The 72,089-nt window shown below is 38.3% G+C and overlaps 1 protein-coding gene and 1 pseudogene across 2 annotated transcripts; both read left to right on the forward strand.

The window, feature by feature from the left end:
* Positions 1-5,327: 5,327 nt before the first annotated feature.
* On the forward strand, positions 5,328-53,313 carry ZNF25 (zinc finger protein 25). Of its 2 annotated transcripts, XM_054576848.1 has the most exons (6): positions 5,328-5,926; positions 7,507-7,620; positions 45,026-45,152; positions 45,434-45,529; positions 47,741-47,801; positions 49,163-53,313. In XM_054576848.1, the coding sequence occupies exons 2-6, from the start codon at positions 7,606-7,608 to the stop codon at positions 50,217-50,219; spliced, it is 1,356 nt and encodes a 451-aa protein (XP_054432823.1). In that variant the 5' UTR covers positions 5,328-5,926; positions 7,507-7,605; the 3' UTR covers positions 50,220-53,313. The 2 variants fall into 2 exon arrangements, 1 of the variants encoding a protein (XP_054432823.1); XR_008529418.1 differs by lacking the exon at positions 49,163-53,313 and having other exon boundaries at positions 45,026-45,217; positions 47,741-47,863.
* Positions 53,314-71,232: 17,919 nt separating this feature from the next.
* LOC129073157 (jupiter microtubule associated homolog 1-like) lies at positions 71,233-71,919 on the forward strand (annotated as a pseudogene).
* The last annotated feature ends 170 nt before the right edge of the window (positions 71,920-72,089 follow it).

Below are 72,089 nucleotides of genomic sequence, written 5' to 3' on the forward strand. Positions count from 1 at the left end.
TATGGAAACATGGAGCAGACTGTAAGTGACCAGAGGTGATGGGGAAAGAGGACAATGGTGGAAAGAAGGGGAAGGAACTAGACAAAGAACATGTACAAATGACCCATGGACATGGACAATAGAGTGGGAACTGACTGTAGGAGCTGGGGAGTGGGTGTGGGATGGGTGTAGGGGGGCAAAGGGGTAAAAATTGAGACAACCATAATAGAATAAACATGATTTAAATATTTTTTTTTAAAAAGTGTGTGACAACTGCTTCTTCCAACTGCTTTCCAGCAGGATTGCTACAAACATTTACTTTGATATAATTGATGAGGTTAGATAAGCAGTTCATAGGCTGGATAGTTGAAATTTGTGTCTGTTGGAAGTTCAAACATGTCTATCAGGGAGTTTGTACACTGTAACTTTTGTTCTCAATGATCATTAGTGTTCCTCAGATAGCCAAGCATGTAGTGGTTGTTTTCTGAAGCAAATCTCATAATAAGAGATTTCCCTTATGGAACTCTGAGTTGTTTGCTGGCACAATGACATTGTTTACACAGAAGGAGGCTTCAGTTCACCCTACTCAGCAATGTATGCTTTCACTCAGAGAAGCATATTATCATGAAGTTGTGCCTGTGGAGTCTTTTCCAATGCTCAAAATTAAAAGTTTCAAACACCCACAGGGAAAATCATTGAGTTAAATGACTTACATGATTTTCCTACAGTTAACCAGTAGACCCAAAATAGCACTTCATTCCTGGAATAATATTGAAAATTATGTGACATTCTTTCCTTTAACTGGGACCTAGCAAGATTTCTGAATACAGTTAGAGTTGTCTGAGGAGTTTGGCTCTGCCGCTTAGTGGTAGAGAGGCTTGAAATTAGTGTTTGTGTGGAAGTAAAGAACAGTTTATGAGGGTGTTTCTAAAGTATGTTTTTTCATTCTCTAGGAATCTTGTGTGGACCAATAGGAGCTGGTGAAATTGAAACAGTAATCAAAAAACTACCAACACTCAAAAGCCCTGGAGCAGACAGTTTCACAGAAGAATTTTACAAAACATTTAAGGAATGGTTAACCCCTGTCCTTTTCTGTCTATTCCAAAAAAATCTAAGAAGTGGGAGGACTCCAAAACTCTTGCTATGAGGCCAGCATCATCCTAATCCCAAAACCAGATAAAGATACAGCCAAGAAAGAAAACTATAAGCCAACATCGCTGATGTACATAGACACTAAAATCCTAATCAAAATATTGGCAAACCGCATCCAGCAATACATTAAAAGAATCATCCACCATGCTCAAATGGGATTCATCCCAAGGATGCAAGGATGGTTCAATATTCACAAATCAATAAAGGTGATACATCACATAAATGAAAGGAAAGACAAAAACTACATTATCATCTCAATAGATGCAGAAAAAGCATTTGATAAGGTACAGCACCCATGTATGATAAAAAACACTCAGGAAAATGGGAATAAAGGGGGCATATCTCAACATAATAAAGGCCATATATGAAAAACCTACAGCCAACATCATACTCAATGAGCAAAAACTAAAATCTATCCCACTAAGATTGGGAAGAAGATAAGGATGTCCACTTTCACCACTTCTATTCAACATAGTATTGGAAGTTCTAGCCCCAGCGGTCAGACAAGAAAAAGACATAAAAGGCATTCAAACTGGAAAGGGGGAAGTAAAACTATCATTGTTTGCAGATGACATGATAGTGTACATAGAAAACCCTATAGACTCCACCAAAAAACTATTCTACCTAATACATGAATTTGGCAAAACAGTAGGATACAAAGTCAATATTCAGAAATCAAAGGCATTTTTGTATGCCAGCAATGAAATATCAGAAGCAGAAATCAGGAAAAAAATCCTATTTGCTATAGCAACAAGAAAAATAAAGTACCTAGGAATAAATTTAACCAAGGAAGTAAAAGACCTGTACACAGAAGATTATACAACACTGAAGAAAGAAATTAAGGAAGGCACAAATAAATGGAGGCATACACTGTGCTCATGGATTGGAAGAATTAACATCATCAAAATGTCCATACTACCCAAAGCAATTTATAGATTCAACACAATCCTTATTAAAATACCAATGATGTATTACATACAGACATAAAACAAACATTTAAGAAATTTATGTCGAACCATAAATGACCCCAAATAGCCAAAGAAATTTTAAGAAAGAAAAACAAAGCAGAAGGAATCACAATACTGAACATAAAACTATATTACAAAGCCAGAGTAATCAAAACGGTCTGGTACTGGCACAAGAACAGACACATAGATCAGTGGAACAGAGTAGGAAGCCCAGCAATAAACCCATGTCTCTGTCATCAATTACTATTTGATAAAGGATGCAGAAGCATAAATTGGAGTAAGAATAGTCTCTTCCACAAATGGTGTTTGGAGAGCAGGAGAGCTACATGCAAAAAATTGAAATTTGATCACCAGCTTACACCATACATAAAAATAAACTCGAGATAGATAGAAGACTTAAATATAAGTTGCGACACCATAAAAGTCCTAGGGGAGAACATAGGCAGGAAACTCTCAGATATCCCATGCAGCAACATTTTCACCAATTATGTCCCCTAAAGCAAGGGACATAAAGGAAAGAATAAACAAGTGGGACCTCATCAAAATAAGAAGCTTCTGCATGGCTAAAGAAAACATCAGCAAAATGAAAAAGGAGCAAACCATATGGGAAAATATATTTGCCAATGATACATCAGCTAGGGGTTTGATCTCCAAAATACATAAAGAACTCACACAACCCCACTCCAGGAATACATATAATCCAACTAAAAATGCGCAAAGAACCTGGGCAGACACTTCTCCAAGGAGGACATACACAGGGCCCAGAGACATATGAAAGGATGCTCAGCATCACTAGCCATCAGAAAAATGCAAATTAGAACCACAATGAGATACCACTTCACGCTGGTCAGAATGGCCATCATAAACAGATGAACAAACAACAGGTGTTGGCGAGGCTGTGCTGGCAAGACTGTTGGTGGGAATGCAGACTGATGTAGCCACTGTGGAAAACAGTGTGGAATTTCCTCAAAAAGCTAAAAATAGAACTACCCTTTGACCTAGCCATTCCACTGTTGGGATTATACCCGAAGAATCCCAAAACACCGATTCAAAAGGACCTATGCACCCAATGTTCATAGAAGCACAATTTACAATACCCAAGTGCTGGAAGCTACTTAAGTGCCCAACAGTAAATGAGTTGATCAAAAAACGATGGTACATTTACACACTGGAATACTACACAGCAGAAAGACAGAAAGACCTACTAACCTTTGTGACAACATGGATGAAACTGGAGAGAATTATGCTAAGTGAAATAAGCCAGGGGGCAAAAGACAACTACCATATGATCTCAACTATAAGTGGAGCCTAACCAACAAAACAAACAAGCAAGGAAAATATAACCAGCAATATTGAAAAAAAAAAGAAAGAAACCAACAGAATGAAGAGGGAAGGAAGGAGAGGGGTGGGGAAAGGGAAGGGAAGGGTCAAGTCAAGGAACATGTATAAAGGACCCATGGACAAATCCAAAATGGGAAAGGATTGAAGGAGGGAGGTGGGGAAGAGGGGCAGGAGAAAGTAGTGGTGGGAAGGTGGAGACATATGTATTTGAACAATTAAAAAATAAAAATTTAAAAATAATGACAATAAAATAGTTTCTTTTTCCCCATCTGTGGAGTGGATTTTCTGGGTTGACAAGAGACATTTTTATTTCCCCAACACCTTTCATCCAGAAAACTAGTGAGTGTGTGTGCACATATATACAGGGTGGGGCAAAAGTAGATTTATAATTGTAGTACCCAAAACACAGAGTTCATTCTTATTATTTATCAATTATTGAATTATCTTCTATATGAAAAAATAAAATCTACTTTTCCCCCACCCTGAACATATATACACTCAAACTCAAATATATGTACATTTTTTCCCAGGTATGAAGTTTATGTTTTAAAATTAATTTTATTAAGAAGTACAAATAGGTAGTTACAGTACAGCTATAGGGATGTAAAGTATATTATAGAAAATGGAGCATCCAAAAAACTTATATGCATGAACCATAGACATAAACAATGGTGGGAGGATTACCTGAGGGCGTGTGGGGTGTGGGTGGAGGGGGCAAAGGGAGAGAAATCAGGACAACATAATCAATTGCATAATCAATAAAATATAATTTAAAATAAAATTAATTTTATTATGAAAAATATTTTCATAATTATTTTGAATGGAAACACATGTCTACTGCTTGCACAAGAATCAATTGATGTCAAAATGTTACTGACCAGGAAATCAGCATGTGTTTAGTATCTGTTCTTTAGTGAAATGAAGTAGAATATTTTATACCATTAGAATAAAAGTAGAAAAAAAAAATTTCAGAAGAATGTGCATCTAACATTAAGCATTTTGCCCCCTCTTGGTAAGTGATATTGATAGGGGACTCAAGAGTATGAAAATTTTAGTTTAATGTAATAGTTAATAAGCTTAGTAGTTAATTCATGTAAAAAGCTGTTGTTTCAGGAACTACAGGTATGCCCTGTCCTGACTCCAGGAGACCACAAGCAATTGACCTTTGTGCTTCAGAAGAGGCCATAAGAAATCAAAGTGTTATTGGAGCCATTTTATTCCAGGGAGAGACAGTCTGCCTCCCAGGACACAGATAAAGAAAATGACCCATCAGTGGATGAAAGGATGTTAAGGAAATGGCTGGACTGCAGCTTTTATCTGATTAGCCTCTTTCCTGAATTCCAAATCTCTTACCTACAGTTTTGCCCCCAGGTCAAAAAAGGCTGGCTTGAAAGGAAATGTAAGACAGTCTGTTAGGGTACAAAACCACCGACTTCTCATATTGCCGGCCATTTGAATAAAACGTCCATAAAGACTGAATCCCTGTCTGTGTGTTGTATCTGGTAGGAGTCAGGCAGCATGAGCACCGGCTTTTCTGGTTTCAGTATGTGTAGCACTCGTGTTGTTTTGGCGTATACAAAATTTTCTTTATTACATGTTTTCCATATTATTTGAATAAACTTCAAAAGCTAGCATTCCTAAGATGAAGTCGGCTCCTGCAGGGTATTATTCTTTGAATGGTCTAATGTTCTTAGTTTCAAGTACTTTCTTTAACTTATTTATTAATATTCTTTGCACCACAGCTGGGTAGTTGAAAGAGTGTTGCCAGTTCTAATCAACTACCAGTATGAGTAAGGAGAGGAAGGACCAAGACTCCTACAAATGCTAGCAGCAGACACTCAGACCGCTAGAGAAAGCCAACCTCATGACGTCATGTGAAATGAGTTGGCAGCTGGGGCTTCAGGGGTAAGCATAACGCAGAACTAGGCGTGAGAGACTTCTGCGCATCAGCAATTCCACCTCCTTTCAGGGGTCGCCATTTTCTATGTGGCGCCCCAGCGGGGAAGGGACTCGGGGCCCCCTGTTCCGCAGGAGTCATACAGGACCGGGCCTAGACTCTGCGAAGTCGGCGGTGGAGGCCAGGCCCTGGCAGGTGTGCCAAAAGCCTGTCTGGGGCATACAGCCCGAGAAGGGGGATCTTTGTGTCCGCAGCTGCGCGCCAAATCGGAGGACGTGGAGTCGCCACCCCCTCTGAGTTTCGGACTGGCCTCTGAGGGGCACTGAGGAGGGAGCTGGGCAGTGGCCGGCGCAAGGCCGGTTGCCCGCTCGCCCGTTCTTCCCCGGAAGCCGCGTTTCTAGACCCGCGCGAGAGGAGCAGCCCCAGAGATCTGGCCGTGGGGAATCGCAGAGACTGTGCCCAGGAGCGGCTGCCTGTGATACGTCCCGGAGCCCAGCTGTGAAGCTTCAGGGACCTGGGCTCACATCCGGCGCCTGCCAGTAACCAAGAAATTAATCTCGGTACAATTCAGAGACTCGTCTGTAAATCGGTAATACTAATCTTTCGGGTCGTTTTATGTGTTAAATAGAGTGGAATACTTAACGTTTGATGACTCAATAAAGGCAAGCTGCTTTTGTTATTACAAGGTATGATGTTCTTTTTTTATAATTGGCTCATTTAATCCTTGTAATTATCATAGGCGTCCTTTGGATCGGTATTAATCACCTCCATTTTAATAAATTCGAATACTAAAGGTTCAGAGAGAGAAATCGTACCCAGCATTAGCAGATAGGTTTTAAATTCTCACTTGTTTTACTCTGTAGTTCACGCTGTTTTGCACACTAAAATCCAGTCTTGGATTGTATTTAGTACAGTAATTGTCCCAGAACCTAATTGTGGAGTGTAGTGAATTAGGACAACCAGATCTTACCATGTCTGTTCTATTTCAAAAATTTTTTGCGGCTTCCGTGGTAAAATGTTATACCTGCATTCTGCAACCTCTATTCTCACAAAATTGTTAAACGTGTAAATTAAAACCATAGCTTAAGCCCTTTCTTTTAAGTTTTACTGGGGAAACTGGGAATCCATCCTATCCAGGCAAGATGGGAAATGAGACAAACGTTTAAAAAAAATGAAAACTGCAATTTCATCCATGCCTCATATTATGAAAGTGATATAATGCCTCTTTTTGGATTGGCTGGGCTTACTAAGCATTTTGTAAGCACCAAGCCAACTTAACTAGAAGTGTTTCCGCTGCCTGTAGGAAGGATCTCAGCATTATGGACATCCAGGCATCTAGTTAACTTTTGCCACCTACACAAAGTGCCTGTTTGGGGATTATGGTACCAAATTGTTATTTTAGAAGTTAAATTTGTGTCATTGTCAGCAGATTAGGTGGCCATGTCAAAATTCATTAAGGCCTAATTAAATTTTATCCTAGGTTTAGCCCTAGTTTGGAGGGGACAGTGAATTCCATAGTACTGTCTGGATTTGTGGCACTGGGTCAAGAGTTAAAGAATCAGAATAATACATGAAGGCTTGTTCAAAATTATCTAATTCTTCCTCATTTTAAAGATAACATTGACAATAAAACAACATTACATGTGTTAATAGCAGAACCTAACATGGAACAGGTCCACTATATTATATTTAAGTCTTCGGAGGTTATTGGAGAAGTGATTTTTGAGAAACTGCAATTTAGAGAGAAGAAATAACTTATTTTTGAGAGCTTTTGGAGACTTTCTAAAACTTGTGGGGTTTGCGATAGTAATAGGTAAAATTGTTGACTTGTAATTTAAACATTTCTTTTCACCATCATTTGTAGTACCAACATAGAGTTCCATACTTTGGATATAATGTGCCTTGCTTAGCTCATCTATTATTGGATGTTTAAATTTTCAATTCTTTTGTTTTATTTAGTAAACAAACACATAATTTTTTAAATAGCCAATAGGAAAGATGTTTAGATTCACTCAAAAATATCCCAAAGTCATCAAGATTTTTTCAGAGTCACCATGGACAGGTGGTTACTCCTTTATCATGGTCCTTCCTATTCCTTCTCATGTCTCAAAAGACTGTTTTTAAAGAGGTTTACCTTTTACTAAACTATTGTCTGGAAATTTCTCACAGGTGATTTGCTGAGGCTGCAAGATAAGGTCTCATGACTTCTGCTTTTCAACCTTCCCTGTCCTGGCTTCAGAGTTTATCCTTTCCCAAGAGCAGCAGAAAATGAACAAATTCCAGGTGAGTCATTTATTTAGTCCTTTCTTTCACTGTGTTTGTGTGTGTTATTTTCAATGGGTTTTTTGAAAAAAAATTTTATATTTTAAATTTTATTTTATTAAATTATTAAATTAGTAATTTATATTAAATATTAAATTTTAAAAATAAACAGTTAAAAATCACCTTCAAGGAAAATACTGTTTGACTAGCACAACTGTTCTAAAAGTGTAGTCCTCAGACTCCTGGGAGCCCTAAGACCTTTTCAATGGATCTGTGTCAGAACGTAATATTAAGATGCACATTGCAGTTTACAGTGTTGACATTCACACTGATGGTGATAAAAATGGTGAATAGATTTTTGCCTGTTTGGCATAAATTAAGACAGTAACACCAATAATGTTGCATTGCTCTGCAATGTGCATCTTTAAGGATATCCTTGATGAAACAGTAAAAATTGATTTTATTAAATCTTCACCCTTGGGTACATCTCTTTTTAATATTCATTGTGACAAAATGAGAAGTTCATGCAAAGTACTTTTGCTGCACCCTGAAGTATGATAGTTGTGTTGAGGAAAAAAAGGCACTTGTATGATTGTTTGATTTGTGAGTTCATCTAACCACTTTTTTCATGGAATACTACATTTACTTGAAAGAGCAACTGGCAGACAAACTGGTAATTCAGACTTGGGTCAGAACAAACATTTTTTCAAAAGTGAGTGCAGTGAGCCTGTCACTGAAAATAACTGTCACTATTTGTTGCCAAAGTTAAAATGTAAGCTTTAAGTGAAAATTAGAATTTGGGAAAACTTGTATCCTTCACTATCAACTTGACAAATTCTGACTTACAGACTTTTCTGATGAATTGGTGAGGGTATTACAAATGTGATATCTTTTTTTTATGTTATATAATGTGTCAACATTTGAGTAATATTTCTGATATGTGTGCACAGAGGCAAACTCCAGCCATTTATGATAACAGAGGGATACAGTGAAGTAAGAAACAAGGAATAAGTTGGTTAGGGAATGCCCACTCTAAAAAGTACTATTTGAGGAGAATTCTGAATTAAATGAGACAGGGATCCAAGTAGAAATAAGGCAGAAGGGCATTCTAGATAGGCGAAACAGCAAGTACAAACACCCTGAGGAATGTTCCAGAAACAGTATTTAGGGCATGGAAGCTAGAGAAAAATGACTTAGGGAAAGAAAGGAAAGAGGTAAAATCAAAGAGGTAAAAGGAGCTAGAATATGTAAGACCTTGTATGTTGTAGAAAACATTGAACTTTAAGTTTATTTTTTGGTTCATTAGAAAAGGAATGTACATAATGTTTACGTGTAATTTAGGGAACATTGATTAAGTAAACAGCAGCGTATCCCCTCTCTGGCTTCAATAAATTTGCTAATACCTTTGAAGCCCCTGTATGACCCTCTTTAATCTCTAACATTATTATTCAGAGAAAACTAATCTGAATTCAGTGGTAATCATTTGTTTTTATTTTTTTAAATATTTTATTTATTTATTTTTAGAGAGAGGGAAAGAGAGGGAGAAAGAGAGAGAGAAACATCAATGTGTGGTTGCCTCTCACGCGCGCCCAACTGGGGACTTGGCCCACAACCCAGGCATGTGCCCTGACTGGAAATCGAACCAGCAACCTTTTGCTTCTCGGTCCAGTGCTTTATCCACTGAGCCACACCAGCCAGAGCTACTTTTTAAGTTTAATTTTTAAAAACGTAATAGCTTACTTGGCAATCAATTAAATGCCTAGCCCTTTGCAAGCACTTGAGTAGTCTGTTTTACATAATCATCAAAGCCACCTTTTGAAGCATTATTATTACTGTATCATAAATTTTCATTGTGGACATTATCTGTCATTAATTAAAAACCGTAGCCTTTGGACCTGTTGATAGAGACAAACGCACTTTAGAAGGAGGGAGAAATGAAGTAGGACAAAGCTCAAAAAAATTAGCTTATTCTACAGTTGTACATCAACTTTGAACATATTTATATCTGTTATATGAAATTCTCCTAATCCGGAATTCATTCAGGGATGACACATGTTGTTTTTCCCTGCCTTATCTGTGTAACTAACTGCTGAATGGTCTGCGTGGGACAGCGAAGATGCCTAGTGAGGCTGTTTGTTTTTTGAAGTAACTTTATGTGCAATCATCATTGCCAACTCTTGTAAAAGTTTATTTTATACAGATACTAGAATTTTTTTGTTTGTTCACGGTCATTCTGACCAGATTAGATCTCTTTCTTATTTCTTTTTTCATTTCTCAAGTCCTACTGACAAACATTTCTTCTGTTTGGAAATAGCCTTTATAGTTTTTGTTTTTATTCTGTGTGCTTGTTTGTTTTAGTGAGGGTCTGCTGGTGGAAAATTCTCCATTTTGTTTATCTGAAATATTCATGAACTTTTTCACTGTGTATAGAGTTCTTGGTTGACAGTTCTTTAAAACATCGAAAAGCTGTCTTCTACTGTCTTCTACTACTGATGCTACTGAAAATTCACCTGTTGATTTTTCAGACCATTGAAGTAAATTTGTCTGTTTTGCACTAGCAATTTTTAAAATAGCTTTTACTCTCATGTGTTTATGTATGGATTTCTCTTTATCCTAATGAGGTTTATTGTATTTCTTTTAGTCTTAGTATTTGAATCTTTTGAGTGTTATATTGTATCTTCTTTATTGACTTTTAACTCTACTTTTTTGTGTTACTTTGTTTATTGCTTAGTCTAAAGATTACCATATACACCATTAATTTATCATGGTATCTTCAAATATTATACTTATTCATAAATGAGGTCATAAACTTTTATCAGCATGATCCTGTTTTCACCCTTCCCATCCTTGTGGTCACCCATTGTCTTATGTCTTACTTCTATATATATTTTTAATCATAAATACTTGTTATTTTTGTTTTAAACATGTATTAGCCTTTAAAACATTTAAGTATGTGTATATGTGTGTGTGTAAATAAAGTGGTTTTTTGTGTTACCTTTGCTTTGGTGCTCCTTGCCGGAGTCCCACTCCAGCAACCTTCAGGGTCCCACTGGAATGGACGGAGTCAGCACAGTGAAATGATGAGAGGTCAGGTATGGAGTTGCAGGCAGTCTGTCTGGAGCAAGCAGGCAGTCCTTTATTTATATTCAGACATTACATAAGTTGTGGTTAAGTACTAACATAAATCAGACATCGGTTCTTTCAGTTTCCCTCACCACATAGTCATGGGGTTTTAATGTCCCACTTGTTTTTACCTCTATGCTGAACTTTATTTCCATTACTCTTAGTCTGTATTTCTAACTAAGCATGTAAGTCCTAAAGCTTATACTGCTAAAGCATACTCAGCAAAGGTTATTTGCAGAAGCCTTGCAGAAGTCCTGCGGTGACCCCCGTCTGGCACATTTTCACTCATAATTTCTGATACAATACCAGCACCCTATTTCTTTATAATACTTATTTAATTGTTTCCTAATAGCATTCTGAGACCCCTTTGTTCTATAACACAAGGAGGGGGGTCCTGATCATGCCAAAGCCTCTAGGAAGCTCAATTCCTGCCACCTCACACGTTTTCCATTTTTCACTACCATTCTTTCTCCATCCACATATGCCCCTATGTAAGGCTGTTCAACAGTGGTTTCAGGCACCCACATTTACATTCCCCGTTGTACCCGGGCTTTATTTATCCCGGAGCTTCCTGTGTTTCCTCCCCGCCTGGGGGCTGCCCAATAGCCCTCAGGCTTGGGTGATTTTGTGGCTTGTATGAGGGCCTGCAATTCCTACCCTCTAATTTTCTTATAGACTTCTTTAAATGGGGTTCAGGGCTTAGTGGTCAATTCTTTTTTCCCCTGCCCTATTTGTCTCATTCCCTGGAATTCCCGCAACACCATACAAAGGGGCTGTTCTATAAGCAATCAGGCATACCCCCAAGAGGGGGATTATAACCTTAAGTAAACAGGAAAGTCCCAAGAGTCGAGCTTCTGGACGTCTGCCTTGCAATTGTCCATGTCCCTCTGCGACCTTGTCAAACAGCAGGGCTAGGTCGGCTCCTGGCAGCTCCTTATTCCTTTTTACACACCTGGGATTTTCTCTGTATTTTCCCTTTAGACTGAGCAACTTATTTTGTAATTTCATGTAGCTCAGAGTTGATGGTAACAAATTCACTTGGCTTATCTTTCTGAAAATGTCTTTATTTCACCATGATTTTTGCAGGATATTTTGCTGGATGGAAAATGCAATATCAAGTTTTCTTTGTTTTGCATTTTTTAGGATGTCTTTGTCTTCTGACTTTTGCTGTTTCTGATGAGAAGTCAGAATCTTTATCTTACTGTTATTCACCTGAACATAATGTGTCTTTCCCTCAGGTTGTGATTAAGATTTTCAATTAATCTTTAGTTTCCACAGTTAGACTGTAATATACATACATATGATTTGTTTTGCATCATCTTGAAGGATGATAAAAATTTGTGGATTGTTGTCTTTTATCATCTTAGAAAATACTTGGGCATTCTTCACATATTTTCTTTGCCCCATCCCCTTTTGTGTTCATAAAATTCCAATTACACAAACGTTGGACTATATACATATTGTCCCATATGTCTCAGGTGCTCTATTTAGTTTGGCAGGGTATTTATTTATTGCCCTTTAGTTGACATGTTTCTGTTGGACTTTTTTTTTTTTTTTTTTTTTACTTCACGGCTTCCTTCTGCTCTCTCGATTATCTAACTCATAAGTTCATAAAATTCACTTTTGATATTGTAAGTTTTAATTTTAAAAATTCCTGTTTTTTTCTTTTTTGTTTTATTTGCTGAAATTCCCCCATCCTTTTCACTACATCATTTTACATCATTATCGTAGTTATTTTAGTTCTTACCTGCTAATTCTAATTTCTAGCATATCTGTGGATCTGCTTTAATAGGCTTTTTTCTTTGAGTCAAAACTTTCTGCTTCTTTGCATGTCTCTTAATTCTTTATTATGTGCTGGATATGGTGTGTAAAAATACAGTAGAGATTGAAATAAATATTCCTCCAGAAAAAGGCACATCCCTTCTTCTGTCTGGTTGCCAACTCAATCTAATATGTACATAGTTCAGCTGGCCCTGTGCTTTAGTTAGATTCAGTTCACCACCGACTTCAAATATTATACTTTGATTGCAGGATCCAGACTTCCCTTTCAGCAAGGGTTGGGATCTCAGTACCACCAAGGTTCTGTCCATGTGATTTATAGCCTAGTCATTAACTTTTCTTTTGGATGACTAAGGAGTTCTGGCCCTGCAGAGCTTCCACCACCTGAGACCTGGTACTCTTCCTGACCTGGTACTCTGCTCCCAGCCTTTGGAGATTTGTTTTCATGCACTCAGGAAAGGCCTATTGGGGGTGGGGGGGAAACTGGTGGGTGTTTGTATTTCAGAGTATTTATATCTGTAAATGGAGCTTCCTATTTGGCTTCAAGAAACTACTTCTCCAACTTATAATAAACTGACCATTTTGAGACATTTGATGGGAAATAAAAGACATCCTGCAGATGCTAGGCTTCTTTTTGGAGACCTCGTTAATATGAGTCCCACTTAGTGACCATGTAGTATCAAAGGCAGTTTGGTGTTGACTTTTTATGTGATTAGGGCTCTTGGGGATTTTAATACATCACATTGGCCCACAAGAAAACATTAAAAACTTGTTAAAAGTTGAACTGCTTCCCCTTTCCCTCATTTGCCCCCAGGGGTGAAAGTAATGTGTGGTTTTCTTTTCTCTTCTGAGGTATTCATCTCTTCTGAATTTTTTTCTTTATTAATCTTTGGATTTTAAGATCTCTGACAGATTTTAGAAAATATACAATTTTCTAGGTTAGCACCTTGTTGTCATTGTTAGGGTGAAATCAACTTCTCTTTTACCTCTCCACTTTCTATATAGAACTAGTTTTTTAATCTTATTTTAGAGATATGAGGTCTAAGCTGATTTGTGCTCTGCATTTTTGCCCTGAAATTCTAAACAGAGATGTTGGACTCAATTCTGTAGTTTCCTTTTTTTTTTTAAGACCTTGATTCTTCAAATTATGGTGCCTGTGTTACTGGTTGATATTTTTATACAGCTATTTTTAGTGTGTTTTGGGGGTTCTGTTTTTTGCTTTTATTTATTTTTAATTGTGGTAAAATACACATAACAAAGTTTTAAGTGTATAGTGCTATGGCATTAAGTACATTCACGTTGTTATGCAGCCATCATCACCATCCACCTTCAGAACTATTTTCATCATCCCAAACTGAAACTCTGTACCCAAAACATTCATTCCCCATTCCCCTCTTCCTCTATCCTTTGGGAACCACGATTCCACTTTCTGTCTCTATGAATTTGACTACTCTAGGTGCTTTATACAAATGGAATTGTACTTTATATAATTGGAATCATGAAGTATTTGTCTTATTTTAAACTGGCATGTTTCACTCTGTGTAGTCTTCAAGGTTTATCCATGTTGTATCAGGTGACAGGATTTCCTTCCTTTAAAGCCAGAATAATATTCCTTTGTTTTAATTTACCACATTTTGTTTTTCTTTTCATCTGTCACTGGACACTTGGGTTGCTTGCCCCTCATAGCTATTGTGAATAATGCTGCTGTGAACATTGGTGGACAGATACCTGTTTGAGTTTTTGCTTTAAATGTTTTAGGATATATTAACTAGGAGTGAAATTGCTGAATCATATGGTTATTTTGTTTAATCTTTTGAAGAACTGCAGTACTGTCTTCCACAGTGGCTGCACCATTTTACATTCTCACCAGCAGTGCACAAGGGTTCCAGTTTCTCTATGTCCTTGCCAATACTCGGTATTTTTTGTTTTGTTTTGAGAAGAGCCATTCTAATAAGTTTGAAGTAGTATTTGATTGATGCCATGTATTTTTATTTATTTTTTAAACTTACAGTGAAATTTACTCTGGCTATACATTTCAATGAGTTTTGACATGTGCATAAAGGCATGTAATCAGCACCAAGATTTACAACAGTTTCATCACCTCAAAATTCCCTTTTTTAAAAAATTAATTTATTTATTTTTCCAAATACATTTGTCTCGGCCTTCCCCCCACCACTTTCCCCTACCCCCCTCCCCTCACTCCCTCCCTCAATCTTTCCTCACTTTGACTTTCTCCATGAGTCCTTGCTATATGTTCCTTGACTTGCCCCTTCCCTTCCTTTTCCCCCCGCTCACCCCTCCCTCCTTTTCTCTTATCTCTGTTTCTTTTCCTTTCAGTGTTGCTGGTCTTATTTTCCTTGCATCTTTGTTTTATTGGTTAGGTTCCACTTATAGGTGAGATCATATGGTATTTGTCTTTCATCTCCTGACTTATTTCGCTTACCATAATGCTCTCTAGTTCCATCCATGCTGTCACGAAGTGTACTAGTTCTTTTTTTCTTTCTGCTGCGTAGTATTCCATTGTGTAAATGTACCATAATTTTTTGATTCAATCATAAAGTTCCATATAACTTTTTTAAATGTTTGTTCTACGTCTGTGAAATATATCATTGGTATTTTAATAGGGATTGTGTTGAATCTATAAATTGCTTTGGGTAGTATGGACATTTCGATGATGTTAATTTGTTCAATCCATGAGCACAGTGTATACCTCCATTTATTTGTGCCTTCCTTAATTTCTTTCTTCAGTGTTATATAGTTTTCTGCATACACGTCTTTCATCTCCTTGGTTAAGTTTATCCCTAGGTACTTTATTTTTCTTGTTGCTATAGCAAATGGGATTTTTTTTCCTGATTTCTGCTTCTGATATTTCATTGCTGACGTACAAAAATGCCTTTGATTTCTGAATATTGACTTTGTATCCTACTGTTTTGCCAAATTCATGTATTAGGTAGAATAGTTTTTTGGTGGAGTCTATAGGGTTTTCTATGTACACTATCATGTCATCTGCAAACAATGATAGTTTTACTTCCTCCTTTCCAATTTGGATGCCTTTCATTTATTTTTCTTGTCTAGTCACTGTGGCTAGGTTATGTTGAATAGAAGTGGTGAAAGTGGACATCCTTGTCTTCTTCCCGATCTCAGTGGGAAAGCTTTCAGTTTTTGCCCATTGAGAATGAGGTTGGCTGTAGGATTTTAATATATGGCCTCTATTATGTTGAGGTATGCCCCCTTTATTACCACTATAATAAGTGTTTTTTATCATGAATGGGTGCTGTTTTCTGCATGAAATGCTTTTTCTGCATCTATTGATATGATCATGTGGTCTTTAGTTTTGTTTATGTGATGTATTACGTTTATTGACTTGAGAATATTGAACGATCCTTGCATCCCTCGGATGAATCCCAGTTGATCATGGTGGATGATCTTTTTAATGTATTGCTGGATTTGATTTGCCAATATTTTGTTGAGGATTTTACCATCTATGTTCATCTGCAAAATTTGCCTGTAGTTTTCTTTCTTGAATGTGTCTTTATCCTTTTGGGATTAGGATGATGATGGCCTCATAAAGAGACTTTCGGGGTCTTCCCACTTCTTGGATTTTTTTTTGAATAGTCTGAGAAGGACGGGAGTTAGTTCTTCCTTAAATGTTTTGTAAAATTCTGTGAAACCACCTGGTCCAAGGGCTTTTGAGTGCCGGGAGTTCTTTGATTACTGCTTCAATTTCACCAGCTGTTATCAGTCTGTTTAGGCTTTCTGCTTATTCTTCATTCAGTGTTGGAAGGTTATATTTTTCTAGAAATTTGTCCATTTCATTGAAGTTTTCAAATTTCTTCACATATAATTGTTCATAGTAATTTCTTACAATCCTTTGTATTTCTGTCGTATCAGCCATAATTTCTCCTCTTTCATTTTTGATAGTATTTATTTGGGTCCTCTCCTTCTTTTTCTTGATGAGTCTGCTTAAAGCCTTTCTGATTTTGTTTATCTTTTCAAAGAACCAGCTCCTGGATTGGTTGATCCTTTGAATTGTTCTTTTAGTCTCTATATCATTCAGTTCTGCTCTGATCTTGATTATATCTTTTTTTCTGCTCACTCTGGGCTTTGTTTGTTGTTGTTTCTCCAATTCTTCAAGTTGTAGGGTTAAGTTGTTTAATTGAAATGTTTCTATATTTTTTGGGTAGGCCTGTATTACTATGAACTTCCCTCTCAGGACTGCCTTAGCTGTGTCCCACAGGTTTTGGACTGTTGTGTGTTCATTTTCATTTGTTTCCAGAAACTTTTTGATTTCTTCTTTGATTTCATTATTGACTCATTCATTGTTTAATTGGCTATTGGGTTTAATAGCATGCTATTCAGTCTTCTTGAGTTTGAATGTCTTTGAGTTTTTCCCTTGAGGTTGGTTTCTAGTTTTAAGCCGTTGTGGTCCAAGAAAATGCTTGTTATGATTTCGATTTTACTGAATTTGTTGAGGTTTGTTTTGTGTCCTATCATGTGGTCTGTCTTTGAAAATATTCTGTGTGCATTTGAAAAGAATGTGTATTTTGCTTCTTTGGGATGAAATTTTCTATATATGTCAGTTAAGCCCATTTGATCTAATGCTTCATGCAATTCCACGATATCCTTGTTGATGTTTTGTTTCGAAGATCTGTCCATTTTTGACAGTGGGGTGTTAAAATCCCCTACTACCAGTGTGTTGCTGTCTATATCTTTTTTGAAGTCCTCCAAAATTTTCCTTATATATTTGGGTGCTCCCATGTTGGGTGCATATATGGTTACAATGTTTATGTCTTCTTGATGGATTCTTCCTTTAAGTATTATAAAGTGTCCTTCTGGGTCTCTTTTTTGAACTTTGTTTTGTAATTTATTTTGTCTGATATAAGTGTTGCTACCCCTGCTTATTTCCCCTGTCCCCTGCTTGGAACATTTTTTTCCATCCCTTTACTTTCAGTCTCTGTAGGTCCTTTGTTCTGAGGTGGGTCTCTGGTAGGCAGCATATGTGGGGGTCTTGTTTTCTTACCCATTCAGCTATCCTTTGTATTTTTATTGGAGCATTTAATCTATTTACATTTAAAGTTGTTATTGATAGGTACTTACTCATTTTTTCCCTTTGTACATGTGTGATCCTCTCTCACTCTTTTTCTTCATCATCTTAAAGGAGTCCCTTTAGCAAGATAGGCTAAAGAGACTTGATGGTTTGGTGGAGGTGTAGTCTTTTAGCCTTTTTTTATCTGGGAAACTCCTTATTTCGCCTTCCCTTTTAATTGAGAGTCTTGCTGCGTAGAGCAGCCTTGATTGCAGGCCTTGCTTTTCAATACTTGGAATATTTCTTGCCATTCCCTTTTGGCTTGTAGTGTTTCTGTTAAGAAGTCAGCTGCTAGCCTTGTTGGGGCTCCCTTATACGTTACTACCTGTTTCTCCCTAGCTTCCTTTAGGATTTTCTCTTTGTCTTTGATATTTGCCATTTTAATGATGATGTGTCTTGGAGTGGGCCTCATTGGGTTCCTCTTGAATGGGACCCTCTGTGCTTCCTGGACTTGTGTGATTTTTTTCTCTCCTCCAATTAGGGAAGTTTTCCATCATGACTTTTTCAAACAGGTTCTCTATCCCTTCCTCATCCTCTTCTCCTTCTGGTATTCCTATTATATGGATGTTATTACGTTTCAGGTTGTCCTGCATTTCCCTCAATGCCTCTTCATTCTTTTTGTCTTTTTTCATTTTCTTGCTCTTTCTGGGAGCTTTTTTCTACCTTATCTTCCAGCTCGCTGATTCGGTCCTCAGCTTTATGTAGCCTGCTTTTGATTCCTTCTGCTGTGTTCTTCAATTCAGAAATTGTAGTCTTCATTTTCTGTTGTCTCTTATGGATAGTTTCTATGTCCTTTTTCATGCTGGTATAGTTTGCAGTAAGTTCCTAATAGTTTCCCTGTAGTTTTTGGTAATTTTCTCTGAGCTCAGTGAGCTCATTGAGCTTCCTTAGAACCATTGTTTGGAACTCAATATCTGATAGTTTACTTGCCTCTGTTTCTTTTAGTTCTCTTTCTGGGGATTCCTCCTTTCCCTTTGAGTGGGGCATATTTCTTTGTCTTCCCATTATTTGTGAGACTCTTCTCTTCTGCTCTTAAGTTGATCTGTCTTGATTTCCTGACTTTATGGTGTGAACTTCTATGGTTGGAGACCGCTGTTTTTACTTTCTGGATCTGCCTCTGATGATGTCAGATGTTGACCCTGTCTGACCTTAGACAGTCTGTTTGAGACTTCCGGTAATCTACTGTCTGTGGCTATCTCCTTTAGCTGTTAATCTATTCACTCTGCACTCAGCAGGCCTCCTTAGACAACTCAGGGCTGGGCGGAGTCCCTCCTGGAGATGGAGTATTTGGGTCCTTTCACGCTGTTGCTGTATCGGGGAGGAGTCCACACTGGGATCCCGCCAGCTAATCTCTCCATTCTCTCCCCAAAGCCTCTGTCCCCAGTCTCTCCTCAAGTGCTGCCAAACCTCTCTGCGCCCCCTTTAGCCAGGGATCTACTGTCTGTGGCTGCCACTCTGCACTCAGCAGGCAGCTTAGAATGCACAGGGCGCAGTGGAATCCCACCTGTGGGTGGGGCTATTGGGTCTTTTGACATTGGTGCCGCTCAGGGGCATGGTCTCTGCCTGACCAAGATGGCTGCTGCTGCATGGGGGATGAGTCAGCAGTGAGATCCCGCTGGCTACTCTCCCAGTTCTCTCCCCAAAGCCTCCTCCCCCAGTCTCTCCTCAGGCTTCTCTAGCCCACTCTGCCCCCGCCTTTGCCAGAGATCAGGATAAGTGGCTGCAGATAAAAATTTATGCATCAGCCCTTTAAACAGTTCTTTGGATCTCCAGACGCCTGTCTCTGGCAAGAGAGCAACCCTGCCGCTTTTCACAGCTGGCTGTTATCTGTGTACTTTTTGGGCTCTGGTGTTATAGGCTAGAGATCCCCACTTTTGGTTTAGACCCCGCTCTTCTCAGGGGGATCCAGCTGGCCGTTTCAATATCCTTCTGGTACTGCCACTCATGGGCGCCCCACCCACTTTCTCAGGTCTCTACCACAGTCCTTACCAGTTAGATTGCGGTAAAGCTGATTCTTCTGTCTCCAAGGTTACAAGGCTCCTCTCTCACTCTTGTTCAGTTGTTTGTTCCAGGGGATTTCTCCACAATTTAGTTGTAATTCCAGGTTGGTCCTGGGAGGAGGTCAGTGTGACTTCTACTCATTCCTCCGCCATCTTGATTCCTCCTGATTAGAGCTTTGTAGTAAGATTTGAAATTGGGAAGTGCGAGGCCTCCAACTTTGTTCTTTTTTTCCAATGTTGTTTTGGCTATTAGGGACTCCCTACAATCCCATATTAATGAGGATTGGCTTTTATATTTGTGTGCAAAAGCCATTGGTATTTTGATAAGATTGCATCGAATCTGTAGATTCCTTTTGGTAGTATTGTCACCTGAACTGTATTAAGTCTTACATGCTATGAATACAGAATGTTATTTCTTTTACTTAGGTGTCTTTACTACTTTTGGCCTTCTTTTTTCTTTTTTTGCAGTTTTCAATTGCATATCTTAAACCTCCTGGAGTGAATTTATCTCTAGGTATCTTTTTCTTTTTGATACTACCTTAAATGGAATTCTATTCTTTCTTTTTTTTAATGTTCCTTGCTAGTGTATAGAAACACAAGTAATCCTTGTACTTTTGACATTATATTCTGCAACTTACTGACTTTATTAGCTCTGTGAGCTTCTTGCAGTGGGTCTTTTGGGATATTCTTTATGTATCTTTATGTATAGTCATGTCATCTGCAAACAGAAAATCTTATTTTTTTTCTTTCCAATTTTGATGCTTTTTTATCTATTTCTTCCCTAATTGTTCCAGCTAGAACTTTCAGTGTAATGTTGAAAAGAAGTGGCAAAATCAGGCATCCCTGTCTTGTTCTTGATTACAGGGAGAAAATTTTCAGTCTTTCACTATTGAGTATGCTATTAGTTTGGGGAGCAGTGGATTAAAAATGCTACTTATCATGGTAAGGAAGTTCTCTTCTATTCCTAGTTCACTGAGTACTTTTATCATGAAACAATGTTTAAGTTTATTAAATGTTTTTCTTCTGCATCAAAATGGTTATCTAATCCCCCTTTGTTCTATTAATAATATTGATTTCCCTTTTTTCATTAATTTTTTTTCTAATACAAACGTACAAGTTTTTTTATTTTTAAAAAATAATTTTAGACAAGGGAAGGGAGGGAGAGAAACATCAATATGAGAAACAACAACCAGTTACCTTCTTCACGTGCCCCAACTGGGGATGGAGCCCATGACCTGGGCATGTGTCCTAACTGGGAATTGAATCAGCAACCTTTCAGTTTGCAGGACAATACCCAACCAACTGAGCCAAATTTATAAGGTTTTATTGCCAGGTTCAAAACCCTCAGAAACACACACATAAATACATGAGTAATATCTTCTCACTGTGAAAAACATAACAAAAGCACATGATAACAATTTATGGAAACAAAGAGGATAGTCAGATATTAGCTCATCACCATAAATTCCCACTGTTTGTATTGACATATATTTGTTTCCCTCTTAGGTTCTGTGAATATGCATGTTTTAGATGGCTAAGATCATGCAGTAAATAGGGTTTATGTCCTGATTTTTTTAACTTCATTTTGATTTGGAATGTAGGCATATGAGTCTTCACAAAGATAAAAAATATCGAATCACCTTTCCCCACACATTAAACAAATTGTAGTTTTCAAAATGATAAAACTAGCTATAATCAGACCTGTCCCTGAAAATCCAGAGCATTTGAGCTCCATAGGTCTACTGAACTCTGATGGCAGATGAAAAGAGCCTAAAGTCTCTCAGTCATTGGCAAATTGTGGAGTGGGGCTAACAGGGGGAGAAGAAAAGATGGTCTAGGGTTGCCACCTAACACTGTAGCCTCTTGCTCATTTTACCATCCAACTCATACAGAATGAGTCAACACCTGCTCCTCTGCACTCAAAAAAGTTAAAAATGGAGTTGCAATAGAATAAATCCTAATGAGGAATCAAGGAACCAATTGAGAATTGAAGAGAATCTATCCTGATTTCCAAAACTTGTTCTACCTCTAAATAAGGGTCTGCATGGGAAAGAGAAGTGAGGCCACATACATGCAAAGATGCTATTCAAAATAATTCACAAATGGTATGGCCTTTTATATCAATATAGACATCAGCATTTAAGTGAAAAATTCAAATATATTCCTTTTTTGTTATTTTATTTTAATTTATAATATACTTATATTTCCTTTTTTTTAATTTAATGGTGTGACATTAGTGAATAAAATTACATAGGTTTCAGGTGTACGATTCTATAATACATCACCTGTAGATTGTATTGTATGTTCACCACCCTAAGTCAAGTCTCCTTCCATCACCTTTTATCCCCCTTACACATTCTCCTGCCTTTCCTCACCCCTTTTCCCTTTGGTAATCACGATACTGTTGTCTGTGTATATGAGGGTTTTGGGGGGTTTTTTTTGCTTAATCTCTTCACCTTTTTCACCCAGCCCCACAACTCCCCTCCTCCCTGACAACTGTCAGTCTGTTATCTATGGGTCTGTTTCTATTTTGTTAGTTTATTTTATTAGATTCCACATATATGTGAAGTCATATGATACCTGTCTTCTCTGACAGACTTATTTCACTTAGAATAATACTCTCCAGGTCCATCTGATTGATTTACTTTTTATATGTTGAACTACCCTGGGATTCCTGGCATAAAGCATATAAGTTAATGATATATAATCTATTTTTTGTTTTGCTGGATTTGATTTGTTAGCAATTTGTTAAGGATTTTCACCTCTATGTTCATAAAAGATATTATTCTCAGTTGTTTTCTTCTTTGATGTTTTTATCAGGATTTTATATCAGGGTAATGCTGGCCTAATAAAATGACTTAGAAAATGTTCCACCTGTTTTTCTTGTTGGGAGATGTTTGATTAAAAGCTCAATCTATTTACTTATTATGAATCTATTCAGATTCTCCATTGGTTCCTTAGTCAGTTTTGGCACTTTACGTTTTTCTAGGAACTTGAAAAACATTTCATCTAGGTTATCTAATTTATTGGTATACAATTATAATACTTTTTTTTTAATTTCTGAAAGGTTGGTAGCAAGGTCCCCTCTTTGCTTCTCATTTTAATTATATGTGTATTTTTTCTTATCATTATAGCTAAAGGTTTATTAATTTCCTAGATCTTTCAAAGAAATAACTTCTGGTTTTGTTGCTCTTTATTGTTTTTCTATTCTCTATTTCATTGACCTTTTTTGTAAATTTTTATCATTTTCTCCCACTCATAGCTTTGGGTTTGTGCTTATTTTTCTTCTTACTTAAGATATAAAGTTAGGTTATCAATTTGAAATGTGTCTTCTTTTTTATTTCTTTAAATTTTTTTTATTTTTAAATCACATTTATTCTATTACAGTTGTCTCCATTTTTCCCACTTTGCCCTCCTCCACCCATCCTGCCCTGCTCCCTCTTCCCACAGTCAATTCCCACTCTGTTGTCCATGTCAACATACATGTTCTTTGTCTAGCTCCTTCTTCTTCTTTCCACCATTGTCCTCCTTCCCCTTCCCCTCTGGTCACTTTCAGTCTGCTCCATGTTTCCATGCCTGTGGTTTATTTTATTCATTAGTTTATTTTGTTGAATAGATTCCACTTATAGGTGAGATCATATTGTATTTGCCTTTCACCAACTGGCTTATTTCACTTAGCATATTTTCCAGTTTCATTCATGTTGTCACAAAATCTAGAAGTTCCTTCCTTCTCTCTTTTTTTTAATGCAGATTTTTTAAATGCATATTTATTTATTTTTTAAATGTCAAAATCCATTATAAAATATTAAAAAATTTAAATCCATTATAAAGTCTTAGCAATTAAAACAACATGACACCAGCACAGAAATAATCGAGTAGATAAATGAAATACAATGAGCATTCTAGAAACAAACATATATATCTGTCGAACAATGTAATATATGATTCATCTGATATTTCAAATCAATGGGGAAAATAAGGCTTATACAACAAAAAAGATGATGGACCACTATTACTTGAAATAAAACAAATATAGAGCCCTATTTTATACATTATACAAAAAATATTCAGGTGAGTTAAAAATCAATATGTAAAATCTAAAGAGTTTTAGGAGAAAATACAAAATAATAATTTTCTTACCCTGAAGTAAAATATTCAAACCCAGAAGCTATAAAGTAAAATATTGACAATATGACTATATTAAACATTTAAAACTATATAATAAAATACAGATTTAAAAAAGTTAAAGGAGAAGTAATAGAATAGGAAAGTATTTGCACCACATCTAAAAAAGGGTTAATTGTTTTTTTAGGGGAAAAAATTCTACAAAATTTAGTCAAAAATAGATAAAGAATATAAAAAAGTCATTTAAAGCTTTTTAAAAAATAACAGAAATAGGCAAGAAATATACAAAAACAGGTTTAGTTTCAAGAAATAAAGGAACAATTAAAATAACATTGTCACAACCAGATTAATACATATTAAAAATATTGGTAATATCAAGTATTAATGACTGTGAAAGGAACTATGTATTCAGACTCTTTTTCTTCACCTTCTTAAAGCAGTCCCTTTAGCATATTTTGCAATGCTGGTTTGGTGGAGGTGTAGTCTTTTAGCCTTTGTCTGGGAAACTCCTTATTTTGCCTTCCATTTTAATTGAGAGCCTTGCTGGATAGAGCAGCCTTGGTTGCAGGCCTTTGCTTTTCATGACTTGGAATATTTCTTGCCATTCCCTTCTGGCTTGCAATGTTTCTGTTGAGAAGTCAGGCGCTAGCTGTATTGGGGCTCCCTTATATATTACTACCTCTTTCTCCCTTGCTTACTTTAGTATTCTCTGTTTGTCTTTGATATTTGCCATTTTAATGATGATGTGTCTTGGAGTGGGCCTCATTGGGTTCCTCTTGAATGGGACCTTCTGTGCTTCAGGGACTTGTATGACTTTCTCTCCTCCAATTAGGGAAGTTTTCCATCATGACTTTTTCAAACAGGTTCTCTATCCATTCTTCCTCTTATTCTCCTTCTCCTTCAGGTATCCCTATTATATGGATATTATTACGTTTCAGGTTGTCCTGCATATCCCTAAATGGCTCTTCATTCTTTTTGAGTGTTTTTTTCATTCTCTTGCTCTTTCTGGGAGGTTTTTTCTACCGTATCCTCCAGCACATTGATTTGGTCCTCAGCTTCATCGAGCCTGCTTTTGATTCTTTCTACTGTGTTTTTCAATTCAGAAATTGTATTCCTCATTTCCTCTTGTCTCTTATTGATAGTTCCTAAGTCCTTTTTCATGTGGGTATAGTTTGCAGTAAGCCTCATAGTTTCTCTGTCGTTTTCTGTAATTCTCTCTGGGCTCATTGAGCTCATTGAGCTTCCTTAGAACTGTTGTTTTAAACTCAATATCTGATAGTTTACTTGCCTCTATTTCATTTAGTTCTCTTTCTGGGGATTCCTCCTTTTCCTTCAACTGAGGGGTGTTTCTTTTTTTTCCCCTTATGTGTGAGACTTCTTTTTTGCTTCTGCTTCTTAAATTGCTCTGTCTTGATTTCCTGACTTTGTGGTGTGAACTTCTATGGTAGAAGACTGTTTTTTCTTTTCCTTTGTGGATCTGCCTCTGATGATGTCAGATGTTGACCCTGTCTGACCTTAGGCAGGATGTTCAAGACTTCCAGGAATCTGCTGTCTGTGGCTGTCTCCTTCAGCTGTTAATCTAGTGACTCTGCACTCAGCAGGCCAGCTTAGACATCACAGAGGGAGCAGAGTCCCTCCTGGGGGCGGTATTATTGGGTCTTCTCAGTCTGCTGCTGCTCAGAGGAGTGGTCTGTCTGAGCCAGATGGCTGCTGCCATATGCAGAAGGAGTCAGCACCAGGATCCTACCAGCCACTCTCTACATTCTCTTCCCAAAACTTTTATCTCCATTCTCTCCTCAAGTGTCTCTAGACCACTCTGCACCCCCTTTAGCCAGTGATGCACTATCTGTGACTGCAACTCTGTACTCAGCAGCCAGGCCTTAGCACTACCAAGCCAGGGCAGAGTCCTTCCTGGGAGTGGTGTTATTGGGTGGTCTCAGACTGTTGCCGCTCAGGGATGTGTTCTGCCTGAGCAAGATGGCTGCTGCCATATGGGGGATGAGTCAGCACCGGGATCCTGCTAGCTACACTCTCTGTTCTTTCCCCAAAGCCTCCTTCCCCAGTCTGTCCTCAGGTGTCTCTAGCCCACTCTCCCCCACTTCTTTGCTGGAGACCATGGTAAGTGGCTGCAAATAAATTTTATGTGTTGGCTCTTTGAATGGCTCTTTGTGTTTCCCCCTACCTGTCTCTGGCAGAGAGCAACCCTTCCACTTTTCACAGCTGGCTGTTAATCTGTGTACGTTTTGGGCTCTGGTGCTGTAGGGCGGTGATCCCCACTTATGGTTTAAACCCCACTCTCCTCAGGGGGATCCAACTGGCTGTTTTAATATCCTTCTGGTGCTGCCACCCATGAGCATCCCACCCGCCTTCACGAGTCTCTACCTCTCTCCTTATCAGTTAGGTTGTGCTAAAGCTGGTTCCTCTGTCTTTCTGAGGTTTAAAAGTTAAAAGGCTCCTCCCTTGCTATTGTTCAGTTGTTTGTTCCAGGTGATTTCTCCGCAATTTAGTTGTAATTCCTGATTGGCCCTGGGAGGAGGTCAGTGTGACTTCCACTCACTTCTCCACCATCTTGATTCTCTGTATCTTCTTTTTTAAACCAGGCATTCACTACTATAAATTTATCTGTAATTGTTACCTTCATTCTATTCCATTAGTTTTGGTATACTTTTTTTAAAAAGATTTTCATTTATTTATTTTAAGAGAGAGTGGAAAGGAGCAAGAAAAGGAAGAAGAGAACCATTGATGTGCAGGAGAAGCATCGATTGGTTGCCTCTTGCAAGACCCCAACCAGGAAACTGGCCTGCAACCCAGGAATGTGCCCTATCGAAAAATTGAATTGACAAACTTTTGGTTTACAGCACAATGCCCAACCCACTTAGCCACACCAGTCAGGGCTAATTTATTTTTAATTTTCATTTTTCTCTGTTTTCTAATTTCCCTTGTGGTTTTTCTTCAGCCCGTTAATTGTTTAAGACTGTGTTAATTTCCATTTTTTTCCAGTTTTCCTTCTATCATTATTTTCTTCCTTCATTTCTTGTGTTTGGAGAAAATACGTTAGATGATTTCAGTCTTTTTAAACTTACTGAGATAATATTTGTGCCCTTACAAAGCTCTATCTAAGAGAATGTATCATGTGTACTTGAGAAGAGTGTGTATTCTGCTGTTTTGGGTGTAGTGTTCTACATATATGTGTCTGTTAGATTAATTGGTTTATAGCATTAAGTCCTCTGTGTCCTCCTTGTTCCTCTGTCTAGATCCATTACTAGAAATGAGCTCTTGTAAGTCTCTAACTATTATATTAGAACTATTTCTTTATTCAAATCTGTCAGTGCACTTAATATATTTGGGGGCTCCAGTAAATATATGTTTACAAGTGTTATACCTCACTTTTTACCCTTTTATCAACATGTCGTATAATGCCCTTGTCTCTTGTATTAATTTTTGTCTGATATTAAATATAGTCAGCCTACCTCTCTTTTGATTACTATTTTTATAAGTTATATTTTCCATGTATTTCAAACCATGTGGACTTTGGATTTGAAGTATGGTTTGCAATATATTTGGGTTACATATTTTATTACACATTTGCCAACCTCTGTCTTTATCCATTTCTTTTTAAAGTGATTTATGATGAAAAGGACTTCTTCAACTTGAATCTATTTTCTATATGCCTTATACCTTTCCTTAAAATTCCTCCTAAATTGCTTTCTTTTTGTGCTTATTTTTTCTAGTGTACCATCTTGATTTCTTTCTCATGTTCTTTTCTTTATTTTTAAAATTATTTTTAGCAGCTATTTTGGGGATTACAATTAACATCCCTAACTTATAATAATTTAGTTTGAATGATATCAACTTAGGTTCAGTAATATACAAAACTGTTGCTTTAAACCTTCATTTTACCCCTCTTTACATTATCATAAAAAAATTATCTTTCTGTATTGCTTGTTAGTTAACGTAGAGTTATAGTTACTATTTTACACATTTCTTTTTTTAAGTCACATAAGAATTAAAAAGGGGAATTATAACCCCCAAATGCAATAATACAGGCTTTTGTACTTACCTAGGTGGTTACCTTTACCTGTGTTCTTCATGTTTCCTTGAATACCTGTCTAGTAATTCAGGCTAAAGGATTCCCTTAACATTTCTTGTATGAGAGGCCTGCTAGCAACAAACTCCCTCAACTCTTGTTTATTTAGAATGTCTTTTAATTTCTCCTTCATTATTGAAGGACAGTGTTTCTGTATATATGACTTGGTGGACAATTTTTACATTTCAGCACTTTAATATGTATTCATATTGCCTTTTGGCCTCCATGGTTTCTCTTGAGAGATCTTCTTTAATCTTACTGAGGATCTTGCTGGTTTTAAGGTTCTTTCTTTTGTTGGGCTCTTGTTGGGTTTCAGGAACTGTAGCTTCACCAACAGGCAAGAGGGCCCCAAGGCTGGAGCTAAGCAATGAGGCCTTGGGAAAGTAAGCCACTGATGAGATAAAACCTGTTCCCCTGGCAGGGTGCCTCCCTCACATCACCTTGCTTGGCCCCAGAGGATGGCTGGTTAATCAGTGATGGATAAGACCCCTCGATGGCAGGGGCAACCTGACAGGCACAGTCACATGGAGGCTATTAGGAAAGGACTTGGGGGATACGGCAAAGGCGCAAAAGACCCTCACCCCTCTTCTTTGTCATGGCCAGAGTTCTCATTCTATCTGAAAGAAATCTCCTTATTTCTCGGCTGGTCTGCTCTACCCACTTGGCTCAGGCTTGAACATTACTAGACGTTCATACAGCCCTAAACCGGATTGGACGGCCCCAGGGGAAATCAGGCCTAGAAATAAACTACACTCCTTGAAGCATGCTTTATTTGTCCCTCAAGCTATGATAACCAGCTCATGCTGGGAAGGAAATTTACATTATTCATGGACACTGACCCTAAACCATTCGGCACTCTTATGTTAACTCCTCTCAGACCCATACAAGTTGGTGTGTTTCCTGCCATTTGTCTTTTTCAAAACATCACCTATCCTCTGTAAACATTAACATACTGATGTAATGAGATTACCTGTACATTCCCGCTACCTATCCCCCACTGATAACCCTTTCTTTTTTTTTAATTTTATTTTAATTTTTTTCAAATACATTTGTCTCTGCCAACCCCCCACCACTTTCCCTTGCCCCCTCCCTCCTTCCCTCCCTCAGCTCTTCCCCTTTGGTTTTGTCCATGAGTCCTTGCTATACGTTCCTTGACTGTCCCCTTCCCTTCCTTGTCCCCGCCCCCCCTTCCCTCTTGTCTCTGTTGATTTCTTTTCCTTTCAGTGTTGCTGGTCTTAAATTCCTTGCATCTTTGTATTGTTTTTTAGGTTCCACTTATAGGTGAGATCATATGGTATTTGTCTTTCGCCCCCTGGTTTACTTCGCTTAGCATAATGGTCTCCAGTTCCATTCATGCTGTCGCGAAGTTTAGTAGTTCTTTTTTTTCTTTCTGCTGCGTAGTATTCCATTGTGTATATGTACCATAATTTTTTGATCCAATCATCTGCTGATGGGCATTTAGGTTGCTTCCAACACTTGGCTATTGGAAATTGTGCTGCAATGAACATTGGGGTGCATAGGTTCTTTTGTGCTCAATGGCTCAATAAAAGCCATTGAGCACAAGGGCTCAGGGCATTTCCCATTAGAGGGAATCACCATCCCCTTTCCTTGACAGGCAACTGGTGTCTGGAACAATTCTTTCATCCATGGCAAATTGGGGGATTTTGTGAGCCAGCGTCCCCTAAAACTTCTGACAATTTGATTATAATACATTGGGTGTGGAACTCTTTGAGTTTATCCCTCTTTAATTTCATTGTACTTCTTGAATGTGTAAATTAATATCTAGAATCATATTTAGGAAGTTTGGGGCCATTATTTTATTTTTTGAAATATTATTTCTGTCCCTTTCCCTGTCTCTTTTCCTTCTAGGACTACTATTTTACTTCTGTCATTATGCTTAATGGTGTCCTATAGGTCTTTAGGCTCTGCTTGTCGACATTCTTTTTTTCTTTCAGCTCCTCAGACTGAATCATTTCAACTGTCCAGATTCTTCTGCCTGCTCAAATCTGCTGTTCATTCTTTGTAGTGAATTTAAAATTTTAGTAATTTTCCCTTTGAGGTCCATAATTCTTTGATTCCTTTTCATAACTTTTGTCATTTTATTGGTATTCTTTATTTGTTCTTACATAATTCTTCTAATTTCCTTTAGTTCTTTGTGCATGTTCTCCATTAGGTTTTTGAGCATACTTAAAAGAGTTGATTTAAATTGTTTGTCTAGTAAACCAATGTCTGGGCTATCTCAAGGATGAATGCTGTCAATTTTTTTTTTTCCTAGTGAATGGGGAACTCACTTCTATACTTAGCCAGGTCACGTACACTTCTGTCTTACTTTACCTCTTGCTTTTCAAGAGTCCTAAAATCAGCCAGAGGTACCAGCCTACTGACTACTCAGGTATTTTCTGAGCATGTGTTCAGCCCTTGGCATGCATATTGCTCCCTAAATTCTAGGATTTATACTCCATGTTCCTTCAAAACCCGTATTATCCCTTGTATTTTCCTTTTTGCCTTTCTCATTCTCAAGTATTTGGGGTTAGAGTTGTGTGCTGCTTGCCCATCAACACTCCTTGCCCCCATGGCCATGGATAGTATATGTCTTTAAATGATATTAATTGAGCCCCACCCAGGAAGCCGTTCTAGCCCTAGAGGTTTGCCATTGTTTTGCCTAGAGGGGCAAAACAATGGCAAACCTCTGTATTTGCCTGTCAGGAGACCACCAGACAAGTAAAAATGCACAGCAGTTATTTTTTTTAGAACAAGTGTCTGTTCATGTCCTTTTGCTCATTTTTAATTGGATTTTTTGTCTTCCTGGTGTGGAGTCATGGGAGTTCTTCATATATTTTGGAGCTCAGACTCTTGTCTGAGTTATCATTGGCAAATATATTTTCTCATATGATTGGTTCCCTTTTCATTTTGCTGATGTTTTCTGTATGGTCCTGCTCTGGCCCAGCAAATCGCACCTAGAACATGTGTCTTTTCCTTACTGACCCTGCTGAACTGGGAAGAGAGGAATGGTAGGAGGAGGGTAAGCACAATGATATGATGCTTGCTTCAAATTTAGGGGCCTCTTTGTCAAGTAACTCACTGGTTTCTGTAAGTTTTTTTATTAAATCATAGAGTTCCAGAGAAGTTAATTCTCTCAGTTTTTCCTAGTTGAATGGTTGCTTCAGTGGAGGGACTAATTCTAGGAGAAGCCCTAATTCACCATTTCTCATGCTATGACTCATGATGAAAGCTTTTTAACTATAGATTCAGTTTCATTAATAGTTGTAGGACTATTAAACTAAAGTATTTCTTCCTGAATGAGTTTTGATAGTTTATTTCTTTCAAGGAATCGGTCCATTTTGTCTACATTTTCAAATTTATATGCATAGAACTGTTCATTTTATTCCCTGTTACCCTTTTAATGTTTGTAAGGTCTGTAGTAATTGTCCCCCTATTCATATCTGATATTGTTAACTTCTGTTTTCTACAGTTTTCGTCATTGTGGGTGTAGCTTTATCAATTTTCTTAATCTTTCAGAAAACCAACTTTAATTGTTATGTGTTAGAGTTTTTTTTATTTATTGTTTTCAATTACAGGTGTCCCACCTTTTTCCCCATTGCTCAACCCTACCCTGTCACCCACCACTCCCACAGCCAATATGTCCCCCATTGTCCTTGCCCATGAGTCCTCTATACACACTCCTTTGTTTGCCATTTCCCCTTCTTTTCCCCGTTATCCCCTCTTCCCTCCATCTGGTCACTGTCAGTTTGTTCTTTATTTCTAAGTCTCTGGTTCTATTTTGCTCGTTTGCTTGTTTTGTTGATTAAGTTCCAATTATACCAATCACATGGTAGTTTTCTTTCCCACCCAGCTTAATTCACTTAGCATAATGATCTCCAATTTCATTCATGCTTTTGCAAAGGATAGGACTTCCTTCTTTATGCTGCATAGTATTCCATTGTGTAAATGTACTAGTTTTTTGACCCACTCATTTACTCTTGGGCATTTAGGTTATTTCCAGCACTTAGCTATTGTAAGTAACACTGCTATGAACATTTGAGTGCATACGTTCTTCTGAATTGGTGTTTCAGGATTCATAGTGTATAACCCCCACAGTGGAATTGCTGGGTCAAAAAGCAGTTCCATTTTTAGTTTTTGGAGGAAATTCCAAAATGTTTTCCACAGTGGCTGCACCAGTCTGCATTCCCACCTACAGTGAACTAGGCTTCCTTCTTCTCCACAACCTCACTATCTCTCACTATCTGTGGATGGCCATTCTGACCAGTGTGAAGTGGTATCTCATTGTGGTTTTCATCTGCATCTCTCTAATGGTTAGTAAGGCTGAGCATCCTTTCATCTGCCTATGGGTCCTCTGTATGTCCTCCATGGAAAAGTTTTCTCCATGCTGGTGTTTTCTTTAGCCATGTGGAAGATTTTTAGTTTGATGTAGTCCCATTTGTTTATTCTTTCCTTTATATTCCTTGACCTAGGGGATGTATCAGTAAAAATATTGCTGTGTTGGATATCTGAAATTTTCCTGCCTATGTTTTCCTTTAGGACTTTTATGGTATTGCATCTTATATTTAAATCTTTTATCCATTTTCATTTTATTTTTGTGTATGGTGTAAGTTGGGGGTGTAGTTTCATTTTTATGCATGTGCTCACCAGTATCTTCCAGCACCATTTATTGAAGAGGCTACTTTTACTCCATATTACATCCCTGCCCTGTTTGTAAAATATTAATGGACTGTATTGACATGGGTGTATTTCTGGGATCTCTAGCCTGTTCCATGTGTCTGTGTTCTTCTGCAGTACCAAACTGTTTTGATTACAGTGGCCTTGTAATATAGTTTGATATCAGGTACTGTGATCCCTCTTATTTTGTTGTTCTTTCTCAAAATCACTGAGGCTATTTAGGGTCATTTGTGTTCCCATATAAATGTTTTAAATGTTCTATCTTTGTGAAATATGTCATTGGTATTTTTATAGGGATTGTGTTGAGTCTATAGATTGGTTTGGGTAGTGTGGACATTTTAATGATGTCAGTTCTTCCAACTGATGAACATAGTGTATGCTTCCTTATTTGTGTCTTTCTTCATTTCTGTCTTCAGTGTTGTATAGTTTTCTGAGTAAAACTCTTATAGTTCTTTGGTTATGTTTATTCCAAGTATTTTATTTTTCTTGTTGCTATAGTAAATGGGATTTTTTTCCCAAAATTCTTTTTCTGATATTTCATCATTAGTGTACAAAAATGCCATCAATTTCTGAATGTTGACTTTGCATCCCGCCATTTTGCCAATTTCATTTATTAGGCTGAGTAGCTTTTTTTGTGGAGTCTACAGGGTTCTCTATGTATACTATCATGTCATCTGCAAATAGTGACAGCCTTACTTCCTCCTTTGCAATTTGGATATCTTTTATTTCATTTTCTTCTCTGATTGCTGTGGTTAGGACTTCCAATACTATATCAAATAAAAGTGGTGAAAATGGACACCCTTGTCTTGGTCCTGATATTAATGGGAAAGCATTTAGTTTTTGCCTGTTGAGTATGATGTTGGCTGTAAGTTTCTTGCATATGGCCTTCATTATGTTGAGGGATCCTACGCCTACTACCCCTTTGCTAAATTTTTTATCATAAGTGGGTGCTGTACTTTATCAAATGCATTTCAAGCACCTATTGATATGATCATGTGGTTTTTGTATTATGTGGTATACTACATTTATTGATTTGAGCATATTTTACCATCCTTGCATCCCCGGAATGAATTCCACTTGATCATGGTGCATAATGATTTTAATATATTGTGCTAGATCTGGTTTGCCAACACTTTGTTGAGGATTTTAGCATCTATATTTGTCACTCATATTAGTGTGTAGTTTTCTTTCTTTGTTGTGTCTTTGCCTGTTTTTGGAAATAAGATAATATTGGCCTCATAAAAAAGAATTTTGGGGGTCTTTCCTATTCTTGGATCTTTTGAAATAGTTTGAGAAGAATCAGGGGTAGCTCTTCTCTAAATCTCTGGTAAAATTCTTCTGTGAAGCTATCTGACCCAGGGCATTTGTGTGCAGGGAATTTCTTGATTACTGCATGAATTTCATTAGCTGTTATCAATCTATTCAGGCTTTCTGCTTCTTAGTGACTCAGTTTTGGAGGATTATATGCTTCCAGAAATTTGTCCAATTCACCCACACTTTCAAATTTCTTAGAATATAGTTGTTCATAGTAATTTTTTATTATCCTTTGTATTTCTCTAATATCAGTTGTAATCCTGCCTCTTCCATTTCTGATTTTATATTTTTGGCTTCTCTCTCTCTCTCTCTCTCTTCCCCCCTCCCTCTCTACCTCCCTCCCTCCCTCCCCCCCGTCCTTCCTCTCCTCTCCCCGCTCCCAAGTCTGATTTAAGGCTTGTCAATTTTATTTTCTCAAAGATCCAGCTTCTGTATTTATTGATCCTTTAAATTGTTCTCTTAATCTCTATGTCATTTAATTCTGCTCTGACCTTTATTATTTCTTTCCTTCTACTCTCTCTGGGCCCTGTTTATTTTGTTCCTCTAGTTTTTTTTAGATGTAGGGTTAGGTTGCTATTTGAAGTGTTTCTATCTTTTTTAGATAGGCCTTCATTGGGCCCTGTTTATTTTGTTCCTCTAGTTTTTTTTAGATGTAGGGTTAGGTTGCTATTTGAAGTGTTTCTATCTTTTTTAGATAGGCCTTCATTGCTACGAACTTTCCTCTAAGTACTGCATTCACATTGTCCTGTAAGTGTTTGGTGTTGTGTGTTCATTTGTTTCCAGAAACTTTTTGATTTCTTCCTTGAGCTCAATGTTTACCCATTCATTGATTAATAACAATGTTCTGTCTCTATGAATTTGACTATTTTTGAGTTTTTTCCTTGAGGTTGGTTTCCAATGATAAGGCATTGTGATCTGAGAAAGTACTTACCATGATTTCAATTTTCTTCAATTTTTTGAGGCTTGTTTTGTATCCTATCATGTGACCTATCTTTGAAAATGTTCCATGTGCATTTGAAAGGAATGTATATTTTGTTTCTTTGTGGTGAAAGGACCTGTCTGTATCAGTTAAGCCCATTTGCTCTAACATGTTGTTCAATGCCAAAATGTTCTTGTGGATTCTTTGTTTGGAAGATCTGTCCATTGTTGACAGTGGGGTGCTAAAATCCCCTACTATAAGTATGTTGCTATCTATATCTTTCTTGAAGCCCTCGAAGATTTTCCTTATGTATTTCGGTGTTCCTATCCTGAGTGCATATATGTTTACAATGGTTATGGCTTCCTGATGGATTTTTCCCTTTACAATTATGAAATGACCTTTCTTGTGTCTTTTCATAGCCTCTGTTTTGAAATCTATTCTGTCTGATATAAGTATTGCTACCCCAGCTTTTTTTTTTTCCTGTCCAATTCCTTGGAATATATATTTTTCAACCCTTCACTTTCAGTCTGTGTAGTAGGCTTTTTGTTCATAGTTGGGTCTCTTGTAGACAGCATATATGTGGGTCATGTTTAGTTATCCATTCAGCTACCCTATGCCTTTTGATTGGAGCTTTTAATCCATTTACATTTAGTGTTACTACTGCAAGGTACTTACTCATTGCCATGTTTTCCTTTTGTACCTGTGTTCCTCTCTCTCTCACTCTGTACCTTCATCTTCTAAAAGCAGTCCCATTAGCATTTCTTGCAGTGCTGGTTTGGAGAATGTGTATTCTTTTAGCTTCCTTTGTATGTGAAACTCCTTATTTCACCCTCCATTTTAAATGGCAGCCTTGCTGGGTAAGGTAGTTTTGGTTGCAGGCCTTTGCTTTTCATTACTTGGAACATTTCTTGCCATTCCCTTCTGGCTTGTGTTGTTTCTGTTGAGAAGTCCGCTGCTAGCCTTATTGGAGCTCCCTTATATGTTACTGTTTCTCCCTTGCTGGTTTTAACATTCTCCCTTTGTTTTTAAAATCTGGCATTTCAATTATGTTGTATGTTGGAGTGGGCCTCATTGGGTTCCTCTTGAATCAGACCCTTTGTTCTTCCTGAACATATGTGGCTTTTCCTCTCTCCAGGTTATGGATGTTTTATGTCATTTTTTTAAAACAGATTTTCTATCCCTTGCTCCTTTTCTTCTCCTTCTGGTATTCCTATAATTTGAATGTTGTTATGGTTCATGATGCCCTGAAGTTCCCTTATGCTATTCTCATAGTTTTTGAGTCCTTTTTCATGCTGTTGATCTACCTAAGTATTCCTTTCTACCTTGTCTTCCAGTTCCCTGCTTCAGTCCCCTACTTTATGCAGCCTAGTTTTAATTCCTTTAAGTGTATTTTTTATTTCAGACATATTCTTCATTTCTTCCTGGTTCCTATTTATATTTTCTGTTTATTTTTTCATATTGTTGCAGTTCCCACTCAGTTACCTGTAGTTGTCACTTAATTCCCTGGACATTCTTATAACCATTTTTTAAATTCTATGTCAGATAGACTGCTTGCCTCAATTTCATTTATAGCTCTTTTACTGGGGATTCTTCCATGTCTTTTGATTAGAGGTTCTTTCTTTGTCTCCCCATTTTAGATCACTCTTTTCATCTTTTTCTGCATCTCAGGATTCTCTGCTTTGCCTGCCTGTCTTCATGGGTTGTACTTCTTTGGTAGGAGTTCTGTGGGACTCAGTGGTTGTCTCTTTGATCTCCTTGACTGGATCCTCTAGGGTTACCCTTTATTCCATTTGTCTGGGCTATCATGTTGTACTTGGAATTGTTGGTGGATTCTCCCCTCCAGTGAACTTACCGGTAGTCACAACTCTCACATTCTCTTGAATGCTGTTGTACAGGTGTTGTCTAACAAAGCAGTATTACCAAACAACCAAACCTCCACTTGCAAAAAGAACTCCCCCATCACATCAGCAATCTCAATGGCAATTGAGCAAAGATTAATAAATGTGAACTGAGATTATAAATATCATAAGATATTGCAAAGGGAATATGAGATGATTAAAAGAAGGGAAAATGTTTTTGAGAAGGAAGAAGTAGGAGAATTAATAAGAGTAGAGATAAAACCTAGGTGAAGAAAGGGAGAGAACAAATTTTACAATGTTAGTAAAACACAGAATGGCAATGGGAACAATGGGATAAAAAAAAGAAAGGAAGAATATACTATGAGGTTTGAAGTAAAATTGACAAGGTATTGGACCAACAGGAGCAAAATTGAAGAAAAACCACAGCAGAGTTAATAGCAGTGGCAGCTGAATGAAGTTTAATAATGGTGGAACACAAGTAAGAATATTGTACAAATGAGAAAAGTGAATATGACTACAGTAAAGAAAAATGATTTTGAGAGGATGAGGGAAGCAAACTCATAAGATTAAGGAATAAAAACCAGACAGAGAGAGGGGGGAGAATGAAATAAAATTCCTCACTCAGCCGATCCAGGGAGCAGGGGAAGATGAAGTGGAATGAGACTGGGGGGGAATAAGAATACTCTTATATAAGAATGTGATTTTAAAGCACAAACAAATAGTGAACATATAAGAGTTCCATTTTAGAAGTACAGCAATAAATGTGGTATTTCGCCAAACTAGCCACTGTTTATAAAATGTAGAAAGGAAATAACACTTTTGTAGAAGGGAAAAAGAATGTAAGCTGACTTAAGAAAAAAGAGTGCTTATGCGAGGTTAGATGGAGGAGAAATAGCATGAGTAAGGGATAGGAACATGGCGTAATGTGAGAGAAAATAAACATTACAACAACACTAATAAAGCACAGGAAGATGGCGAAATGAATTAAGACCAGGGAATGGTGCTATGTGGGATTTGGAATAATAATGATTAAATATATACAATCTGAATAAAAAGAATAAAGAGTAAAAGACCAGAAGTAATGATTATTTGGAATATGAGTGAAGTGAAAGAAGAAAATTTACAATGTAATATAAAAGGGAGCAAAAAAAACCAGACAAAAACAAAAACAATTAAAAAATGAAAAGAAGAAAGAAAAAACACACACAAGAGGGGCAAGATGGCTGAGGAGTTACTGGAAGTCGCACTGACCTCCTCTCAGGACCAATCTGGAATTACAGCTAAATTGTGGAGAAATCATCTGGATCAAACAATTGACCAATAGCAAGAGAGAAGCCTTATAACCTCAGACAGAAGAATCGGCTTCAGCACAACCTGACTGGTAAGGAGTACAGCGGAGACTCAAGAAGACTCGCTGGGCACCCACAGGCAACAGTGCCAGAGGGATAGTAAATAGCCAGTTGAATCCCCCTGAGAAGATTGGGGTCTAAACCATAAGTGGGGATCGCCAGCCCACAGCACCAGAGCCCAAAAAGTACACAGATTGTAGCCAGCTGCAAAAAGTGGCAGGGTTCTCCTTGCCACAGATGGGTGGCTAGAGATGCCAAGAGCTGTTTCAAGGACCAAGGAATACATTTTTATTGGCAGCCACTTGCCTTCAGCTCTGGCAAAGGTAGGGGCAGAGTGGGCTAGAGATGCCTAAGGGTAGACAGGATGCAGGCTTTGGGGAGAGAATTCAGAGAGTGATGCTGGGATACTGGTGCTGAGTCATCCCCCATACAGCAGCCCCCTTCAAGCTAAGGCAGACCACTCCCCTCTGAGCAGCCTGAAGGGAAACAATATCCCTAAACCCAGGATGGATTCTGCCCCACCCTGTGGTGCTTAAGCCTGACTGCTGAGAGCAGAATGACTAAATTAACAATCGAAAGAGACAGCCACAGACAGTAGATTTCTGGAAGTCTCAAGCATACTACCTAAGGTCAGATGGGGTCAACATCTGATTCAACAGACGCGAACCCAGAAAGAAAAAACAGCGGTAAATACTAGAGACTACCAAGGTGAAATCCACTGTGGTCTTCCCCATCATTTGCAATATTTTCTTTACTACATAGCTTTTTAATGTTCATTTCTGGTGCATCAAGTCAATGCATATTAAGTCATTAGGTTTTATACTAATAGTTTTATTTCTCTCCTTTCTTATAAAAGTCTTAATTTCTTTACAGTCTTGTTAATAATGATTCATTTGCATTGACAGTGGGAAAGCCCGGGGAGCTGTTTTTGTGGATGTGGGTTTGTTTCTTGGGCTTTGTGATTTTATTCTGGCAGGACCTGCACAAAAACACACAAGAAAAGATGGGCAGAGTGACCTTCAATCAACCAGCTAGAGGGAAGGAACCACCAAATAACACCAAACAACAATCAAAACCCAATTATTTCCAGAGAGCCCACCTAAATGACATAAAAGGCATTCAGAGAGCAGCAAGTTCAGGAGATCAAGGAGACTGCACCACTGAATCTCACATGTCTCCTACTATAGAAGATCATACCACAAAGTAAGGAAGTCAAAACAGATCAATTTAAGAAGCAGAAGCAAAAAAGTAGAGTCTCACAAATAAAGGGAAGACAAAGAAACAACCCACAGTTGAAAGGAAAGGAGAAATCCTCAGAAAGAGTACTAAATGAAAGAGAGGCAAGTTAACTGTCAGATACTGAGTTCAAAACAATGGTACTAAGGAAGTTCAATGAGCTCAGTGAACTCAGGGAGAGTTACCAAAAACTACAGGGAAACTATGAGAAACCTATTGCAAAGTATGTCAGCATGAAAAAGAACATAGTAATTATCAACAAGAGGTAAGAAAATGAAGAATACAATTTCTGAATTGAGGAACATTGTAGAAGGAATCAAAGGCAGGCTAGATGAAACAGAGGATCAAATCAGTGAGCTGGAGGATAAGGTAGAAAAAAACTCCCAGAAAGAGTGACAAAATGAAAAAAGACTCAAAAAGAATGAAGAAGGTGTTTAGGGATATATAGGACAACCTGAAGCATAACACTATATAATAGGGGTAGCAGAAGAAGAAGAAGAGCAAGGGATAAAAAACCTACTTAAAAAAGTATTGATGGAAAATGTCCCTAATTTGAGGAGCAAAAATGTCATACAAGTCCAGGAAGCGCAGAGGGTCCCATTCAAGAGGAACCCAAAGAGGCCCACTCCAAGACACATCATCATTAGAATGGCAAATATTGAAGACACAGAGAATTGCAAAGGCAACAAAGGAGAAACAGGAAGTGACATACAAGGGACCCCTATAAGGCTAGCAGCTGACTTCTCAACAGAAACACTACAAGCCAGAAGGAATGCAAAACAAATATTCCAAGTAATGAAAAGCAAAGGCCTGCAACCAAGACTGCTCTGCCCAGCAAGGCTCAATGGAAGGCAAAATAAAGAATTCCCCCAACAAAAGAAGACTAAAAGAATATACCTCCACCAAGCCAGCACTGCAAGATATGTTAAAAGGACTGCTTTAAGAAGATGAAGAAAAAGAGTGAGAAAGAGAGGAACACAGGTACAAAGGGAAAAAATTAATAAGTACCTATCAATAATAACTTTAAATGTAAATGGATTAAATACCCCAATCAAAAGACATAGCATATCCAAATGGATAACAGAAAATGACCCACACATATGCTACCTACAAGAGACCCACCTCAGAACAAAGGACCTACACAGACTGAAAGTCAAGGGATGGAAAAACATATTTCATGCAAATGGACAGGAAAGAAAAGCAGGGGTAGCAATACTTATATCTGACAAAATAGATTTCAAAGCAAAGGCCATAAAAAGAGACCCAGAGGGACACTTCATAATATTCAAATACTTGATGGAAGAATCCATCAAGAAGACATAAACATTGTAAACCTATATGCACCCAATGTAGGAGCACCCAAATATATAAGGAAAATCTTGGAGGATTGAGAAAGACATAGACAGCAAACACTGACAGTAGGGATTTTAACACGTCACTGTCAAGAATAGATAGATCTTCCAAACAAAATATCAACAAGGATATTGAGGAACTGAATGACATGTTAGGTAAACTGGGCTTGACTGATATATATTTGCAATCTTTTATCTCAAAAAAGCAAAATACACATTCTTTTTTAATGCACATGGAACACTTTCAAATATAAACCACATGATAGGACACAAAACAAGCCTCAACAAATTCAAGAAAGTTGAAATCATAGCACACATTTTCTAGGACCACAGGGCTTGAAACCAGAAACCAGGCTAAGGGAAAATTTCAAAAACATTCAAACTCATGGAGACTGAAAAGCATACTATAAAACAATGAATGCGTCAATAATGAGATCAAAGAAGAAATCAAAAAGTTTCTGGAAACAAATGAAATGAACACACAACAGTCTAAAACCTATGGCAGTCCTGAGAGGGAAGTTCATAGCATTACAGGTCTATCTAAAAAAAGATAGAAACATTTCAAATAAACAACCTAACCCTAGACCTTCATGACTGGATGAACAATAACAGACAATGCCCAGAGCAAGTAGAAGGAAAGAAATAATCGAGATCAAAGCAGAATTGAATGACACAGAGACTAAAAGAACAATTCAAAGGATCAACCAATCCAGGAGGTGGTTCTTTGAAAAGATAAACAATATCGACAAGCTTTTAAGCAGACTCATCAAAAAAGAACAGGAGAGGCCCCAGTTATATAAAATCAGAAGTGGAAGAGGAGAAATAACAACTCATACCACAGAAATACAAAGAATTGTAAGAAATTACTATGAGCAACTATATGCTAAGAAATTTGAAAACGTGGGTGAAATGGAAAAATTTCTAGAAAAATATAACCATCCAACACTGAATGAAGAAGAATCAGAAAGCCTGAACAGACCAATGAATGAAAAAGAATCAGAAAGCCTGAACAGGTATGGTGAAATGGGAGCAGTAATCAAAAAACTCCTGGCACACAAAAGCCCTGGACTGGATGGTTTCACAGGAGAATTTTACAAAACATTTAAGAAAGAGCTAACCCCTGCCCTTCTCAGACTATTCCAGGAAATCCAAGAACAGAGAATACCCCTAAACTCTTGTTATGAAGCCAGCATCATCCTAATCCCAAAACCAGATAAAGACACAACCAAGAAAGAAAAACTACAAGCCAATATTGCTGATGAACATAGATGCTAAAATCCTCAACAAAATATCGTCAAACCACATCCAGCAATACATTAAAAAGATCATCCAGCATGATCAAGTGGGATTCATCCCAGGAATGCAAAGATGGTTCAATATTTGCAAATCAATAAACGTGATACATCACATAAACAAAAGGGAAGACAAAAACCACATGATCATCTCAATAGATGCGGAAAAAGCATTTGATAAGGTACAGCACCCATTTATGATAAAAACACTCAGCAGAGTGGTAATAAAGGGGGCATACCTCAACATAATAAAGGCCATATATGAAAAACCCACAGCCAACATTGTACTCAACGAGCATAAACTAAAAGCTTTCCCACTAATATCGGGAACAAGATAAGCACGTCCCCTCTCACCATTTCTATTCAACATAGTATTTGGATGTCCTAGCCACAGCAATCAGACAAGGAGAAAAAAATTAAAGGCATCCAAATTGGAATAGAGAAAGTAAAACTGTCATTGTTTGCAGATGACATGATACTATACATTGATAAACTCATAGACTCAACCAAAAAATTACTTGATCTAATAAGTAAATTTGGCAAAACAGCAAGATACAAAGTCAGTATTCAGAAATCAAAGGCATTTTTGTACACCAAAAATGAAATATCAGAAGCAGAAATCAGGGATAAAATCCCCTTTGCTCTAACAACAAGAAAAATAAGGTACCTAGGAATAAACTTAACCATGGAGGTAAAAGACCTGTACTCAAAAAACTACACAACACTGAAGAAAGAAATTAAGGAAGACACAAATAAATGGCAGTATATACCGTGTTCATGGATTGGAAAAATTAACATCATCAAAATGTCCCTTCTACCCAAAGCAATTTATAGATTCAACACAATCCCTATTAAAATACCAATGACGTATTTCTCAGACATAGAACAAACACTTCAAAAATTTATATGGAACCATAAATGACCCCGAATAGCTGCAGCAATTTTGAGTAAGAAAAACAAAGTTGGAAAGATCACATTACCTGACATCAAACTATGTTACAAGGCCACTGTAATCAAAACAGTCTGGTACTGGCATAAGAACAGACATACAGATCAATGGAACAGAATAGAGAGCCCAGAAATAAACCCATGTCAACCCATGTCTCTATGGTCAATTAATATTCATCAAAGAATGCAGAAGCATAAAATGGATTAAAAATATCCTCTTCAAGAAATAGTGTTGGGAGAGCTGGACAGCTCCATGCAAAAAATTGAAATTTGACCACCAACTTACACCATACACAAAAATAAACTCAAGATGGATAAAAGACTTAATGTAAGCCACAACACCGTAAAAGTCCTAGAGAAGAACATGGGCAGGAAACTCTCAGATATCACACGCAGCAATATTTTCACCAATATGTTCCCTAGAACAAGGGACATAAAGGAAAGAATAAACAATTGGGACTTCATCTAAATAAGAAGCTTCTGCATGACTAAAGAAAACATCGGCAAAATGAAAAGGGGGCCAACCATATGGGAAAATATATTTGCCAATGATACCTCAAACAGGGGTTTGATCTCCAAAATACATAAAGAACTCACAGTCTCCACTCCAGGAAGACAATCAATACAGTTAAAAAATGGGCAAAGGACCTGATCAGACGCTTCTCCAAGGAGGACATACACAGGGCCCAGAGACATATGAAAGGATGCTCAGCATCACTAGCCATCGTAGAAATGCAAATTAAAACCACAATGAGATACCACTTCACACCTGTCAGAATGGCCATCATAAACAGAACAACAAACAACAGGTGCTGGCGAGGCTGTGGAGAAAAGGGAACCCTAGTACACTGTTTATGGGAGTGCAGACTGGTGCAGCCACTGTGGAAAACAGTTTGGAATTTCCTCAAAAAGCTAAAAATGGAACTGCCTTTTGACCCAGCAATTTCATTGCTGGGATTATACCATAAGAATCCCAAAACACCAGTTCAAAAGAACCTATGCACCCCAATGTTCATAGCAGCACAATTTACATCTAAGTGCTGGAAGCAATCTAAGTGCCCATCAGTAAATGAGTGGACCAAAAAACTATGGTACATTTACACAATGGAATACTCTGCAGCAGAAAGAAAGAAAGAACTACTAAACTTCACAACAGCGTGGATGGAACTGGAGAGCATTATGCTAAGTGAAATAAGCCAGACATCTCAATATCTCAGACATCTTGGTGAAAGACAAATACCATATGATCTCACCTCTAAGTGGAACCTAGCCAGCAAAGCAAGCAGGCAAGTAAAATATTACTAGCAACATTGAAAAAAAGAAGAAACTGACAGGGACAGGAGGGAGGGAGGGAGGAGGGTTGGAGGGAGTGGTAGGGGGATGGTTAGATCAAGAAATAGGTGTGAAGGACCCATGGTCGCAGCCAACGTGGGGAAGGATTGAGGTGGGGAAGTGGCAGTGGATGGGGTAGGGGAGAGTGGTGTCGGGTAAATGGAGACAAATGTATTAGAACAATAAAAAGAAATTTTTTTAATGATAAAAATAAACATTTATTCACAAAAAAGAAATAGCCCACATAGTGTGAAATAGAATATAGATTCACATTTTTCTTTTATATAAATAAGAAGAAAACTTGTCAATTTTTAATAAACAGATGTATAGATGTATGCAAAATATATTTCAATGTCCAAAATGACAAATTCAGAATTTCTCCATGTTTTGTAGCTTGACTTCATTGTTGTATGACTAATTTGGTTCTACAGCATGTTCTCATATTATACTGTCTTATATGCATTTCCTAAACTTGCCATTTTTGAAGCATCCATGCCTTTGTCAGTAATTTCCTTAATTCCTGAAACATGCATTGTCAGTTTGACCACCTAACAAAATTTAACTTAATAATATAAAATACATAACAACTGCCCCATTTGTGAACATCTCATTTCTTATACATACCTCTGGCATAGCACCTGCTATGTGTACTGCATTTAAGAATTTACATCTTTGCCTCCCTCTCAGAATGTAAGCTCCTTGATAACAGGAAGAGTTGTTTTCATTCATCTTTCTATCTCCAGCAGAATCCAAGTATCAAGTGATATCTCAGTAAACATATACTGAACAATATTTTATCTATATATAAAGCAGGGTACAGAGTAGCAGTGTATCTTAATTTTCCAGAATAAATTCTATAGTTAGCACAGTAAGACCTAGTTTACATATGTCTCTTCAATGGTACTCTATTCTGATTACTTCAGTTTGAACTGAAATATGTTGTTACAGGAACCAGTAACATTCAAAGATGTTATTGTGGAATTCACCCAGGAGGAGTGGCAATTACTGGACACTGCTCAGAGGACTCTGTACAGGGAAGTGATGCAGGAGAACTATGGTCACCTAGTCTCAGTGGGTGAGAAAAACGCCCCCCTCTGGAACTCCCAGTAGATTGCATTTTCTTTCCCAGTTGTGAAACATGTAAGTTTGAATATTTGCTCTGTTTCAGGGGTCAAAGTTGCTGAATCCATTTTGGGTACCAGAAAAAATATTTGTGTCTCCACCCTCCCAATTGAAAGAATCTAAATATGCCAAGTCTAGTTAGACCTTCATTGTTCTGCTCTGACAATTGTACTTTTTGTCTTTCAGAGTCCCCCAATTCCAAGCAATTTGTATTTTCCTTATTTCTATTAATAGGTTATTGTGTGAATAAGCCAAATGCAGTTTTCAAGTTGAAACAGGGAAAGGAGCCCTGGATATTAGAAGTAGAATATCCACATGGGGACTACCCTGGTGAGTAAAGAAGTATAGCCCTTGTTATTATTAGTGAGGTTGTTGGTATATTTTGCCTTTGGAAATATTTTTCAGGAGTCTTCATTTAAACGCCCTATGTGTTTGGAAATGAATGAGGACACTTGATAGGCATATGCAAGCAACATAAATGACACCTCCAATTTTCATTCTCTCCACTGAAATTTTCCCCTATGCTCAACATTTTTATAGGTTTACCTCTTTTCCCTATACACTAACCTTGACTTAAACTTTTGTCTTTTTTTCCAAGAATTTCCAGTTAGTCTCTACCATCAAAGTATGCAACTATAATCCTAAAGTGTTTATAAGTCTGACTTTTTTTCAAATGCCATTTTTCTCCTTTTATTAATAACAAAATGTTTCACTATTTTCTGCCCCAGCTTTAACTTCCTATTCTCTTTAAACTCTAAATTAGATTATAAATCATTATGCCTTTCATCAATTTTATTATTTCAGAGTTGATACTCTTTTGGATGGTGTTTGTCTTTTACACAAAGTACTGACTATCCTTCTTAAAATAACACTAAGGTTAAAAAAAAAAGGTCATCTCACTTTGCTCCCTTAAATGTTTTTCAGATATTTTCTGACTTGTGTGCTCATGTGCAGAAACAATGCCTGGTATATATTGATTATTCACTAGATGTTTGTTGAAAGATTCAGTTTTCAGTTAACAAGAGACAGACGTCTCTTTTCTGGCTATTTTATGCCCTTTATAGTAACTTCTGCAATGGCTTACGTACCTTCTTTTGGCTTCTAGACCAAAGCTTCATTTTCTAGGCTGAGAACTCCTAATATTGATATCTTCAGCATTTTTCTCTTATTTGTATTCTGGTTACATATTTTACCATTTTACAGAATAGTTCTACTGATCTAAATTCCTTCTTTCTCAGGGTCAAAAACTAATTTTTAATTTAAATCCTTGCAGGAGTTATGTAATGCTGCAAACTTATACTAACTCACTATTACAAAGCACAGTTAATTTTCTGTCAATAACTAATCTGGCCCCTTCTTGCCTACTGCATCTCATTTCGCCTTGTGGCCCTCAAACACATGCTAATCATCACCTCATTGATCTCTTAACTGTCTTTCATAAATAGAATCTTATTTCATGTGTATTCATGTTAACTTTGCACAGGTCCCTATCAAATAATTTTTATGTTCCCCTACAAATGCTATGAACCTCCAATCCCAAGTCTCTGCTCATAACCTTTGACTGACTTTTAAGCATTTAAACATGAATGCATATCAAGGTCAGTAAAGGTTCTAGAATAATGTTGAATAACTAATCTTTAAAGACCATGTAGTAAATTGAACCAGAGATTTAGGAGCTAAGATGAAAGTAAAAAAAAACCATTGTTGAGTCATAGTAACATCACTTTGGAGATGCAGTATATGGTGGTCAGGATTGAACATCCTAGGTGCTGTACCTGGGCATTCATCATGTTATATGGATGACTTGCATTATGCTTTTTAAAACTCTTCCCTTATGGACATATGTTCCTGGGTCCTCTGTCCCAGTTAAAATTAAGCCAACTAAATCTAGAGTGAAAGCCTAAGCTATAGGGCTGTTCCTCAAAACATGAGGACATTCATGTTCTGAAAAAGTCACTTAAGTGTTGATAACTAGGTTGTTGTGTATGGGTAAAGAAGAAATAAAGTAGAACTTTATACTTTGCTAACTACTAGGAATCCTAACACAATAAATTAGGTGTGAGCAGATAAAAGACCTATAATTTTAGCTCATGTATCCAATTTAATCTTCGTCCTGATATTTCCAGTGAACATAGTTGTCTACTAATTTTTCTTACCACCCTACTTACTACTCATTGTCCTTAATGGACTCACTGCCCTCTCTATGAATCTCATATTCCTGTTCAGCAACACTTTAAATAGTTTTTGTTCTCTGCTCCCAGTGTGGTTTGGTTTTGTCTTAACTTTCTCCTCCAAGTTTTTAAGGTCATATTTGTAAACTATAGAGGCATTTGGGTTTAGAAGCACATTCCTTCCCATTTCTGCTATAGCAGTTTTTAGTGTTTGTTATTTTTTTTATACACCAATGAAATAAATGAAATTTGCATTTGAGAGTTTCTTAATTTGTGGACATTGACCTGAAGCCTAAGAATCAACCCTATCCTACAACTATAGTAATGTGTTAAGATTTATGTCGTATCAAATTTTTTTATTCGTTTGTAGACCTATGGAATATTCATGACCTAAGAGCAAGATACCAAGAAAGCCAAGCTCAGAATTCAAGGTAAATTCAAAGTTCAATTTTAAGATTTGAAGTTGTATAAGAAAGGATCTTGATGAGAGTACTGTAATTGGGAGAGCACTAGTTAGTACTTAATGTGAAAAAAATTAACATTGATCAAATTCCAAACAATATAATGCAAATAGGAAAGCCCTTTATCATAATGGATAAGGAGATTCAAATATTGAAGCAGTCTTCTGAGTCTTCAGAATTACACAATAAGGGAGACTTTATTATACAAAGTAAAGTTTGGGCAGTTGAATGAGAGACCCTTTGAATATAATGCAAGTGAAGATTCCTTCTACCACAATGTATATCAGAGAGCACTCACAGTGGAGAAACCCTATGAATCTAATGAATATAGGAAAATCTGTAGAAACCAGTTCTTTTGTTGGCGGTGAGAATGGCACCAGGTGTTAGAGTAATGGAATCAGATTAGAACTTTCTTCAGCAACCTCCGTTCTTGAGTTATGGCTCAGAAAGAATTTAGAGACAAGACTCAATCTAAAGACAATATTTATTTAAAAAGTCACAGAGATAACAGAGACAAACCTTAAGAGAAATGGGGTCAGGAAACAAGTTACAGAGGCAAAAGAAGGGTACTTGGAGCTTAGGAGAGAGGAAGGTAAAGGTAATGCCTGGGGAAAATAAGAAGCAGGGAGGGGGGGAATGGCACAGGCATGCTCCTTAGAGGGAGCCTAGCTGGGTCCTCCCCCTTGAGGGTATTTTTCTGAAGGTCACAAGGGAGGATTCCAATAGAATATTCATCAGCTTCCTAAGTGTGTCCCTGCAAGGTTGCGGTCTCCACTGATTGGTCAGCACCAGGGCCGGAGGTCATTAGTAAATGCCTCTGGTCCTGATGTCAGCCATGGCATCACTTTTCTAGTTTTGCTGCTTTTCTTGGCCTGGAGCTGAAACACAACTGAGGTCTAGGTGTTATTACTAAGGGTTAATGCTTAAGGGAGTGGTTATAAAAGACCTGTATGTGATTTGCATGAGGCCACTCTTTGGCCCCTAGTTCTTCCTTCAGGGGGATCTACCACATGCCCACTAATATGCCAGAGGAGGAAAAGTGAGGGAAGGGTCAGAGCTACATGACCAGCAATATGAAAGGTCAGGGAGTCTAAACTGCATGACCAGTGATATACTATGGGAGAAAAGGTCACCCTGTAAGCAAAGTCCTTGTTTTCCCAGTTTTACCAGTTGCTAGGCACCCAGGGCTTTCTGCCTTGGTGACCTTCTGTGACTGGCTCATCATCCTTGCCCTGGTCATGTTTGTCTACCACACTTAGAGTTATTTGGAAAATATACAGAGCAGGAAAAGAAAATCTTATTCATTAATGAATTTGAAAATTTTTCTCTAGGCCTGGAGAACTCACAAATCAGAAAACTCATACCAGAGCAAAAACCTATACATGCAATGAATGTGGAAAGTTCTACTGTCAGAAATATGCCCTAATAGTACATCAGCATACTCATTCAAAGGATAAACCCCGTGAGTGTGGAAAATCTGTCTCTAGGAATAGGGGCCTCACAAGACATCAGAAGACTTACACCAGAGAGAAAACCTATGAATGTAAAGAATGTAAGAAAACATTCTACCACCTGTCATCTCTCAGTAGACATTTGAGGACTCATGCAGGGGAGAAACCTTATGAATGTGAACAGTGTGAGAAGTCCTTCTACCAGAAGCCACACCTCATAGAACATCAGAAAACTCACACAGGAGAAAAACCCTATGAATGTACTGAATGTGGGAAGTTCTTCTATGTTAAGGCATACTTAATGGTACATCAGAAAACACACACAGGGGAGAAACCTTATGAATGTAAGGAATGTGGGAAATCTTTTTCCCAGAAATCACACCTTACAGTACATCAAAGAACACATACAGGGGAAAAACCCTACAAATGTAAGGAATGTGGGAAATTCTTTTCTAGAAATTCACACCTCAAAACTCATCAGAGAACTCACACCGGAGAGAAACCCTATGAATGTAGTGAATGTGGGAAATGCTTCTACCAGAAGTCAGCCCTCACAGTACATCAGCGAACTCACACAGGAGAGAAACCTTTTGAATGTAATAGATGTGGGAAAAACTTTTACTATAAATCAGACCTTACTAAACATCAAAGAAAACACACCGGGGAGAAGCCCTATGAATGTCATGAATGTGGTAAATCTTTCTCTGTGAATTCAGTCCTCAGGTTACATCAAAGGACTCACACCGGAGAGAAACCTTATGAATGTAAGGAATGTGGGAAATTCTTTTCTCAGAAGTCACATTTTATTATACATCAGAGAAAACACACAGGGGAGAAACCCTATGAATGTCAAGAGTGTAAGAAAACTTTTATCCAGAAATCAGAACTCACTGCACATCAGAAGACACACACACAGAGGGAAAGAGCTCATAAATAGTATGAATTGGGAAATTCTGCCTGAATGCATCCTTCAAAATAATTAGATAATTCCCACAAGACAAAAACCTTATGAGTATCATCAATATGATCAACTTTAGCCACAGTCTTCCTTCACGAAGAGGAAATACACAGAAAAATTCTACAAGGGTGAAATTTTTACCATATATCAGACTTTACTAAATATCAGACAATGTAGATGGCAGAAACACTACAAATGATAAAACATAAGGAAACCTTTCAGAAGTCATACTTTATTTTACAATATAGAAATCACACAGGAGAGAAATCTTTTAAGTAAAATGCATGTCAGGAAATTTTCTGCCAGGGCAGCCATCAGTAGACATTCAAAAGCTCACATGAATTAGAAACTCCTATCAGTATCCTAATCACTCAGAAATCTTTCTACGCTAGTTGGTCTCACATTAGAACACTCAAAGGGAGTAACTGCAAAGATTGGAACAAATACAGATGCCCTTATCAGAAGTGATGTTTCAGTGAATGTCAGATTATTGATACTGGGATAGAACCTTTATATGTTAAGCTTTTAAAAGAAAATTCCCACTGTACTGTGGGAAATTGTTATTCTAGAAGTCATTTACAGAGATCTGATTGTAAGGTACTTTTTAAAAGAAAACTGCATATAAAAAATAAAATTAAAAAAGAGAAGAAAAAAAATAAAAGGCATCCAAATTAAAAAAATAATAAAAGAAAACTGCAAGTGTTTAGATATATGAAGCTTTTGAAAAGTACAAGTAGGCAACATCATTAATACATGGAGAGTCCTGTAGTATATAAGGACTTTTTCATGTATGTAAATGAGCTACAGAATACAGATCGTGGATGTCTGATGTGCATGTGGAATCCATCTATAATTATATATAGGAAATATGTAACATTAGTTCAGTAACTTTTATGTATATGAAGATATTACATATTGAGCTTCAGCAGTGATTCCTATTATTAATGTAATGTGTATTTATTTTTTATTTTTTAAAAGATTTTATTTATTTATTTTCAGATAGAGGGAAAGGGAGGGAGAAAGAGAAGGAGATAAACATCAGTGTATGGTTGCCTCTCATATGCCCCCAACTGGGGACCTGGCCTGCAACCCAGGCATGTGCCCTGACTGGGAATCGAACCAGTGACCCCTTACTTCGCAGGCCAGCACTCAGTACACTGAGCCACACCAGCCATGGCTGTGATGTGTATTTAATGTAATATTTTTGAAATTATAACGCACCTCTTTCTCCTGTTTTCTGTCATTTTAAATGGATATGTAAGCTGTTATTGAACTAATCTTTCAGAAAGAAATTAAAAATGTTTTTGTAAAATTTTCAACTGTCAGCTAAATTTTACAATAGAAACACATTTATTATAGGAAAAGCCTGAGTTTATTTTTTAAAACAGCTGAAAATAGTCTATAGAATAAAAACAAATAATGCTATGTAAAAAAAAATGTTATGTCTCACTATTGATGTTTCAGTAGGGTGCAGTTTTTTGCATCTGTATCTTGCAAGGGAGTCCTAAGTATTCTCTGCTAACTTTGTTTTTCTGGTTGAAGCAACGTAACATAGGCTCATTCCATCATAGGACTTGACTCTTAACCTTTCTATGCCTGTTTTGTTTTTTAGGAGAAGTGATAATAGTATGTTCAGATCACTTTCAGGTATAAATGAGTTAATTTTAACACACTCATAATAATGTCTGGTACACAAAGAGAGCTACATGTTAGATGTCATCATCATTATAATTTGTATTTCTTGAATTCTGCAAAACAAAGAAAAAAGATTGGCTGCTGCTATTTACTGCCCACTTTATTGCTGTGCTGCCATTTGGTTTGGCTGTACATTTTTCCTTGAATGATTCAGAATGGGCCCACTGCCCATATTTAGCTGAAAACTATTTCAAAATAATTGAAAGTATTAGAGACTATTTTGTGATGTGAACATTATGAGTTATTCAAATCTCAGTATCCCATTAATAAAGTTTTATTAGAACACTATTACAGACAAAAAAACATTCTTTTCCATTTTACCTGTAGCTTTTTTCATGCTATAAGAGTTTAGTAGTTCTAGCAGAGACCTTATGGCCCATAGAGTCTAAGATTGTTACATCTGGCACTTTACAAAGTACACTTTTGTTACTTAGTACTAAAAACATCACAATGACTGTAGAGGTACACCTTTATATTTGTGGGGTTTTTTTATTTTTATTGTATTTTTTCCATTACCATTTAGTCCTTTTGTACTCCTATGCCCGGCTGCAATCACCAGTCTGTTTTTCATGTCCATTAGTCCTTTTTCTTTTTTTGCTCAGTATTTGGCATGTGTTTCAGAAATGGTGCATACAGCAATTTGTGGTTGGGTAGCTTTGTGCTGTGTATTTGCTTTGTACAGTATATTTATATGAGAAAACCTTAAGCATTGGAATTTTTCAAATAAATGCATTTTACTTGATGATTTTTCATAACACCAAGAATTTTCCTTATGTACTATTGCAGTATATATAAAAAATAAGCTGTCTAAATTGTTAATCAAGCCCTATCCACAGCATTGATATTCCAAGTCAATGGCCAGTTTTCCCTGTATCATTTTATAATTTTGTCATTATCCCATGATAAAATACTATCGTTATGTCATATTAACTAACAATACAATAACACACAAAAAACTCAATGCCAAACTCCACCAATTACATTACTAGTAATCTACATTACTAGTATATTACTAATAAAACATTTGTTGACCATACGTCATGTAATTGTCAAATGCTGTTTCAATCTAAATGCTACCATCCTCCTTCCTCTTGTTAGTGAAGATGACTTTCAATGATATTCAACTTTTTAAGCATGTTTTATTCTGATTCTGACGTTTAACAGTAATGATCACCTATTATGATGATATTTAGTGATTGCTTGTATCTTACGAATAAAGTATACTTTATATAACTTCTGAGTGTTCCGTGGTAAAATATTGTTACCAATATTCTACTGACATGAGAATTCCATCTTGATAGAGGTTTAAGAGGAATCTTAATGCCTTTAGTTGTTCTTTATTTCAACTGGCTGTGAAAGCAAATACATTTATAACTCCCTCGAGCTTCTCAATCAAAAACTAAATAAAAATTAATTAGTACTTTTTAATCTATGATTCTGTTTCTATTTTGTCAGAGGGGAGGTTGGGGACTGGGTGAAAGATGGTGAATGGATTAGCCAAAGAACATTTATGCATTACCCAAGGACACGGACAACATACGGGAATTGATGGAGGGAAGGGAGAGAGGGTGGGGCTGTGTAGAGTGGGAAAGAGGGAGAAAATCAAGAACAACTGTAATAGCATAAACAAGTAAAAAATAAAAATAATGCATTGCTGAAAAAATTAGTACTTTCCAGGGATGGTCCAATAACTAGAAAATGTTATTAAGGATAAAGTCTATAATAAAATACTTTGAAAATAAATGATATGATAGTAATAAAATCTTCCTAATCTCCAAATTCAATAAAGCCTAGGACTGGTTGTTCTTGGACATAATCTCAAGCCATGAATTAGTAAGCCCGAGAATTGATGGGTCGGGAACAACTGATCAAACATCAATAACAATCAAAAAAAAATTTCATGAGTACACATGCTTATGAAGATCAATCAATCTATGACTTCCACAATTCTGAAAGCCAATCAACAGCTTTCATTCTGACCCTAGTAGAGAAAGTCAGCAAGTCAGCTACAGCCCCACTCCTGTGATTACAGTTACAACTGACAGTCATTCAGTCAGTCCTCATACTCCTGCTTTTGAAAGCTCCCCCCCCCATGTTTGAATTCCTCATTTTCCTAAAACTGTGTGTCATTTCTTTCTTTGACTGATTTACAAGTATAGCACTCCTTTGGCTAGTGAGTGGTCAAAGACAGTCTGAACAAAAAAAGCTATGTACAAATTCAATGACAGAAAATAACCACACAAGATGGTCATATTATAAAATCATAAGTGGTCAGCGCATGATAAGTAATCATGCCCCAGACATACCAGGTCTTTACTAAAAGGTTTATCTTTGCCTTATTCAAGCCCTGTCCATTGTTTTTGTGCACCTAGACCAACACACCTTTGAGATACCTCTTTTTTTTAGATCCCTGGGGATTGTTAATTCCCCCTGATGGGAGCACATAATCTTGTTAACTATCCTATAATCCAGTAATAGAGATTTTTCTGCCTTGCTTTCTCACAAGACTATGTAATCTTTGTTACATTCTCTCCTCAATTCCAAATATACAAAAGAGACTACAACTGGAGAGGCACAAAATGGTGGCAGAGTAGGAGATACATATTGTACATCTCCTCCAAGAACCAAACTGGAAATAAAATGAGAGGAATAGACACCTGAAATAAACCAAAGATTACCTGAAAAAGGGACTTTTAACCAAGGATGGGGGAAAAAAAGAACACCATGACTGGTTTGGAAAGGTAGGGTTGTTAAAGGAAAGGTAGGGTTGTTAAAGGAGCCAGCATCATCCACAAGGGCAGTGGTCTGATGTGGTGGCATGGCTGTGCAAGTGTCCCCTTGAAAGGAAAGAATCTGGGACCACGAACCTGGCCCCCAAGCACAGAGCACCAGTGTTAGGACCAGCAGACCACAGAGCATCCAAAGGCAAAAAGTGGCAGGGTTTGCCTCTGCTGGAGAAACACAAGACCTGCTGGAGACAAAGCCACTATTTTTTCTTAATTCTTAAAGGCGCCAAAGCATAGGTTTTGTATTCACAGCCTCTCACTTTGGGACCCAGTGAAGGAAGGGCAGCATGGACTGGAGTTGTGCGAGAAGACTCTGCAGCAGGAGGCACTGGGGAGAGACATGGTGGCAGTGGCCATGTGGCTTTAATACCTGGATTTCCAGAAGCCATCTTTCTTGAGAAGGACAAGCCCATCAGGGGAAAAGCAATTAACTTACCTGTGGAGTACTGCTCCCCCAACCCTTTGGAAACCTGCTCAACCCAACCTCCATCTTTTTGTTTTGTTTTGTTTTCCTTTTAGTTCTGTTTTTTGTCTTGTTTTACCTGGGTTTGTTTTTTTTCCTTCTTGCTTTACTCCATCCTGCACCTTAACTCTTACTGAGAAGACAGCAACATAGACAGATGCAGGAAGTGTCAGAGATGGGCTGTAGGATGCAACCACACCACACACTTTCCCAGGAAACAGACTGGCACTTCCTTCTCCTGGAAGAGCCATAGAAACACTATCCCAGTTTCCAGCAAACCCAAAATCTAGGCTCTAGAGATCCCACCCATTAGCCTACTAGGAGCCCTTCCCTGCTGCGTTCAGGAGAAAACTCGCAGACAGACTCAGACTAATGGCTTGAGGCAGGGGAACACATGCACCATCTTCCTTGAAGTCTGAAAGGCACCTGCTATGGGAGATCTAGGAGTCCCATCCCCTCTGATTCTACCCAAAGCCCTCTCAGAAACAGTTGGGTCTATGATCAGTCTAAAATGACAGTAGACAACCAGGTAGAGAAGGCAGAAGTGGATCCTATGATGACTTGCATCATTTGCTGATACACCCTTAGACCCAGTGCTGATAAAATCCAGCTTTTCAGGCCAACATGGACATAGCCAAGCCCAGAGGATCTGGCCACAAACTGTGGATCGCTTATAACTTCAAACAGGCTTCTGAGGGATAGACATCGACAATATCAGGTTGGCTTACCCCAGCCACAGAAAACATCAGAGCTGAATCCAAAGGGAGAACCCAGTGGGAGTTCCTTTCCCCTATTCCACAAGAAGCCCTCGCAGAAACAGGTGTGTAACTAGTCTAAGACTGACAGCAAGCCAGCAAGCAGTCAGGCAGAGGTTGATACTATGGTGACTTGGGATGTTTGCTGACACATCCCTGGGCCCAGTGCTGATAAACTCCAGCTTTTCAGAGCAGGTTGGGCCAATTCGGAGCACAGTCAAGTGTGGAGGAATCAACCACAAACTGTGGATTGCTTGCAGCTTTGAACAGGCTGCCAAGGGCTCGACATGTACAGCACCAGTCTCAGACAACATCACAGCTATACCCAAAGTCAGAATTGAGCAGGCAAACACAAAACTCTACTAAGATGAATTCCACTCTGTTCCTGCTCACTATTTATGTTATGATTCCTTTTTCATAATACTTTAAATATTCTTCCTTCTATTTTTATTCCTCTATTTTTATGTCTATTTTATTCTTACTTTTTATTACCCCATTGTTTCCTTCTTTTCTTATTTTTGTTATTCTTTCTCCTTCTCTGTCCCTTTTTCCTGTTCTCCTCTTTGTTTTTTTAAGTTTTTATTTATAAATAAAATATAAATAAATTTTTGTAGAATTTATTTATAGAAAAATATAAATAAAATAACAATTGTAGAGAGAGGGGACAGGAGGGAGAAAGAGGGAAACAATGTTTGGTTGCCTCTCACCACCCCCCCTACTAGGGATGAGGCCGACAACCCAGGCATGTGCTCTGGCTGGGAATTGAACCAGTGACCCTTTGGTTCACAGGTTGGCACTCAATCCATTGAGCCACACCAGCCAGAGCCCGGTTCTCTTCTTTCAGTTCATTATTTGTATTAGCTTTCTTCATTTTTCTCCTCCCATAATCACTTTTCTGTCCTTCGGATTTCTTTTATTATTTTTCTCCCCCCTTCTCCTAATATTGCATATTCCATTTCTCTTTCCACTTTTAATTTCTGATCTTTTTTCTTTTTGTATTATTCTTCATTTACAGCTGTCCCCATTTTCCTACCCATTGTTTCCCTCTGCCCCATCCAACCACCACTATTGTTGATATTACTGTTGTTGAGGGGTTGATTATTTTGGATTTGTATATTTGTGTTGTTTTGATTGTTCTGCCATCACCTGTACTACAGTATACAAAACATGGAGGGGGTTGAGCTTCTCAGTCAGCCTGCTGAAGGGAAGGCACCACCAATGAACAAGTCAAGAACATTCAGGACCCAAATACAACAGCAGAGCCCACATAACCCACACAAAGGACATTCCTAGAGCATCCAGATTAGGAGATCAAGGAGTCTACACCACTGGGTCCCCCAGGAATCCTGACACATAAGCCCACCACACAAGACGTAGTCAAAGCAGATCTACCAGGTACATCAAAACAAACAAAAAGAGACAGCTAATATAGGGAACAAACTCCAAATAAAAGAAAATAAGTAATACCCAGAAAAAGAGCTAAATAAAATTGGGGCAAGCCAGTTATCAGATATAGAATTTAAAGTAATGGTTATAAGGATACTCGAGGGAGAGATTATGGCGGAGGAGTGAATGGGAGTCATGCTGACCTCCTCCCAAGACCAAACTGGAATTGCAACTAAATAGAGGAGTAATCACCTGAAAAACAATGGAACGATAGTGGGAGAGGAACCTTGGTGCTGCGGACAGTGGATTCAACTCTCACACATCCCAATGGGTGAGAAGTGCAGTGGAGGCTCAAGAGGGTGGGCTGGGTGCCCACGGGCACTAGCACCAGAGGGACATTGAAATGGCCAGTTAGCTTCTCCCGAGAAGAACGGGGTCTGAATCGTAAACAGGGACCCCTAAACTACAGCAGCTAAAACCAAGAAAATACAGACAAAACGCAACCCCAAAAAGCTTGGGAGCACTCTCTGCCAGAGACAGGTGGCTGGGGATGCAAAGAGACATTTAAAGGGCCAATGCAAAAATTGCAGTGGCAGCCACCCTCCTTGATTTCTGGGTAGAGGCGGCAGCAGGGTGGGCTGGTGCCTGGGAAAAGACTGGTGAGGAAAACTTTGTGAAGAGAACTGACACGGGGGCCAGTGGAGCCTGAGTGATAATGCACCTCCCACTCTGCAGCTACCATCTCTCTCAGGCATAAGGGAATCAATTAACCTGCCTTTTGTGCGCTCTGCACAAAGCTTGTACAAGTGTGAGCTGCGGGGCTGAGAGCAGACTGGCTGGGAGAGCCTTGAGGAGAGACTGGAGACGGAGGCATTGAGGAAAGAAGGGGAGGAGAAACCGGGGAGTCCTGACTCCCCGTTCTGTAGTCTTCACTGTGGGCTGGAAAGGCGCAACCCCAAAGAGGCAGAAGCGGGGCGCGCATGAACCAGACTGACTGCAATTGAAACGCAGTCCGCACAGGGGGTGGATCCTTGGCCGAAGGGGTCAGGGAACTGCCCGGAGGCCCCTGAGGAGAGTCTGGAAACGGAGGCATTGGGGAAAGAACGGGAGAAGGAACCAGGGAGCCCCACTCCCTCGCTGTTCCCAAGTCTCCATTGTGGGCTGGAAAGGCGCGACCCCAAAGAGGCAGAAGAGGGGCACGCGATTGAAACGCAGGCTGCACAGGGTGTGTATACTTGGCTGAAGGGGTCAAGAACTGCCCAGACCCCTGAGAGAGACGAGAAACGGACGCATTGGGGAAAGAACGGGAGGAGGAACTGGGGAGCCCTGACGCCTTCTCCTTGACGTAGTCTCCATTGCGCGGGAAGAGGCCACACCCCCAAAGAGCCAAAAGCCGAAAAGCACACATAGACACCCCAAAAACACCCAGTGCAGGTGCGCACACTTGCGCCAAGTGACCGGCGAGGGTTGCCGAGCGTGTGTGTGTGACCAGCGCGGGCTGGTGAACGCGTGCACCGGCCGGCAAGGCCTCCCACAGATTGGCACCAATTTGGCCTGCGAGGGAGTGCACTGAGCAGCAAGGGCAGGTGTAAATTGACCCACCCGTCCATGATTGCGGAGCGGCCCACAAAATTAGTAGAGCTGCCCAGAGTCCCTGGAGGAGAGACCGGAGAGAGGATTAACTAAAGAATCCTGGAACTGACTTCCTCCCATTTCCATAGTACCCATTCGGCGAGGGCAAGCAACGCACCCAAAGAGCCAATAGCGGTGAAAACACACAGTAGAAGACCATAAACTGACCAGTGCCCTGGAGCTCGCCGGCCACAGGGGTGAGATGAGTAGTGAGGTCACAAATAAGCCCCCTGGTCTGGGGCAAGCACATGCGAGCCGAGGCAGATGGGGGATCCTGCCATGCCAGGAGCGTGCTCAAGGAGCCCACGTGAGAGTGCAGAAAGATCCCAAAAAATAGCCCAGCCCTGACCGAAGGGGTCACAGAGCTGCCCCAAGCAGGAGTCAGACAAAGACAGTAGACTCCTGGAAGGCTCAAACAAACAACCCAAGGTCCTATAGGGTCAACAACTGACATCATCACAGGCAGGCCCAGAAAGAAAAGTAAGGGACAAAAATACTTAACAAACTTTCACAAAAATGGGAAGAAAAAGAAGTTCCCCCCAAATGAGTGGAAAGGAGGACTTCCCACAGAGAGTGCTAAATGAAATAGAGGCAAGGGAACTATCAGATACTGAATTCAAAACAATGGTTCTAAGGAAGCTCAATGAGCTCAGCCAACTCAAAGATAACTATGAGAAACTGCAGAGAAACTATCAGGATCTTACAGCAAACTATATCAGCTTAGAAAAGGACATAGAAACTATCAAGAAGACACCACAGGATATGAAGAATACCATTTCTGAAATGAAGAACACAGTAGAAGGAATCCAAAGCAGGCTGGATGAAGCCGAGGATTGAATCAGTGAGATGGAGGATAAGGTAGAAAGAAGCTCCCAGAAAGAGCAAGAAATGGAAAAACAACTCAAAAAGAATGAAGAGGCATTTAGGGAAATGCAGGACAACCTGAAACGCAAGAATATCCGTATAATAGGGATACCAGAAGGAGAAGAAGAGGAGCAAGGGATAGAGAACCTCCTCGAAAAAGTAATGATGGAAAATTTCCCTACTTTGAGGAGAGAAAGGCTCTCATGGATCCAGGAGGCACAGAAGACCCCACTCAAGAGGGACTCAAAAAGGTCCATTCCAAGACACATCATCATTAAAATGGCAAATGTCAAAGACAAAGAGAAAAATCTCAAGGCAGCAAGGGAGAAGGAGAGGGTAACATACAAGGGGGCCCCGATACGCCTAGGAGCTGACTTCTCAACAGAAACACTACCAGCCAGAAGGGAATGGCAACAAATATTCCAAGCCATGAAAAGCAAGGGCCTACACCCAAGGCTGCTCTACCCAGCTAGGCTCTCCATTAAAATAGAAGGGGAAATACAGAGTTTCCTAGACAAGAGAAGACTAAAAGAATATATCTCTACCAAACCAGCACTCCAAGATATGCTAAGGGGACTGGTTTAAGCAGATGAAGGAAAAGAATGAGACAGAGAGGAACACAGGTACAAAGAGAAAAGATGAGTAAGTTTCTATCAGTAATATCTCTCAACATGAATGGACTAAATGCCGCAATCAAAAGACACAGGGTAGCTGTATGGATAAGAAAACATGACTCACACATATGCTGCCTACAGGAGACCCACCTCAGAGCAAAAGACCTACACAGATTGAAAGTAAAGGGATGGAAAAAAATATTCCAAGCAAATGGGCATGAGAAAAAGGCCGGAGTTGCCATACTTGTATCAGACAAAGTAGATTTCAAAGCAAAGTCCATAAAGAGAGACCCAGAGGGGCACTTTATAATACTTAAAGGAAGAATCTATCAAGAAGACATCACCATTGTAAACTTATATGCTCCCAACATAGGAGCCCCCAAATTTCTAAAGAAATTGTTGGGTGACTTCAAAAAAGATATGGACAGCAACACACTGGTAGTAGGGGATTTCAAAACCCCACTGTCAAAAATGGACAGGTCTTCCAAACAAAACATTAATAAACATATTGTGGCGCTGAATGACACACTGAATCAAAGAGACTTAACTGACATATATAGAATCTTACATCCCAAAGAAGAAAAATACACATTCTTTTCAAATGCTCATAGAAGTTTTTCAAAGATAGATCATATGATAAGACACAAAGCAAGCCTAAGCAAATTCAGGAAACTTGAAATAATACCAAACCTTTTTCTTGGACCACAAGGGCTTGAAACTCGAAATCAACCTCAAAGAGAAACTTCAAAAACTTGCAGACTCATGGAGACTGAACAGTAGACTATTAAACAATGAATGGGTCAATAATGAGATAAGAGAAGAAATCAAAAATTTCTGAAAATAAATGAAAGTGAACAGACAACAGTCCAAACCTATGGGACACAGCAAAGGCGGTCCTGAGAGGGAAGTTCATAGCAATACAGGCTTACCTAAAAAAGATAGAAACATTTCAAATAAAACACCTAACACTACAACTTCAAGAACTGGAGAAACAACAACAAATAAATCCCAGAGCAAGGAGAAGGAAGGAAAAAGTCAAGATTAGAGCAGAACTGAATGACATAGAGACAAAAAGAACAATTCAGAAGATCAACCAATCCAGAAGCTGGTTCTTTGAAAAGATAAATAAAATTGACAAGCCTTTAAGCAGACTCATCAAGAATCAAAGGGAGAGGATCCAAATTAATAATATCAGAAATGAAAGAGGAGAAATAACAACTCATTCCACAGAAACACAAAGGATCGTCAAAAACTACTATGAACAATTATATGCCAAGAAATTTGAAAATCTTGATGAAATGGACAAATTTTTAGAAAAGTATAATCTTCCAACACTGAAGGAGGAAGAAACAGAAAGCTTGAACAGACTGATAACAGCTGGGGAAATTGATGCAGTAATCAAGAAACTCCCAGCACACAAAAGCCCAGGGCTGGACGGTTTCACAGGAGAATTTTACAAAACATTTAAGGAAGAGCAAACCCCTGTCCTTCTCAGACTATTCCAAAAAAGTCCAAGAGGAGGGAAGACTCCCAGACTCTTTCTATGAGGCCAGCATCACCCTGATCCCAAAACCAGATAAAGACCCTACAAAGAAAAAAAACTACAGGCCAATTTCGCTGATGAACATAGATGCTAAAATCCTCAACAAAATATTGGTAAAACACATCCAGCAATACATTAAAAAGATTATCCACCACAATCAAGTGGGATTCATCCCAGGCATGCAGGGGTGGTTCAATATACGCAAATCAGTAAACGTGATACATCACATAAATAAAAGAAAAGACAAAAACCACATGATCATCTCGATAGATGCAGAAAAAGCATTCGATAAGGTACAGCACCCATTTATGATCAAAACCCTCAGCAAAATGGGAATAAATGGGGCGTTCCTCAACGTAATAAAGGCCACATATGAAAAACCTACAGCCAATGTCATACTCAATGGGCAAAAACTGAAAGCTTTCCCACTTAGATCGGGAACACGACAAGGATGTCCGCTCTCACCGCTTCTTTTCAACATCGTATTGGAAGTCCTAGCCACAGCGGTCAGACAAGAGAAAGAGATAAAATGCATCCAAATAGGAAATGAGGAAGGAAAGCTATCATTGTTTGCAGATGACATGATAGTGTACATAGAGAACCCTGTAGACTCTACCAAAAAACTCCTCAACCTAATAAGTGAATTTAGCAAAACAGCAGGATACCAAGTCAACATTCAGAAATCAAAGGCATTTTTGTACACCAGCAATGCAATAGAAGAAGAATAAATCAGAAAAAAAAATACCATTCGATATAGCAAGAAGAAAAATAAAGTACCTAGGCATAAATTTAACCAAAGATATAAAAGACCTGTATGCAGAAAACTATACAACATTGCAAAAAGAAATTAAGGAAGACACAAATAAATGGAAGCATATACCGTGCTCATGGATTGGAAGAATTAATAACATCAAAATGTCCATACTACCCAAAGCAATTTATAGATGCAACACAATCCCTATTAAGATACCAATGACGTATTTCACAGAAATAGAACAGACATTCAAAAAGTTATATGGAACCATAAACGACCCCGAATAGCCGCAGCAATTTTGAGAAAGAAACAGAAAGTAGGAGGGATCACAATACCAGACATCAAACTCTACTACAAAGCCACTATACTCAAAACAATCTGATACTGGCACAAGAACAGACCCATAGACCAGTGGAACAGAATAGAAAGCCCAGAAATAAGCCCAGGTCTCTATGGGCATCTAATATTTGACAAAGGGGGCAGAAGCATAAAATGGAGCAATAATAGCCTCTTCAACAAATGGTGTTGGGAGAGCTGGACAGCTACATGCAAAAAGTTGAAGTTGGATCATCAGCTGACACCATACACAAAAATAAACTCAAGATGGATAAAAGACTTAAATAGAAGTCACAACACCATCAAAGTCCTAGAGGAGAACATTGGCAGGAAACTCTCAGATATCCCACGCAGCAGTTTTTTCACTGATATGTCTCCTAAAGCAAGGGACATAAAGGAAAGAATAAACAAGTGGGACCTCATCAAAAGAAGAAAATTCTGCATGGCTAAAGAAAACATCAGCAAAATGGAAAGGGAGCCAACCCTATGGGAAAATATATTCGCTAATGATACATCAGATAGAGGTTTGATCTCCAAGACATATAAAGAACTCACTCGACTCCACTCCAAGAAGACAAACGATCCAATCAAAAAATGGGCAAAGGACCTGGGCAGATGCTTTTCCAAGGAGAAGATACAGAGGGCCCAGAGGCATTAGAAAGGATGCTCAGCATCACTAGCCATCAGAGAAATGCAGATCAAAACCACCATGAGGTACCACCTCACACCAGTCAGAATGGCCATCATAAACAGATCCACAAACAACAGGTGCTGGCAAGGCTGTGGAGAAAAGGGAACCCTAGTCCACTGTTGGTGGGAATGCAGACTGGTGCAGCCACTGTGGAAAGCAGTGTGGAATTTCCTCAAAAAGCTGAAAATGGAACTGCCTTTTGATCCAGAGATTTCCCCTGCTGGGACTATACCCTAAGATCACCAAAACGCCAATACAAAAGAACCTATGCACCCCAATGTTCATAGCAGCACAATTTACAATATCCAATTGTTGGAAGCAACCTAAATGCCCATCAGTAGATGATTGGATCAAAAAGTCATGGTACACATACACAATGGAATACTACGCAGCAGAAAGAAAAAAAGAACTACTAAACTTCGCGACAGCATGGATGGAACTGGAGAGCATTATGCTAAGCGAAATAAGCCAGGGGGTGAAAGACAAATACCATATGATCTCACCTATAAGCAGAACCTAACCAACAATACAATGATGCAAGGAAAATAAGACCAGCAACACTGAAAGGAAAAGAAATCAACAGAGACAAGAGGGAAGGAGGGAGCGGGTGCGGGGAAAAGGAAGGGAAGGGGAAAGTCAAGGAACATATAGCAAGGACTCATGGACAAAACCAAAGGGGAAGAGCTGAGGGAGGGAAGGAGGGAGGGGGTAAGGGAAAGTGCGGGGGGAGGCAGAGACAAATGTATTTGAAAAAATAAATTAAAATAAAATTTTTTAAAAAAGGATACTCTATTAACTTAATGAAAACTACAGCATGAAAAAGGACACAGAAGCTAGGAATACAAACCAGCTGCAAATGTAGACTGCAATACCTGAAATAAAGAATACACTAGAAGGGGGAAAAAAAAACAGGCTAGATAAGGAAGAGGACTGAATCAGCAATTTGGAAGACAAGGTGAAAAAACAGTCAGTGGAACAAAATGGAAAAAAAAAGACTTTAAAAGAATGTAGAATATAGTGGAGCAATGAATGGAAGTCACTCTAACCTCCCAGGATCAATCTGGAATTACAACAAAATTGTGGAGAAATCACCCAGAACAGACTACTGAACAATACCAAGAGGGAAGCCTTATAATCTCAGACAGACAGAAGAATCAGCTTCACCACAACCGACTGGCAAGGAGTGCGGCAGACACTTGAGAAGGCTAGCTGGTCACCCACAGGTGCCAGCACCAGAGGGATAATTAAGTAGCCATTTAATTCCCCTGAGAAGAGTGGAGTCTAAACCCTGGGCTGGGATCCCCAGCCTAGGGCATGAGAGCCCAAAAAGTACACAGATAATACCGAGCTGTGAAAAGTGGCAGGGTTGTTCTCAGACAGAGACAGATGGCTGAACATGCAAGGAGTCATTAAAAAGGCCAATGCACAAATTTTCATTTGCAACCATTTTCCCTGGGCTCTGGAAAATGGGGGGCGAGGGGACAGTGGGTTAGAGTCACCTGAGGATAGACTAGAGATGGAAGCTTTGGAGAGAGAACTGAGAGTGTAGACACCTGGATCCTGGGGCTGAGTCATCCCCCATAATGCAGCAGCCATGATCAGGCAGACCACTCCCCTCCAAGCCACAGAAGCCTGAGGGGGGAAAAAAGGCCCCAACCCCAAGAGGGACTCTACTCCACCTTGTGGTGTGAAAGCCTGAATGCTGAATGCAGAGGTGCTAGATTAACAACTGAGGGACACAGCTACAGAGGGTAGATCCCTGGAAGTCTTGGACAGGCTGCCTAAGAGCAGACAGATCAACATCACACAAAACCAGAGGAGGATCCAGAACAAAAATAAAAACTGCACCTGCACAACAGCATACAAGACACGGTGGGTGCAGTTACCCTCAGTCAACTGGCTGGAGGGAAGGACCCACCAAATAACACAAAACAACAATTAAAACCCAATTACTTCCAGAGATCCAACATGTGGCATAAAAGGCATGCAAAGAGCAGCAAGTTCAGGAGATCAAGGAGACTGCACCACTGAATCTCACATGTCTCCTACTATAGAAGTTCACACTGCAAAGTCAGGAAGTCAAAACAGATCAATTTAAGAAGCAAGAGAAAAAAGACTCACAAATAATGGAAAGACAAGGGAAAAAACACCCAATCAAAAGGAAAGGAGAAATCCTTAGAAAGAGTACTAAATGAAATAGAGGCAAGTCAACTATCAGATATTGAGTTCAAAACAATGGTACTAAGGAAGTGCAATGAGCTCAGGGAGCTCAGGGAGAATTACCAAAAACTACAGGGAAACTACAAGGAACCTACTGCAAACTATATCAGCATGAAAAAGGACATAGAAACTATCAGCAAGTATCAAGAGGAAATGAAGAATACAATTTCTGAATTGAAGAACACAGTAGAAGAAATCAAAAGCAGGCTAGATGAAGCAGAGATTAAATCAGAGAGCTAGAGGACAAGGTAGAAAAAAGCTCCCAGAAAGAGTGAGAAAAGGAAAAGAACACTCAAGAAAAATGAAGAGACGTTAACAGAACTGCGTGACAACATGAAACATAAAAATATCCATGTAATAGGGATATGAGAAGGAGGAGAACAGCAAGGGACAGAAAAACTTTTTGAAAAAGTAATGTCAGAAAATTTCCTTAATTAAATGAAAGAAAAATTCACCCAAGTCAAGGAAGCACAGAGGGTCCCAATCAAGAAGAACTCAAAGAGGCCCACTCCAAGACACATCATCATTAAAATGGCAAATACCAAAGATAAACAGAGAATCCTAAAGGCAGCAAGGGAGAAACAGGTAGTAACATACAAGGGAGCCTGGACAAGACTAGCAGCTGACTTCCCAGAAAAAAACACTACAAACCATAAGGGAACGGCAAGAAATATTCGAAGTAATGAAAAGGAAAGGCCTGCAAACAAGACTACTTTACCAAGCAAGGCTTGCAATTAAAATGGAAGGCAAAAAAGGAGTTTACCAGACATAAGGAGGCTAAAAGAATACATCTCTACTAAACCAACACTGCAAGATATGCTAAAGGGACTGCTTTAAGAAGATGAAGAAAAAGAGTGAGAAAGAGAGGAACACCGGTACAAAGGGAAAAAATGAATAAGCACCTAGCAATAATAACTTTAAATGTAAATGGATTAAATGATCCAACCAAAAGACATAGGGTAGCTGAATGGATAAGAAAACATGACCCACATATATGCTGCCTAAGAGACTACCTCAGAACAAAAGACCTACACAGACTTAAAGTGAAGGGTAGAAAAAATTATTTTTAAAAATGGATAGGTAAAAAAAACTAGGGTAGCAATACTTATGTCAGACAAAACAGATTTCAAAACAAAGGCCATAAGAAGAGATGCAGAAAGTCACTTCATAATTCATGAGGGAAAAATCCATTAAGAAGACATAAATATTGTAAACATATATGCACCAAACATGAAGCACCCAAATATATAAGACAATCTTGGAGGACATCAAGAAAGAAACAAACAGCAACACATTTATAGCATGAGATTTAAACACCCCACTGTCAACAATGTATAGGTCTTCCAAACAAAATATCAACAAGGATACGGTGGAACTGAATGACACATTAGATCAAATGAACTTAGGTGATATATATGCAACCTTTCATCCCAAAAAAGCAAAATACACATTATTTTCAAATGCACATGGACTATATTCAAAGACAGACCACATGATAGGACACAAAACAAGCTTCAACAAATTCAAGAAAATTGAAATCACAGGAAGTATTTTTCTCCAACCACAAGGGCTAGAAACTAGAAACTAGCCTCAAGGAAAAAACTCAAAAACAATCAAACTCATGGAGACTGAATAGCATGCTATTAAACAATGAATGGGTCAATAATGAGATCAAAGAAAAATAAAAAAGTTTCTGGATACAAATGAAAATGAAAATACAGCAGTCCAAAACCTATAGGAATCAGAGAAGACAGTCCTGAGAGGGAAGTTTATAGCAATACAGGCCTACCTAAAAAGGATAGAAACATTTCAAATAAACAACCTAACTCCACGTCTACAAGAATTGGAGGAACAACAACAAAGAACAGAGTGAGTAGAAGAAAGGAAATAATCAAGATCACAGCAGAATTAAATGACATAGAAGTTAAAAACACATTTTAGAGGATCAATAAATCCAGGTGCTGTTTCTTTGAAAAGATTTAAAAAATCAACAAGTCTTTTAGGAGACTCAACAAGAAAAAAGAGAGAGGATCCAAAAAAATGAAATAAGAAATGAAAGAGACATAATTACAACCAATACATTTGTATGTACAGAAATACAAATGATTATAAGAAATTACTACAAACAGCTATGTGCCAAGAATATTGAAAACCTGGCCAAAAAGGACAAATTTCTGGAAATAATAAACTCTTCCAAAACTGAATAAAGACGAAACAAAAAACCTAAACAAGCTGATAAGAGTTAGTGAAATTGTAGCAGTAATAAAAAAAAGAAAGAAAAAGAAAAACTCCCAGCACACAAAATCCCTTGACTGGATGTTTTCACAGGAGAATTTTATAAAACATTTAAGGAAGATCTAACCCCTATCCTTCTCATATTATTCCAAAAAATCCAAGAAGAAGGAAGACTCCCAAACTCTTTTTATGAGGCCATCATCATGCAAATCCCAAAGCCAGATAAAGACACAACAAAGAAAGAAAACTATAGGCAATATCACTGATGAACATACACTAAAGTCCTCAAGAAAATATTGGCAGACCACATACAACAAAACATTAAAAACATCACACACAATGATAAAGTGGAATTCCTATAAGGGATGCAAGGATGATACAATATTCACAAATCAATACATGTAATACATCACATAAACAAAAGGAGAGACAAAAATCACGTGATCATATCAATAGATGTGGAAAAAGCATATGATACAGTACAGCACCCATTTATGATAAAAATTCTCAACAAAGTGGGAGTAGAGGGAGCATATTTCAACATAATAAAGGCCATATGTGAAAAACCTACAGCCAACCTCATTCTCAATGGGCAAAAACTGAAAGCTTTCCCACTAAGATCAGGAACAAGACAAGCATGTCCACTTTCACTACTTCTTTTCAACATTGTGTTGTTGAAAGTCCTAGCCACAGCAATCAAACAAGAAAAAGAAAAAAAAAAGCATCCACATTGAAAAGGAAGAAGTAAAACCGTCATTGTTTGCAGATGACATGGTAGTGTACATAGAAAATCCTGTAGACTCCACCAAAAAACCATTCAACCTGGTAAGTGAATTTGGCAAAACAGCAGGATACAAAGTCAATATTCAGAAATCAAAGGTGTTTTTTACACCAAAAATGAAATATCAGAAGCAGAAATCAGGAAAAAATCCCCTTGGCTATAGCAACAAGAAAAACAAAGTACCTAGGAATAAACGTAACCAAGGAGGTAAAAAGATATTTACTCAGAAAAGCACACAACACTGAAGAAAGAAATTAAGGAAGACACAAATAAATGGAAGCACATACCGTGTTCATGGATTGGAAGAATTAACATCATCAAAATGTCCATGCTACCCAAAGCAATTTATAAATTCAGCGCAATCCTCATTAAAATACCAATGACATATTTCACAGATATAAAACAAACATTTCAAAAATTTGTATGGAATCCTAAATGACACTGAATAGCTGTGGTAATTTTAAGAAAGAAAAACTGAGGAGGAGGGTTTGCAATATCTGACATCAAACTATATTACAAGGCCACTGTAATCAAAGCAGTCTGGTACTGGCATAAGAACAGGCACATAGATCAATGGAACAGATTAAGACAGCCCAGAAACAAATGCCTGTCTCTATGGTCAATTAATATTAAACAAAGCAGGCAAGAGCATAAAATGGAGTAAAAGTAGCCTTTTCAACAAATGGTGGTGGGACATCAGGACACTACATGCAAAAACATGAAACTCGACAACCAACTTACACCATACACAAAAATAAACTCAAGATGGATAAAAGACTTAAACAGAAGTCATGACACCATGAAATTCCTAGAGGAGAACATAGACAGGAAAATTTCAGATATGCTATATGGCAATATTTTCACCGATATGTCCTCTAGAGCAAGGGACATAAAGGAAAGAATAAACAACTGGGACTTCATCAAAATAAAACCTTCTACATGGCTAAAAAAAAAATCAGCAAAATGAAAAAAGAACCAATCCTATGGGAAAATATACTTGTCTATGATACCTCAGACAAGGGTTTGATCTCCAAAATATATAAAGAACTCACATGACTCCACTCTAGGAAAACAAACAATACAATTAAAAAATAGGCAACATTCCTGAACAGCCACTTCTCCAGGAAGGATATACAGAGGGCACAGAGACATATGAAAGGATGCTCAGCATCACTAGCCTTCAGAGAGATGAAAATTAAAACCGAATGAGATACCACTTCAAACTGGTCAGAATGGCCATCATAAAAAAATCAAACAACAAGTGCTGGTGAAGTTATGGAGAAAAGTGAACTGTAGCACATTGTTGAGGGGAGGTGCAGCCATTGTAGAGAACAGATTGGATTTTCCTCAAAAAGCTAAAAATGAAACTACCTTTTGACCTGGCAATGCAACTGCTGGAGTTATACCCTAAGAATCCTGAAACACCAATTCAAAAGGACCTGTGCACCCCAATGTTCATAGCAGCACAATTTACAATAACCAAGTGCCAGAAGCAAACTAAGTGCCCTTCAGTAAGTGAGTGTATCAAAAAAACTGGTACACTTACACCATAGAATACTACACAGCAGAAAGGAAGAAGGAGCTCCTACCCTTCACCATGGCATGGATGGAACTGTAGAGCATTATGCTAAATTAAATAAGCCAGGCAGTGAAAGACAAATATCATACGATCTCACATATAAGTGGAACATAATCAACAAAACAAAGAAGTGAGCAAAGTAAAACCAGAGACACTGAAATAAAGAACAAACTGATGGTAACCAGAGGGGAGGAGGGAGGAAGATAACTGGGGTGGAAAGGGAGGTTTGTCAAGGAACATGTATGAAGGAGCTATGGACAAAGCCAAAGGAGGGTAGGATTGAGGGTGGTAGGTGGGGGTTGGTAGGGTATGGAACATTGTAGCAGGAAAATGAAGACAGCTCTACTTGAACAATAAAAAATGAAAATTAAAAATGACATTTGCTAAAGGTAAGTAAATAAATATCCATCAATAGGAAAATTTGTTTAATCTTGAATCCTCTGAGGATGAATTTTAATCCAGTTAGTTCATAGTAATTGCATTAATCACAGGGTTTCAAGAGCAGTACTCCTTTTAAAGGACAGATTTAAATGCTTATAATTTAAGTGTTGGAGGGTCCTGTAGTGGTTGCTGTCAGTGTGGTGAGGAGCTATGTGCCCCTCAACCTGAACCCTTCAGCTCTCAACTTCTGTGCCAACCTACCTTGTTCCTTGGGTACATGACCATCACCACCACATTCAAGGACATCAACCCCAACAGGAGCAATAGCTCCCGGATTTTTGTGGCCTCCTGCTGGCAGATCCAATTTTTCTTTAGGCTTTGATGAAACAACAAAACAACACAGGAGGAAAAACAAATGGCCTCTAGCATCTTTGGGACAATTGAGGAAAGTCCCCCTTCATGGGCCAAGTCAGCATGTGCCAAGTCTACTGGTGGCAGAAAAGATTTTGAGTTATCTGGACCCCAAAGAAGGAACTCTGTTTTTTTAAGATTTCATTTATTTATTTTTACAGAGAGGAAGAGAGGGTCAAAGAGAGGGAGGGAAACATCAATGTGTTGTTGCCTCTCACATGCCCCTAACTGAGGAGCTGACCTGCAACCCAGGCATGTGACCTGCCTGGGAATCGAGTTGGCAGCCCTTTGGTTCTCAGGCCTGCACTCCATCAACTGAGCCACACCCACTGGGGCAGAGGGAACTCTTTTGAAGCAAGCTCTGGAGACTTCTTAGATCTGAAGGTAGAAAGTGACATTCACAAAAAATGGGAACATAGACTTGCAGGCCAGCCTGGGGCAGAATGAGGAGAAGCCTATGCCCTCTGCCCCAGTGCCCAGCCTAGCAGAACCAGCCCCAGTACCACCCTGAAGAAACCCCCCTGATGACATGTCCAGCCTTGTCCTGGGTTAGCTCCAAATGTCCTGAGCTCTGTGATTTAGTTTGTTTTCTCCATGCTTGTGAATTGCATATCTTGAGCTTGACTGTGTATCTTTTGAATTTGTTTCATTTACAAAGAAGCACTTTAAAAATTAAAAATAAAAAAACTAAATAAAAAAAGAATGTAAGTAGCCTAAGAGAGC

Source organism: Pteronotus mesoamericanus, unplaced genomic scaffold (genome assembly GCF_021234165.1).
Source record: "Pteronotus mesoamericanus isolate MK-2021 breed Mesoamerican mustached bat unplaced genomic scaffold, CSHL_Meso_final contig_35, whole genome shotgun sequence".
Classification (NCBI taxonomy): Eukaryota; Metazoa; Chordata; class Mammalia; order Chiroptera; family Mormoopidae; genus Pteronotus; species Pteronotus mesoamericanus.

What these genes read in the sequence shown, in the direction of transcription:
- ZNF25 (XM_054576848.1), top strand. An exon ending in TCCACATGGGGACTACCCTG is followed by an intron (nt 45,530 to 47,740) that starts GTGAGTAAAGAA and finishes ATTCGTTTGTAG; the next exon opens with ACCTATGGAATATTCATGAC. An exon ending in AGCCAAGCTCAGAATTCAAG is followed by an intron (nt 47,802 to 49,162) that starts GTAAATTCAAAG and finishes ATTTTTCTCTAG; the next exon opens with GCCTGGAGAACTCACAAATC.